The 72,089-nt window shown below is 48.3% G+C and overlaps 1 long non-coding RNA gene across 1 annotated transcript; it reads right to left on the bottom strand.

The window, feature by feature from the left end:
- Positions 1-46,515: 46,515 nt before the first annotated feature.
- Positions 46,516-54,335, bottom strand: LOC307097395. The gene is made up of 3 exons (XR_013813348.1): positions 54,232-54,335; positions 47,161-50,186; positions 46,516-46,960 (listed from the first exon to the last, which is right to left on the bottom strand). It is a non-coding gene; the product is annotated as an uncharacterized lncRNA (long non-coding RNA).
- Between the last annotated feature and the right edge of the window lie 17,754 nt (positions 54,336-72,089).

Below are 72,089 nucleotides of genomic sequence, written 5' to 3'. Positions count from 1 at the left end.
TCTGACCCCCGATGGAGGCGCCTCTTTGCTCTGCCCGCCCCGCTCACCCAGCCTCTTCACTCTCCCGTCCCAGGCCGCTCCAGCCCGAGTCCCACCTTTGGATTTTCCCAGGTAAGTTTCCGTGTTCTGAACCATCCTAGCCCACTTCTGCCATTGGATGGTTAGTGGGAGGCAGCTGCCTCTGGAGCACGGGGAAGGGTAGAGCTGAACAGACATCATGGCATCACCCTGGCTATGCTGGAGCCTTTCAGATCATGTTGCAGACCTCATTACAGTGGGGCCCCGGCCTCTGTTCCCCTCAGTTCCCGGGGACACAGGTCAAGCCCTCCTAAGTAGCCTCTCTCCACATTCTGTCTCAGTCCTGTGATGGCGTGGGACCAGTTGCCACAGCTTTGACCAGCTGGGAGGTGAGATGTTCCTCTCCTCCTGGGAGATAGCCCACCTGGTCCTAGTGGTTCGCTGGAAGCTCCCCCCACTTGGCCTGAGGTGAAGATTCACATTCTCAGCATATTGACAACTCTCCTCAAAGAAGTCCCGGCTCTCCGCTCTCCTCCTCTTCCTCCACCTCCTCCCCTCCTCTCCACGCCCCGTGGCAGGTGATGGGCACACGGTCGCTGGGATGGGTTTTATTTATTTATTTATAATTTCTTTATTGATTGAGTTATTGCATGTGTGTCCTTATTTCTTACCATTTGCAACAGCATGGATGGGACTGGAGAGCATTGTGCTAAGTGAAATAAGCCAGTCAGAGAAAGATAAATATCACATGATCTCACTCATTTATGGAGTATAATGAACAACATAAACTGATGAACAAAAACAGATCCAGAGACAGAGAAACATCGATCAGACCGTGGGCTGGGTTTTATTGATCACTGCTTAGCAAGCTCTGTGTGGGTGGTCTGGCTCCCTCCTTAGAATGTGCAGGGGCCACATAATACCCCTAGTCCTCAGCTGACATTCTGTCGCAGCAGGAATGGCCCCCTTATCACCCTGCTGCAGAGCAATGGAATGTGTCAGGTTTCCCTTTTTGCCTTCATTGCCAAGGCCAAGTTTAATACCTGTCTGAGAGGCTTCTCCTCAGCCCAGACTTCTGAATCGTTGGCTCTGTCTACCCTTCTGCTCCCTCCTCGCTCCCTCCCTCCCTGTAGCTCACTCTCTCCTTCTTGCTTCTGCTTTCTTCCCTGTGCGTTTGCCGCTGCCCCGTTGTTCTTTTCTCTTGCTTTGGTGATTCCGTCCACTTGCTTAAAGCTGAGGCAGAGTCCTCTAGAAGTAAATGAGCTGTTTTTGTTTTTTTGTTTCACTGTACGTCTCCCAGGGGATGGTCACATGGGGCATGAGGAGACCATGGGTGTTTTTCCTGTGCAAAGTCACAACACCCCAAAACACACAGCTGGCTTTGGTTTCACTAGAAGTTACAGTGGCATTTCTTTTGAATCAGGTGACAGAAGATACATTACATGACATTGCAGAAACAACTGGCCACAAGTGCCACAGAAGTTGGAGAAACATTGAAAGGCAAATGTCTAAAGCAAGTATGTCTCTTTTTTAAAATTTCTTTATTGATTAAAGTGTCACATATTTGTCCTCATCCCCCCATTCCCATCCCACACCCCTCCCCACGCATGTCCCCACCCCCCTGTTGTCCTTAACCACTGGTTAGGCTCATATGCATGCACACAAGTCCTTTGGTTGATCTCTCCCCTTTACCCCCACCTTTCCCTACCCTCCCTCTGAGGTCCAACAGTCTGATCCATGCCTCCTTGTTTCTGGGTCTGTTCTTGTTCATCAGTCTATGTTGTTCATTATTTCCCCTAGATGAGTGAGATCATGGGCTATTAGAAATACACTTATAAGAACCTAAAATGAGAAAAGCAATAATGGTTATGCTGACAGGCAAATGAATCAGTCTGTAGTGAGTTTCTTTCTGGGCCAACAGTTCTTTTGAGACCCAATTTCAATGTCAAACAGTTCCTTATGTGTACATGTCAGCAATGACATTTCAGTTCTGGATGGTGGACAAATGGTGGTAATGCAGGTCCGACTCTCTCTGGTTTGGTCCTGGGCAACCTTCAGTGACGCACAGCTAAAGCAAGTATGTCTTATTTCCAAAGGAGACTAATGATGGCTAAGGGAGCAGGCACGAGACACGAGTGCTGAGGAATTGCAGCGCTTAGGAGAGTTGCTCTATCAGAAAAAGAGGGAACTAGATACCCACGTGTGAGAGTGTCAGAGTGCCACATCAGGGCTCAGCACAGTCAGGCAGTCACTAGAAGGGACGGAGTGGCTCTGTGGCCTGGAAGACCCAACTAAGACTTCCTGAAGCTTATCAGTACAAGAGAAAGGCTGATGATTATGGGAGAGGGAGCCAAATGGTGGGAGCAGAGAAAAAGGAGAGGCATGAAGGCCAGGGAGAGCTGTGCCCACCCCGCGGTGCCCAGCAGAGAGAGGAGAGGCGGTCTCAGTGTCTGCCGGTCTGCGTGGGGCTGCTCTGAGTGAAGAGATGCAGGTGGGGCGAGTAGCCAAGGGAGTCTGGACAACATGGGCTCGAGGGATTTAATATTTTGGTTGATGGTTTTCTGATCCTCGTCGTGAAATATACAGCTCGGGCTACCTAAGCTTGATGTGCTTCACCATCTGATGTAGAGACTTCTGATGAGGACCTGCCTCTGCTGGGGCTGGAGAGGATGGGCTGATGGAGACACAGCTCACTGTGGCTATGGGGAGACGAGCACGCTTGCGGTTCACTGTTCAGTGTAAGCCAATAGATGAGCGCTCCAGGTCCGCCTCAGTCCTTAGGCCTTGTTTTTAGGATCAAGAGAGCTCTCAGGGCATCGCCTTTCCTCAGAGCAATGACTCTTACTAGACTGTCATGGACATCAGGTCACTCAGAGGACGTCCATTGCTGAGCTGTGCTCCCCGAGTATCTGATTCAGTAGGCCTGGGTGGGGCAAGCCCTGTGGCTATACTGAGCTGTGGTCCAGGGACCACACTTTGAGAACCACTAAGAGCCTCTTCCCCCCATGCCTAGACTACTTCCCAAACCATGGCATTACAATCTCTAGAGGGGGACACAGCATCATTATTTTTTAACCGCCCTGGGAGGTTCCAAAGATGAGCCCAGCATCAGGTCTACTATTCTATGTGAATGATTTCTAAGTGAAAGACATTAAAAAACCATCATTTGGGCAAGAAAGCAGCATTTCCTGTCTTGTAATAACACAACACTGGGGTATAACTGGAGAATGAGAGTTCCCACTTGTTGAATACTGATGCTGTTCCAGGATTAACTAATTTGTTCCTTACACCTTTCCCCACTTTATGGAGGTACGAAACAGGCGCCCAGTGAAGTTAAGTAACTTGCCCAAGGTCATGTCCCGAGTGACAGGGCTGGGATTTGAACCCAGGCACCCTGGTTTCAGAGTCCCTGAATGAGGCCTACCCTATAGGGCCCTGTGTGCTCAGTTCCTGGGAGTCTATTAACAGCTTTGCTCTCTGTGAGCAGTACTTCGGGTGAGCATGGAATGAGTCCCACCATCTATCAAACTGGGTTGGAATCCAGGATCCACCATTTCATAGTGATGTAACGTGAGCAAGTCCTTTAGGGCTTCGGAGTCTGTCTTCTCATCTGGAAGATGGGTGTAACTGTGTCTCCCTCAGCTGCCTGCTGGGAAGGGTTACAATAAATGAGGCAAGTCCTTGGCCCAGTGCCTGACACAAGGCTGAGGTTCAAGAAATGCTCACTGTCTTCCTCTTCTCCCTCAGCCTTTCCCCTCACGGTCCTCAGAGCCCCAAAGAGTTTTTCCCAGTTGCTTCTTGAGTGACTGCAAACACTAGTTTCCTCACCATCGGCAGACACGTTTGACTGAACAAATACATTCTGGGGAAATGAGAAAGTCTCCCTGCTGTATGGAAGGAAGCGCAGATGTTAGGCTTTGTTGAACAATGAGTGGGACACTCCGGACACTTGAAATGAAGGAAATGTGCGCTGCTCCTGGAGGGAACAGACGGCCTGATTCACCGGCTGTGGTGTCCCAGCACATCCCCGAGCAGCTGCCCTGCACCAAGGGTCCGGGTGCCGGGTGGGGCACCCACAGCCGCAGGGCGTGCTGCGAGTCAGTTGTTACTAATGAAAAAGTCCTGCAGCTCCTGAGTGACTCACTCACCACAGTCAGACATTAGACTAGGTGCGCTTTCTTGAGGGGAGAGAGACAGGCAGAGCCTAGCTCGCCGTGCTTGTGCACAGTTCTGGGGTAGGCTTTTCGGGGCTTACCAGTAAAAGTCACCCAAAGCTAAAAATGATTGCACATGCTGTTTAAGACACTTTTAGAGAATCTAGAATAACTCATTTTTATATGCACTCACTTCGGGGAAGTTTTGAGGGGGGTCATGAAAGGAGATAGAGGTACTTTAAGCGAAGATGGGGTAAGTAAATCAGAGAAAGAAAACTCTGCTGGTGGTTGGGGGAAACAAGAGAGAGAGAATGCGAACTCATCTAAACCTAGGCGAGGAGGGATCCTAGACACTGAGCAGAAACTAGAGCTCAGAGGCTCCTGGCAGGGGAGGCAAAAAGAACCGCACACTGCAGTCTGTGGCTTTCATGCTTTCATTGATTGAAAAGAAGAAGAAAGAAAAAGAAAAAAAAGCACAGCCAGACTTTATCCTAGCACTGAAGTCCAAGTGGAAATTGTCTGCAAGGTTTTTTTTGGTAGTTGTTTTTTTTTGTTTGTTTGTTTTTAATATTAATCAATGAAATGAATGTCTATGGCAGTTTTACAAAGAATGTTAAGTTGTTCTTCGCTGCCCTAGCCGGTTTGGCTCAGTGTATAGAGCCTCAGCCTGCAGACTCAAGGGTCCCAGGTTCGATTCCTGTCAAGGGCACATGCCCAGGTTGCAGGCTCGGTCCCCAGTAGGGGGCGTGCAGGAGGCAGCAAGTCAATGATTCCCTTTCATCATTGATGTTTCTATCTCTCTCTTCCTCTCCCTTCCTCTCTGAAATCAATAATAATAATTAAAAAAAAGTTGTTCTTCGCCTGACCGTTTCTTCAAATGACATGGGATACATGTTCTGAGAAAACAGCTCTACTGAGCACCAGAGTAACCCAGTCCAGAAGAGAACGTTACATCCTGAGAAGGAAAACTTCAGTTCCTTGCATATTACCATTGCTGATTGTTTGGGCAACATCTAACGGCCCTTCCCCTTAAATGCAAAGAGAAACATTACTGGAGAGCGCCATTTACTAGCTCTTTAATAGGAGTGTGTTTAACGGTGAACAATTTGCTGTGTAGGCCGGACATCTGAAGTGCAGCCTATGGAAGGCAAGGGAATTGCAGTTTTGTGCTTCTATTTGAACAATAAAGGTGTTGAGGTGAAAGGCATTTGTGCAAATTCCAAGGAGATTTTCAAATCTAGAAAAACAAAACCTCAACATTTGATTAACTTATATTTCAAACAAAAGCTGGAATAGCTTGCTTGGGTTTCTGAAAGTTAACAATTTGAATTTCAAAGAAGCAAGGTGAGACAGGAGTTAACAGGAGAATCACCATAGTCTTCCTAAAGGCATTCTCATCACGAAATGTATTAGCTTCTTAAGGGTAAGACAGCTTTCAGATGGTCAAAATTCAGATAGTCACTGAACTGTGGCCCAGCACACCCTTCATTATTAAGCTTGGCCTAAAGAAGCTTCAGGAACCTTCAGAGTCAAGGGCAGAACCCGGGGTTCAGCCCAAGTCACCAGAGCGACTCTAGAACCTCCTGTCTTCCTGAACGCGTGGCCTCTTATCCATCCCACAGCCTGGAGCCCACCTGCAATCTTCCCGATGCTGCTCAGATCACTGAGCAAACTGTTGCTTGCAAAAGAACAGGTTCAATTTGTAAGAAAGACAGGGAACACCAAACACCCAAGCACAAGGGCACAGGCATGAGGCAAGGCCGAGCTGCGTGGGATCCGAGGCGCTTAAGCTCTCCCTTCCTCTCCAATGCCCAAGGCTGCATCAGGGTGAGGAGGCCCTCTGGGACCCGGGGTGCAGGGAGGGCCCTGGCCGCAGGCACAGAGCCCTGACCAGCATCCAGTGGACCCTGGACAAGGGCATGTGTCCCTGAGACAACCTGCCATAGGTGCTGTGGCTTCAGGCTGCTAAACACATACATGAGCTGCTTCCCGGGTTGTGCGTTCCTTGGATGTGTGGTCTGTCCCTTGCATGGACAGACTGTAACCCTGAACACACCCGGCCAGCAGAGGTACCACCTCATCCAAAGCTGCCACCCACAGTCTTGGCGGGGCAGTGGCAGGAGAGAAGGGGGCTTGGGCCTTGGCCACACTTGTCACATCAAGTCAGACACTCGGCCTTCCAGGCTCATTCCTGTCCTGTGAAATGGGACCAATACCGACACTCAGCTTCCTACCCACCTCCCAGGGTAGGACCCTATGAGGCAACAAGTATGAAAACACGTTGAAAATGGCAACCTTGCTTGTCATAAATTAACTCACTGTCAATCCCATTTCCTTCTTGATGCCTTCCTAGAGTTGATTTTGGCCTTTGGGTTTTCTTAGTTTGTCTTTCCGTACAGTGACTCTAATTTTAAATTTATCTTTGCTTCCCACACCTAAAAGAACCACTTGACCTGCGGTTTCATGTTTCTACTCTGCTGTTTATAACTCCTTGTCTATGCAGGTTTGGAGGCCCAGGCCAGATATAAGATTTCTCTGGATGGGGCCTGTTTCACAACCACTTTTATATTCTGTTCTTCAAACATTTAGAATTGGGTTGATGGCAAAAATAATTTTAGATATTTTAACTTTTGCATAATAGTATTTTTTCTATGTATTAAAATAAGTACATAGTTAAAATTATTCAACTCTATGTAATTTAAGTCATAGACTAACTCTATATTTTTTTCCATCATTATAACACATGTTACTATTTTCCCACAGCATTTAAAAGTGCATGTAAATATAATTCGTAATAGCCATTTCTCCATTTAGTAGGCTGTAACCTATTTTACTAAATCATTCCCCTACTGTTGGACATATGAGTGGTTTCCAATTTTCCACTGTAATAAATAATACTGCAATGAACTTCTCTTTTCATAACGCTTTTTCTGCTTTCTCTTTGCTTCCTTGGAATAAATTTCTGTGGGGGGAATTCTGGGTCAAAGGTTATAAACATTTTCTAAAGACTTTTTGATGTGATGATGTAGAGCAGCGGTTGCCCACCGGTGGTCCACGGACCACTGTTGGTCCGTGAGGTCCGAAAGGTTGGCGGCCGCTGATGTAGAGGGTAGCACTAAAATAGTTTGGAGCGATAGGATTTCACCAAATAACTATGACTGACCTGAAAAGATGACAGAAAGAGAGAAGGATGGCATGGGGAATCTTCTAGAGCCTTAAGGCCTTGTTCTGAATATAAATATAAATTTTCATAAATAAATGAAATAATTGTATGCTTTAGACTGAGCCTTACCCCTAAACATTTCACCAGCGTCACTGATAGCCTACACTTACGTAGAAAGTTGGGAGAGCATCAAAGTGGGGGTGACAACCGCTTACTCCAGATGAAAGTAGCAATTGGCCCTATACTACTGTCATCATGGCTCTGGTGACTATAGAAGTAGAAAGGATCTTAGAGATGTCCATCCATTCCTCACCTTGCAGTTGAAGAAACTGAAGCTTAGCTCTCCTAGGACAGTGGCTCTTAACCCTGGTGTGTATGATAATAACATTGGGAGATTTTTAAAAATCCAGGTTCTACTCACAGATATTTTAAATTCCTTGGTCTGAGGGGGGCCCAGGTATCAGTGTTACACAAAAGCGCCATAGGTGGTACTAACATGATCTAGGTTCAAGAAGTACTGGTAAAGTATGGGCTTTAGAATGACTAATACTATATCTGGGTCAAATCCCAGCTTTGCCATTTACTGGCTCTGTGATTTTGAGCAAATTAATGACTTCCTCTCAGAGCCCTCATTTGTACAGCCTAAGATTGTCATGAGGATGAAATGAAATTACCTATGCAAAGTGTACTTTGAGGTTCCTGGCACAAGGTTGGCATTCAAAAGAGTGGGGCCATAGCTAGTTAATAGCAGAATTAGAGGGCCAGTCAGAACCATGCTATGCACCCAATGAATGCTTGTTGGAGTTCTTTTTATAGGTTGATCTTTGAACATGAATATGCATGTAACTGAGCAGTTCAAACTCCACTCTGAGTTGATGTTAGTCAGAACAATAAGAGAGAGATTTATCTCATTTGCTAGGTATTAATTTGCATCTTATTTTTAATTCTTCAGCTACAAAGGCACCCATTTTTACTCTGATAAAACAATTAATTACGACTAAACTCTTGCTAGAAAAAAGTTATACTTTTATAATTACATAAATGTATGAAAATGTTTATGTAACTCGTGTGATAAGCTAAGGTTATACCAGTTAAAATGTCCTTTAAAAAAATTGCCATGAAAATTGTAAGTAAGACCCCTCCAGCAACAGGCTAATACTACTTCACATTTCACTAACTTCAGCCTATAGGTTGTTAGCATAATATTTTCTGTCTCCATTCTGGATGGCTGGATGGACAGATAGATAGACAGGTCGACAGAGGACAGATAGATAGGTGGGATTTTGTTTTAAAAGATTGAGGCCTGGCTCTGTCATTCATGGTGTATAAACCCTGGGAGTCATTTTTTCTTTGCTTTTTTGCCTTCTCAGGAGTAAAATGAGGGCTTTCATGCCCTGATGAGGCTTTAGCACAAAGTGAGTCTAGAATTGTGATGCTGATCAGTAGGAGACAGTTGTTAAATATTTATTAAGCGCCTGCCGCGTGCCCATCACTATGGCAGGAAGTCCTGTGGGAATTGCAAAGCCCTAGGCCTTGATGGGGAGTAGCTTGGAGTCTAGCTAGGAGACAAAAATCCCACATATGAGGAACAACGAGGGACCAATTTCCACCTGAGCACTGTGATAAGTCCAGCCCAAGTGACTCATGCAAGAAATAAATGGGAACATTTAACAGATGACAATCACCGAGAAATGGAAAAGCGGTTGAAATTCAATTTCCTGCCTCTTAGCGCTTTATTTTTCTTCAGTCTCTGACACAAAGTCCTGCAGAGTAATAACCTGAAACAAAGCTGTTTTAAGCTCGTTGGAGCCAGGCATTTCCTAACAGCACATTCTAACCCTTTGTCCACATTCTACGTCCCTATTACTTTGCCCAGTTTCCAGCAGCCTTCGCCAGCCCCAGGCCTACCCCCGCCCCTTTGCAGACCTTGTGTGCCTCAGGCAGCTCTGGACAGAGCCCATACTGTGCAGAGGACACACAAAGGGAGCACAGTATGCAGATGGCCGTGTAGGAAGTGTGGCAACAGGAATGTTTGAGCGGTGCCATCTCTCAGATGGCCACTGGGAGGGCAAGTCCCGAGCTGTGAGTCACCCACTGCCCTTGGCAGGGCAGAGCAGCTGATGGGACTGGTGGGCATTTTTGTCTGACCCCATTCTGAGCAACTCCCCAAGTGCTTCAATTACCCATTTGTAACAGTCTCTCCCAGCAGCCAGGAAAGCAACAACAGTGGTAGCCTATACACTGAGTGGCCAGATTATTATGATCTCTGAACGCATAATCTGGCCACGTGTGTGCGTGTGTGTGTGTGTGTGTGTGTGTGTGTGTGTGTATATATATATATATATATATATATATATATATATGTATATATATATATATATATATATATATATATATATATATATATATATTAGAGGCCTGGTGCATGAATTCGTGCATGGGTGGGGTCCTGTCAGCCTGACCAGGGGGAGGGGACATGGGCGGTTGGCCTGCCTGCCTGCTGGTTGAACTCCTGGTCGAGGGGACAATTTACATATTAGCCTTTTATTATGTAGGATATACACTGAGTGGCCAGACTATTATGCGTTCAGAGATCATAATAATCTGGCCACTCAGTGTATATCAAACCTCAAAAGTAAAGCTGTCTGGATTATGAAGATAGGAGAGGAAGTTTGAGAGACTCGAAGTGGACGGGTTTAACAAGAGCTGGCTGTGAAAGTGTGGATTCGGGAACTCTCGGAGCCTTGGAAACGATTTCCTTAACAACGGAAGGAGAACTGACCAGGGGCATGAGTGTTTCATTTTTCACATGAGGGCGGCAGCCTTGCCAGGGGACCGAGAATGCTTGCTGTAGCTCAGGGCTTTGGTCTCAGCGCAGCCACGGACTCCCTGCGTGTTCCTGTGCAAACCACGTCATCTCCTGGGTCTCAGTTTATCCATCTGTAAAATGACGGGTTGATCCAGGTTAAATCGGAAGGCCCTTCCTGACAAGAACATCCTGATTCTATGCAAACCCCTTGGGGGTTGCGAAATGATTCATTGCTTCGCCCAGAGAGATCTAACTTTGTGCAAGACATGAACAGAGCATATTCCCTGACGCTCTGACTAAGTGGGCTGGGGCACCTCTGTGCTGCCTTGCTGTGCACGCTGCCACCCGCCCCTGGGAAGAGAGAGCTATTTTGAGGCAGGGCTGATTAGAGATAAGGTGTCTCCTTTCTTCACAGGGCTCTGGCCCTGACTCACCCTGAGTTCTTGGGTTTAAAGCTTAACCCTTGATGGATGGATGTAAGCTCACCCCTCTGCTTGCCTATGTAAACGGCTCCCAGAACACCGCTGCAGAGCCCCGGCTTTATCAGTGTCCCTAAAGAACATTCTTTGACCTCAACTTGCTTAGAGAGCTTTTCTGAAGTGCAGCCCTTGCTTGTAACCTCTCCCCTTGACATCTCTTGTTTGCTCTTTCCTGTTATTCCCAGAGTCTTCTGGGTTATATAAAGGGAATGCTTCAGTAATCCTCTTAACAGCACAGAAATCCGGCCACCCCCGGTTGGGCTGGGGGATGGGAGCGTCACAAGGTTCTTGAAAGAGGCACTAGACCAGAGTTGCAAAAGTCTTTTGCATGGAAAAGCCGGGCACACAAAAGACCACTAGAGTGCTGCTGCTCTGAGTGCCAACAGCACACTTATCCTAACATTTTAACTTAAAAAAAGTTGTTTTTTTAAAAAAATCAACATATGTATTTGATGTTACAAATGCTTGAGATATTTTCTCCCCATTTATTCCCACTCCTGGTGTGTTATCTTTAATCGATTTGTTTATTTTCTGGCTGGGGAATGTTGAAAGCACTCTTGTGACACGTGACAGGACAGGACTGTGGGGCCGTGGCTCGGGCCGTGCCTGACTCTATTCAGTCGCTCAGTCCCTAACAAGCTGGACGCAGATGGAATTGCTAAAAACTGACTCATATTTCAAAGACACTTGAGAGAGTTCACCTCTTCTAAAAAATGTGCACCAAAGCCCTTTCTAATGAGAATAATCACTTTTCTGTTTGTTTTTAAAATTGAGCTTTTTGAATTTTATGTTTTCTTGGCATAAGGGAGATAACCCAATGTGGAAAACGCTGTCTGGAGAGAGCGATGGAGTCACCATGACCCAAGGTCATGGGAAAGTTACAGTCACCTCTTTGAAGTTCTTTCTTTACCCGTGAAAACAGGATTGTGGGTGCGTGCTGAATTCACAGATATGGAGTGGACGGTGGAATAAAAAGAGGCCAGTCTGGGCTCCAGAGCCCGAGTTCCCTCTTAGGTTCTGTCCTTAACAACGGACAGAAAGGACAAAGGGACAAGCACCTTGGAAAGGTGGCTTTCTGTTCCGTACCTTGGTTTCCTCATCTATAACAGGAGAAGTTTGTACAAAACCGAGCAGCTGTAGGGAGCTCTCAGTTGCACAGAGGAAGTAGGCACATGAAAACTCATTTTAAGAAGCACAAACTATTGCCCTGGCCAGTTTGGCTCAGTGATTAGAGCATTGGCCTGTGGACTAATGGGTCTCAGGTTTGATTCCTGTCAAGGGCACATACCTTGGTTAGCGGCTCAATCCCTGGGCCATGTGGGAGGCAACCAATCGATGTGTCTCTCACATCGGTGTTCCTCTCTCTCTGCTTTTTCTCCTCCCTTCCTCAAAAAAAAAAAAAAAAAAAAAAAAAAAATCCATAGAGAAAGTATCCTTGGGTGAAGTTTAACAATGACAAAAACACATAAATTATTTATATATTTAATCTATTAACTTCTCAGATTCTTTATTTTTTAAAATATTTTTATTGGATTTATTGGGGTGGCATTGGTTAGTAAAATGAGATAAGTTTTAGGTGTACAATTCTATAATATATCATCTGTATAGAGAGACCACGTCAAGTCTCTTTCCACCACCATTTATCCCCCCTTTACCCTCTTCTACTTCCCTCCACCCCCTCTCCTTCAGGCAATCACCATACTCTTCTCTGTGTCAATGAGTTTTTTCTTTTTTGTTTCTTTTTGTTCAATTCCTCTAACCCCCTTACCTAGCCCCTTCCTTAGACAGTTGTCAGCCTGCTCTCTATGTACGAGTCTGTCTCTATTTTGTTTGTTAGTTCATTTTGTTCATTAGATTCCACATATGAATGAAATCATGTGGTACTTGTCTTTCTCTGACTGTCCTACTTCACTTAGCATAACGCTCTCCAGGTCCATCCATGCTGTCACAAAGAGTAAAATTTTCTTTCTTTTTACAGCCAAGTAGTATTCCATTGAGTAAATGTACCACAGCTTTTTATCCGTTCATCAGCTGATGGACACTTGGGCTGCTTCCAATCTTGGCTATCCTACCTAATAAAAGAGTAATATGCAAATTGACCGTACCTTCGCTACACCCACCAGCCACACCCACCAGCCAATCAGAGCGAGTATGCAAATAAACCCAACCAAGATGGCTACAGCCACAGAGAGCAGGAGGGAGGCTTGGGTTTCCCAGGCAATGTAGGAAGCCAAGCTTTCCGCCTGCCCTGGCCAGCCCAGGCCTCCACTTAAGGCTACAAAGTTTCAATTGTAGAAGGTAAATAAATTCCAGATACCAGGGCCTCCGCGTGGGTCGCCAGGGGGCGTGGCTGGCCTGCAAACCACCACAGGCCCCTCACTCAGGCCGCCCCACGCCCCAAGGGAACCCCCACCCTGATCCGGGACACCCTTCAGGGCAAACCAGCTGGCCCCCACCCGTGCACCAGGCCTCTAAATAAAAGAGTAATATGCAGATTGACCATCACTCCAACACACAATATGGCTGCCCCCATATGGTCAAAGATCCTGCCACCATGTGGACACAAGATAGCCACCACAAGATGGCCAGCAGGGGAGGGCAGTTGGGAGGAACCAGGCCTGCAAGGGAGGGCAGTTGGAGGCAATCAACCCTGCAGGAGAGGGCAGTTAGGGGTGTCCAGGCCGGCAGAGGAGGGAAGTTGGGGGCAAACAGGCTGGCAGGGTAGCAGTTAGGCATCAATCAGGCTGGCAGCAGAGTGGTTAGGGGGTGATCAGGCTGGCAGGCAGAAGCAGTTAGGGGCAATCAGGAAGGCAGGCAGGCGAGCAGTTGGGAGCCAGCAGTCCTGGATTGTGAGAGGGCAGTCGGACATCCCTTGAGGGGTCCCAGATTGGAGAGGGTGCAGGCTGGGCTGAGGGACACCCCCCCTCCATGCACAAATTTCGTGCACCGGGCCTCTAGTCCTTTATAATAAAGAGTAATATGCAAATTGACTGTCACTCCAACACACAAGATGGCCGCCCCATGTGGTCAAAGATGGCCGCCCCCATGTGGACACAAGATGGCCACCACAGGATGGCCAGCAGGGGAGGGCAGTTGGGAGTGAGCAAGCCTGCAGGGGAGGGTAGTTGGGGGGAACCAGGCTGGCAAGGGAGGGCAGTTAGGGGTGACCAGGCCAGCAGGGGAGGGCAGTTGGGCCAACCAGGCCTGCAGGGGAGGACAGTTAGGGGTGACCAGGCCACCAGGGGAGGGCAGTTAGGGGTGACCAGGCCAGCAGGGGAGGGCAGTTAGGGGCAATCAGACAGGCAGGTAGGCGGGCAGTTGAGAGCCAGCAGTCTGGCTGGGCTGAGGGACAACCCCCCACCCCCCGCCCCGCACTGTGCACGAATTTCGTGCACCAGGCCTCTAGTTATAAATAACACTGCAATGAACATAGGGGTGCATATATTCTTTTGAATTAGTGTTTTAGGTTTCTTTGGATAAATTCACAAAAGAGGAATCAGTGGGTCATAAGGCAATTCCATTTTTTAATTTTTTGACTCCATACTGCTTCCCACAGTGGCTGCACTGATCTGCATTCACATCAACAATGCACAGGGGTTTCCTTTTCTCCACATCCTCACCAGCACTTGTCGTTTGTTTATTTATTGGTGATAGCCATTCTGACAGGTGTGAGGTGATATCTCATTGTGGTTTGAATTTGCATCTCTCTGATGATTAGTGACGTTGAGCATTTTTTCATATGTCTACTTGCCATCTGTATGTTCTCTTTGGAGAAGTGTCTATTCAGATCTTTTGTCCATTCTCATATTCTCAATTATAAAATTATATACCAAAGAGACAGTTTCACCCCACCCCTCAGCATTCCTAAGCTTTATGGCCAAACTTGTTTAATCTGCACCTTCTCTCAACCCTCATGCACTGTTGGTGGGAATGCATATTGGTGCAGCCACTGTGGAAAGCAGTATTGAAGTTTCTCAAAAAATTAAAATGGAACTGCCTTATGATCCAAGATTCCACTTCTGGGTATATTTCTAAAGAAACTCGAAACACTAATTGGAAAGAATATATGCACCCCTATGTTCATTGCCACGTTATTATTATTTACAATAGCCAAGATATAGAAGCAATCCAAGTGCCCATCAATAGATAAGTGTATAAGAAAGCTGTGGTACATAAATATACAATGGAATATTACTCAGTCATAAAAAAGAATGAAATCTTACCATTTGCAACAGCATGGATGGGCCTAGAGGGAAGTAAGTTAAGTCAGTCAGAAAAAGACAAATACCATATGATTTCACTTATATGTAGAATCTAAAAAACAATATAAACAAACAAAACAGAAACAGACTCATAGAGTGGATGCAGAGACATGGAAGCATGGAACAGAGTGGGGAATCTCAGAGGGAAGGCAGGGAGTGTGGGTGGAACAAAAAAGGAAGGAAGGAAGGAAGGAAGGAAGGAAGGAAGGAAGAAAGAAAGAAAGAAAGAAAGAAAGAAAGAAAGAAAGAAAGAAAGAAAGAAAGACTCATCGATACAGAGAACATACTGATTTGATGGTAGCCAGAGAGGAGGGGGACTGGGTGAAAAAGGTGAAGAGATTAAGAACTACAGCATAGGAAATATAGTCCATAATATTGTAATAATATATATGGTACCAGTTTGGTACTGAAAATATTAGGGGGGACACTTTGTAAAGTATATGATTGTCTAACCACCATAATATTGAATGTAAAGTATAATTGAAAAAAATAAAAAAATCTGCACCTTTCCTCAACTTCAGATTATTTTGAAGTGAACCCAAAGTTATCACTACATCTGTAGATATTTAAGAATGTATTACTAAAAAACAACGGTTCCTTTTATTAGATTAAAAAGAAAATGCCTGCAGTGGTCTGTTCCTTGATCTGCAGGCTGGTGATACAGGTGCTTTCCCTTTTAAGAAATTCATTATCTATCCGCAGGAGGAGCGTCTACAGGTGCACACACACGGAAGGCAGTGAGGGGTGGCCTCAGAGCGTGCAGCCTGTGGTAAAGCTCTTAGACATCGGGAACAGGAGAAGTTCTTAGGGCTAGCTGGGGACCCTACGTGTCTGGGTAAAATTGGTGGAGGATTTCCGTCTGCCACAGAAGGGCTGGCCCGGGTGCTGAGCACTCTCAGAGCTGCTCCAAGGCGGGACCCCTCAGAGCCAGGCCCAGGACGCGTGGATGACTCGAGGCTCCCAGGGCACACAGTCTGTGCATACATGTGGCCATCTGAGTGGTGAGTGAGCAAAAACGGGGATCTTTCTTTCTCACTGAGTTATTTTCCTTTGGATGTGACCACGTGCGCTATATGTTTTTTGGTCTGGAATCCTTGGAAAGGCTCCCTTCTTGTTCCCCACCCTCAGAAGCTCTGTTGTGTTTCTGAAACAGTGAAGTAATTTACATCTCCCCAGCCACCACCACCCAACCCTTGGATTTTTCACTGTGGAGGCAGCTCCCTACATTTCCTTTCTTCTCTGCTCTCAAAGAATTCCTCAGGGCCCAGCATCTCCTCTTGGGGCTGCCCTGGGGCCCCACTCAGCAGCTGACCCTCTGGGAACAGCACCCTCAATCAGGCTGCTGTCAGGGCCAAAACAGTCCCCTCCCCTTCCAGAGTAGTTGGGAAGATCAATGGGGATGATAAAGGCAATACACTTACCATGCAAGGAAGCCTCAATCAGTTTGAATTTTGAATATTTAGTCCTTTTAATTCTTTCTATTTAAAAAAATATATATTTTATTGATTTTTTACAGAGAGGAAGGGAGAGGGACAGAGAATTAAAAACATTGATGAGAGAGAAACATTGATCAGCTGCCTCCTGCACACCCCCCACTGGATATGTGCCCCCAACCAAGGTACATGCCCTTGACCGGAATCGAACCTGGGACCCTTGAGTCCGCAGGCCGACGCTCTATCCACTGAGCCAAACTGGTTAGGGCAGTCCTTTTAATGTTTTACCGTTGCAGGAAATTTTAACATTTATGAAGTAGAAGAGCATTATTGAATTTCATGCATTCATCACTCAGCCCCAGCAGTTATCAACTCACTAATCTCATTTCACCTATATTCCCCTCTTTCTCCTCTCCATCACCCATCTCCTTCAACACTGAATTATTTTGAAGCTAATCTCAGAGCATGTATTTTAATTTTTAAAATTTGAGTTCTTTCTGAATAGGTAATATTGACATGGCTCAAATTTAAAAAGTACAAAGGGCTAAAAAGAGAAAAAGTCTCTCCCTCCCTGCCTCTGCCCTGCCATATGGTAGATTAAAACCAATGACCACTATACTTTGCTGCTCCTCCCAGTAAAAAATGGAGTCCATTTCTCCACCTTGAATTTGGGCTTGGTCGTGTGAATTGCTTTGATCAAAGGCATTACCATTGTAATTAGCTAGTTATTAATAATTGGAAAGGAACAAAGAGATGGCCAGATAGTATAGACAAGTCATTTGGGCAGCTTCACCAGGAAGCTGCAATTTCACATTCTCCAGGAGACACTGACCTATTCCCTGCAAGACGTTGGGGGAAGGGATCCAACAAAGAGAAGATAGACACATGTCCAGTAAAGTCGGGGTGACTGGAGGAGGTGCTTGTCAGTCCAACTCGGGGACAGAGATGGTTGGTCAGAATGGGCGTGGCCACTGCAAGTACCTGAACATTTGGAAATACACAATCCCATAAACAAAGGAATTCTCTCTGTTGTTGCTCTTGGCCTGCTTGGCTCATGATTCTTGTGACTCTTGGCTCACTTGTGACCTTGGCCCCTATGGCCCACGGCCATGCCCACCCCACAGCTATGGACTAATGGACAGCAGTGGGAAGCTAGCCTGGTGCTGGACTGGACCCGGCTCCAATATGGAAAGAAAACTTTGGACACTGGCTCTGATTTTAGCTCTACTGAAGCCCTGTCTACACTTCTTCAATGCCGGGACTAAGAGGGAAATGGGACTTTGGAAACCCAGGGGTGTAATTCCACGGAAATAAAGCTTTCTACCATATCTCACTCTCCCACGGGGGCCTCTGGAAAATCTTATTCTGGCGGTACCCTAAGAACCCCAGCCCCATGAGCAACTGGGGGAGATGAGCCCCTCTCCTATCCTCTAACAAAGGGACTTTAGCAAACACCATGCAAGTAAAGGCTTAAAAGTGTGTGTGTGTGTGCACTGGGCTTGCTTTCTTGCTTCTGGGGACTCTGACATTTCCATGAAAAGAAGCCCCTGCCAACCAGCCAACCCACAGAAATGTGAGCTGGATAAAATGGTGGGTTTTTTCCGGCTCCCCTAAGGTTGGGCTGGGTTGGTATATAGCACAAGTCAACTGATACCCTAGCAGCTCCCACACCCACCAGGTACATTCCCTCCCAGGGGGATACAATATTACCAGTTTGTGAATCCTTCCGAAGACAGTCCTCCCTTCCCCACCCCACCCCCTTTTTTTTAAATCTTTTTTTTTTCAAAGCTTCATCGTCGTCTTTTTTTTTTTTAAATATATTCTATTGATTTTTACAGAGATTTTAAAAAATATATATTTTATTGATTTTTACAGAAGGGAGAGGGATAGAGAGTTAGAAACATCCATCAGCTGCCTCCTGCACACTCCCCACTGGGGATGTGCCCGCAACCAAGGTACATGCCCTTGACCAGAATCGAACCTGGGACCCTTGAGTCCTCAGGCCGATGCTCTATCCACTGAGCCAAACCGGTTGGGGCCCCACCCCCCTTTTTTAAACACACGGTAACACACAGTTCGGAACCGAGTTCTACTTGTTTGATGCAACAAGGTATTTTGGAGGTCACTCCCTACCAGCGCACGGGAACGTCCTTTATAGTGTGCCATGGTATGCACAGACCGTAAATCACTTACCCGGGCCTTTATTGATGGCATTTAGACTGTCGCCAGGCTTCGGTTACTCCCAGCAATGCTTTAGGGAACAGCCTTGCACTTCTTCATCCGCACACACGTGAGGATTTCTGCAGGGTGAGTCCTAGCGGTGGCTCACAGGGTCTGAGTGCAGTGGGCTCACACAAGGACTGTGGCCTGTAGGGAAGGAAATGCTACTGAGGGCTCCCCCTTTTCTCTGGGCCTTGTCCAGCTGCATATTCCCACAGTGGCCCTACGTGTCTCTTGTGCCGACCAGAGTGAAGCAGCCAGTGCTGGCATGAGCCCTCTCAGGTTTGCCCAGCTCGCTGGGCCCTCACCGCCTCAGGATGGGCCCGGAGTTCCAGAGACTCGACGGGGTGGGGTGGTCTGACCCCTGCCTCTCTCCCAAGCCCTGGAGGGTGAAACCACTGATGTGTGAAGCTTCTAGCAACCGCACATCTGTGATTCGGGGTCAGTTCTAGTGCGTCATCATTTCCGGGCAGACACTCACAAGGCCAATGAAGGCAAGAGTCGCTGCCGTGCAACCAAATGCTAGAGCAGCAGAAAGGGGCCTGGGTGGAATAAATTCTAACTGAATGCGTACGTCCACCCCACCCCGAGCCATGCACCCCAAGGCGTCCTCTAGCTGACAAACCTAAACAAGCCAAACAGCAGTTGAAACGCAGCGTCCTTGCCCACTGTGCAGTCAGGGTTGACAGAGCAGCTGGCACAGGTGCCAGGGACCCAGGAGCAAAGGCGCATGCCCACCTCCCTGGTCCCCAGCCAGCTCCCTCACGGCCTGTTTTAGTCACTGCAAGACCCCCTTTTCAGAGACCGTGCGCAGCTAGCTCTCCCGGCTCCGTGGGAGAACCAGGTCCCCGAGGATGGAATTGATATGGTGACCCGCTGTCCTTGGCTGTGCCCCCGGGGGGACCCACGCGGGGGAGCTGCTGTGTTTCTCTGGCCACTGTCCCCCCTCTCTCCCGTCTGGCCCAGCGCAGCCTCTGCTCTGCTCCTGGTTCACACTTACGTAAACCTCTAGCTTCCTCCCCGATTCCGGGCCTCCTGGCTGCGCTCGCAGACCCCTGGGCCTGTGGTCACTCCAGATTTGGCAGGTGACCGCCATGCTCAGTCCCAGAGGTGCCTGGCCCTCCTCCGCCCGCCCGGGAATGGGAAGAATCCTGGGCTTGGAGCTCGCAGGGCAGGGGGATGACGCTGTCCACACCTGATAAGACTGACGCCGAGGTGAGGTCAGAGTCTGGTGAGGAGGCGGCCAGGCCCAGCGACAGATAACCAAGGATGCTCTGGGTGCTCGGTGGCTCTCAGGAGGGCAAATACCTGCAGGAGCCAAAAAGCAAACTCCCGGGAAGGGAGAGATGGGAACGGGGGGGGGGGGGGGCGTGAAAACGAAGCCTGTGAAGGGGACCCGAGATGTGGCCTGGGGGTCTTGGCCAGGGGGTCTCCGCGGGGCCTCCATCTGCCCACACTCATACCCTTTATCTCCCAGGGTGCAGACACCGCGGAGCATGTTATCTCTCACTCCCCGTATCTCGGATGCTGGCGCTGCTGGAGCGTTGCACCGTGCCACAGCCTCGACTCCCTGCTGAAGTCCTCATTCCTGGAAGGGGTGGGGAAGGTTTCTCTCCATCTTCCTGCTTAAAAATAGACCTCTAATAAATACGTGTGCATTCATGGCTTAAAAAGAATCACGGCTCCACTTCTTGGGTTGGAATTTAGTTTGGACAATAATAAATGGCTACTATTGACTGAACATCGTTGCACTTGTTATGCAACCAAACCTTTCTGTGGGGTTGGCATAACCTCCAGTTCGTGGGGGAGAGAACAAAGCCTCAGAGAGGCGTGCCCAAACTCACACAACTGGCAAGGGGTTGGGCAGGAGTCTGAACCTTGTCTGTAGGCCCCTTTTCCTTAGCACCCACATGCTGCTTTGAGGTTGGGGGCGGGGACACAAAGGTCAGAAGCAAAACACTGCCGGGGACCAAAACTTCCTCTCCTCTCTTGGTTGTGGGCCTGTGACGGGCGCCCGCACCAGGGCCATCTCCATGCACTGGGCGGATGGAGGGCAGGCATCGGGAGGCCACTGCCCTTAAGTACAGAGCGGGGCCAGCTGACCGGCGGCTTTGCACATACCAGCTTCCCCCAGAGCTCACTGGTGGGGGAGTAAATGGGTGCAAACCCTTTCCTACTCCCCTGGCTTAAACGGAAGCACCTAGCATGTTCTGTTTTGTTTTTTTTTGTTTTGTTTTGTTTTTTAATATGTATTTTTTATTGATTTCAGAGAGGAAGGGAGAGGGAGAGAGAGATAGAAACATCAATGCTGAGAATCATTGATCGGCTGCCTCCTGCATGCCCCCTACTGGGGATTGAGCCCACCACCCGTGCATGTGCCCTTGACTGGAATCGAACTCGGGACCCTTCAATCCACAGGCCGACGCTCTATCCACTGAGCCAAACCGGCTAGGGCTGTTCTGGATTTTTATGTGATTAGGAATACTTGTGGTTTTTGAGGTAGTCTTTGTAGTTAAGAGTGAGGACATAACCCCGCTCCGCCCCCCACCCTCCTTTTTTTAAAGCATTAGCTTCACTTTAACTCCTGTGAAGAGAGCCCGAGACTTGCTCCCACGGGAAGTTGTGGTGTTGGAATTAATAATAAAGATCTGTTAATTCTCCGCCTTTTCCCAGGCTGCTTTCCAAGATGTGACGTGGTGTCCTGACGTTTCTGCTCCGGATACATCAATGATAATCTGCAGCCCAGTGCGGGGCAAGTCCCGGGGACAGACTTAGGTGCCAATGGGCCGCTGTAGTCTGGGTTCTTGGAGCCCATTTCAAGAGGCTTTGAATTCGCCAGATTGCTTGCTGAGCCTGAAATACTGCACACATGTGGTGACCTTGACGTGGCGGCTTCCATGAATTCCCTTTTCCCTTAAGCCACTGCCGACATTTCCAAGTCACACGGCAGGGATCCGGCTTCAGTCTCTGTCTTTCCACTAACGACCGTTGTCCAGGTCTGGCTCATTCTCTGTGCCCCACTCACTTCCTGGCGTCGATTCTGCTCTGAGGGGAGCCGAGAGGACTGGGCAGGGGAGGAGGAGGGAGGCTGCACGGGCCCGGTGCGGGCTGATGCTTCCGGATCTCTCCTTGGCTCCTCTGGGGTAAGCGTGGGACAGAAGGACTTTTTCTCCACCTCCGTGCACTCACCCATTTGTTTATTCCTTTGTTTGTTCGTCCACTTATTGAACATGCAGGAACTGAGTCCCTGAGAACGGGAAGCATTGTGTGGCTGAGGGGGTACACAGGGAGGAGGTGAGATTTGGACTTGGCTTTTTGTTAAAAAAAAAGGTTTTCATTGATTTTTTTTTTTAGAGAGAGAGGAAGGAAGAGAGATAGAAACATCAATGATGAGAGAAACACAATCGATCAGCTGCCTCCTACACGCCTCCTACAGGGCATTGAGCCCATAACGCAGGCATGTGCCCTGACGAACCGGTGACCTCTTGGTTCATGGGTTTACCCTCAACCACTGAGCCATACTGGCTGGGCTGGACTTGGCTTTTGAAGAGCCGAATGCAGGCAGAGAAAAGGGGCCCCCAAATGCCAACAGTGACTATCTCCAGGTGGCAGAACTGAGTGATTTTTTTTTTCTTCTTTGTGGCTGTTTGTTTAGAATTTTTCCTTCAATGAGCATACATGAGTTTTTGTAAAATGAAAGTTATTCAAAAGTTGAGTACATGGGAAACAGGTGCTCAGTGCACAAGGGAGGTGCCTATGAAAATACTTGAAGAGGCCCTAGCCAGTTTGGCTCAAAGGGTCCTGGGTTCGATTCTGGTCAAGGGCATGTACCTAGGTTACAGGCTCCTCCCCGGGCCGAGCCCTGGTCAGGGCTCATGCAGGAGGCAACCAATCAATGTGTTTCTCTCACACTGGTATTTCTCTCTGTCTTTCCCTCTCTCTCCCTTCCAATCTCTAAAAATCAATGGAAAAATATCCTTGGGTGAGGATTAAAAAAAAAAAAAGAAAGAAAGAAAGAAAGAAAAGAAAATATTTGGAGAGTAGAGAGGAGGGACGTGTTACTTTCTGCCATCACTGGAGAAGGTCATTGTTGAGTTGGACCTTGACACTGAGGAAGACCTTGCAATGGACATTGTGAGATGGTCTGCCCAGCACTCCTCTCCTCTCTTCTGACCATCTCCCCTGTCTTCAGCCCACAAGGAGCTGCCTGGTTATCAGATGACCCTGCCCTCATTCCCATGGTATCACATTGCTCCTTAAGAAAGGTCGTTGTCTGAGAGCTTGGAAGGGCTCATCTTGGAAGGAAGCAGGAAAGCTAGAGGCACAGTTCAGAGGTGAGATGAGAGCCCCCCTTCCCCCCATCCTGCCCTCTCACTCTATAGATGTCCCAAGTAATACAAGGACTGGCAGCTGGAAGTCAGGTCTCCAGCAATTTCAACCTTGTCACCTACTGACAACCTGCACACTCAGGTAATTTCCATCCCTCATCCTCTGCCTCCCATTCCACTCCACCTTCAACATCTTGTCTGCCCAGGGAGGGTGTTTAGAGAATATTGACTGCCACAAGGTTCAGACATTTCTCCTGGGGGTGAGGGTGGGGGTGGGGGGGTAAGGGGGGAACGCCCTACCCCAAACACACGCTCAGCAGGAATCGATCAGCCTGACTATGGCTCTCAGGGTTTTGTCTGGCCACGTGGGTGGAGGCAGATCACATGGGCTGTTTCTGTTTATGCACATCCAGTTACCTTAGCAACCGAAAACAAAAGGAGACAAAGCACCACCTACCACACCTTGATGCATGGGGCATGGAGGAAGCACTGGCCTGGGTGTCAGGAGGCCAGGATCCTGCCTGGGCTCTGCTGGCCACTGGCCAGCTGCCCCCCAACAAGCCACCTCCTCCTTAGGTCTGCTCTAGACAGAATGAGGGCTGGGGCTCTCTGGATGGTTCAAGGATGGAGTAGAAGAGCACAGTCCTCTGGGGAGAAGACCTACTGGTTCTGCTTGCGGTGGCTTCGGGCACAGGAGCTGTATTGGAGCAACTATTGGCCAGCCAGTCTCCTGTGACTTAGCTTGTCATTCACCTCTTGTGATGTAGAAATGTTTGTGGACCAAGCAGATGATGGAGCCCAAGGAGGCTGGCACTTGGCAGGTGTACCCTGATGGATGTTTCTTCAGCTGGAGTAGGAGGTACACCTGGTGCATGAGTGTGCAGAAAAAAAAAAAGAGATTGAGAAAGTCAAATATAATTAGGAGCTGCTCAACCCTACAAATACTTGTAATCCTATCTAATAAAATAGTAATATGCAAATTGACTGGCACTCCAACACACAAGATGGCTGCCCCATGTGGTCAAAGATGGCTGCCCCCATGTGGACACAAGATGGCCACCACAAGATGGCCAGCAGGGGAGGGCAGTTGGGAGGAACCAGGTCTGCAAAGGAGGGCAGTTAGAGGTGAGCAGGCTGGCAGAGGAGGGAAGTCGGGGGTGACCGGGCCTACAGGGAAGGGCAGTTAGGGGTGACCAGGCTCACAGGGGAGGGCAGTTAGGGGCAAACAGGCTGGCAGGGGAGCAGTTAGGCATCAATCAGGCTGGCAGGGGAGTGGTTAGGGGGTGATCAGGCTGGCAGGCAGAAGTGGTTAGGGGCAATTAGGAAGGCAGTCAGGCGAGAGGTTGGGAGCCAGCAGTCCTGGAATGTGAGAGGAATGCCTGACTGCCCATTTAGGCTCTATCCTACTGGGATTGGGCCTAAACGGGCAGTCGGACATCCCTCAAGGGGTCCCAGATTGGAGAGGGTGCAGGCTGGGCTGAGGGACACACACCCCCGTGCATGAATTTTGTGCACCAGGCCTCTAGTAATAAAAATAATACATTCAGCATGGCCTTTAAAAATTTCAGAGACCTTTCCCATCTGTTCTCTTGTGAGGCAGGCAGAGCAGGCATCATGTCCCCTGTGTCGCCATGGAGGACACTGAGGTGCAGAGACCCTGGGGTCTCTTAGACTGTGGCCCAGCTGGACCTGGACTTCTGTCCTCTGCCTCCTGGTCTTGGACTATTTTGTTGGATATGACAGATGAGAGCTTTTTTTTAAAAAAATATATATATATATTTTATTGATTTTTTACAGAGAGGAAGAGAGAGGGATAGAGAGTTAGAAACATCGATGAGAGAGAAACATCGATCAGCTGCCTCCTGCACACCCCCTACTGGGGATGTGCCCGAAACCAAGGTACATGCCCTTGACCGGAATCGAACCTGGATCCCTTGAGTCCGCAGGCCGACGCTCTATCCACTGAGCCAAACCGGTCTCGGCAGATGAGAGCTTTTATGAAGCCGAAAGATTTACCAACCTTGTTTGGGGCCATGATTCTTGGACTTAACACATGTCAGACACTTTTCTGAAGAAGAAAGAAAACCAAGATCCATTCATTCAACAAATAACTTTATTGAGCAGCCTTGACAGCAGCAGCTGCAAATGGGTGAGAGGCAACCTGAATTCAGCCCTTTCTTTGAACACACACACAGCCATTACGTTCCTGTTTCCACAGATGGGGTTCGGGGCCACACCCCATCGACAGCAAACCATTTTCCGAATTGATGTGCAGAATCTGAAAGCCAGGCGCCTAAATGTCCAAACCAGTTCAACAATGGAGAATCCGTGACGACAGCCTGAGGAAAACGGCTTAGCATTTTACCTTTTTCCCTGCACTGGCCCAACCACGCCTTGTTCGAGAAACAGCAGAAGCACTCCGCAGCCTTTTAGACCCTCCTTACAGCAGCTTTCATCTGCTCAGTGAAATGACAGGAAGGGAACACATTTCCACTTGAAGAACCCAAACTTCCCAGGCCTCAATCAGGCGCCAGTAGCACACTCTTACCTCCCAGCAAACTACCTCTACCTTCGCTTTCTGCTTTTCTCTGCAGAATTGGTAGCCCAAACATAAACGGTGGGTTAAACGCAGCAGACCTGAAGACACTTGAGTCTTCAGGTTCAGAAAGACCCACGGCGAGTGAGGTCATGACACAAACAGGAACACCAGAAGGCAAAGTAAGGCCCACGTGGTTTCAGTTTTAGTGCACAGGGGCACAACCCACAACGCAGGAGAGGAAGTTCCTTGCTTTATTTTGTTCAGCGGATGCAGACCACCTGTACATGCGCTCGTCTTTAAAACAGCGGAGAAATGCTTGAAGACTAGACCAGGGGTACACGTGACAGGGGAGTCAAATGATCCTCATGTTCAATGGAATGTTAGACCTGGAGACTGGGAGAGGCCTTAGAAATCATCGAATCCGAGGACATTTTTCCGAGAAGGATCTGAAATCTCCGTTATAAAGATAGTAAGATAACTGTTGTCCCGAGTATCCCACGTGGAATCTAGGGTGGCAGTAACCAAGCACCACACTTGATGGCTTGAACACAGACATCTCTCTCCCAGTTCTGGGGCCAGAAGTTCAAGATCAAGGTGTTGTCAGGGTTAGTTCCTTCTGAGGGATGGGCGAGAGGAACTGGTGCACGCCTCTCTCCTAACATCTGTGCTTTGCTGGCAATCTGGGCGTTCCTCCTTCACCCTGGTCTCTGCCTTCGTCTTCACATGGCCCTCTCCCTGGCTACATGTTCGTCTCTGTGTCCAAACTTCTTTTTAAAATGAAGACAATAGTGATCATTGGATTAGGGCCCATCCTAATGAACGCATCATAATTTAACTAATTGTTATCTGCAATGACCCTATTTCCCTATAAAGTTATATTCTGAAGTTCTGGGTACATCCACATATGAATTTGGGGGAGGGGGGCGGGGAGGGATGGAACACAATTCAGCTCATAACACTACTTCAAGAAAGGAAGTGAATTGCCTCTGATACCAAAGGCATCCCATACATTCGCTGGCTTTTTTCTGCCCCAGTGTTTTTCAAAGTCTGGTCCAGGTGCCCCTGCAATCGATTCTCTTGGGACCTTAATAAAAATAAGCCTGCCCAAGCCCCTGAGTCAGAATCTGGGGGCGGGGGGGGGGGGGGGGGGGAGGGGGGAGGGGGGGGGCGGGGGGAAACCTCAGGGCCCAGGTATGGAGCTTGCTTGCTTTTTACATTTATTTAAAGGTTTAGTTTAATTAAGGGGAATCAGGAAAAGACACATAGCAAGGTGACCCCCTAAACCCTCACCCCCCCACACACCTCCCTGCGAGCCCCAGGTAAGGGCCGGTGGAAGAGGAGCAGGAGAGAGGGAGGGGCCTGTGGGAAGTCTGAGTGGGAAGCAGAGTTCATCCCTTGGCTCCCCGGGGTGGTTCACTCTGGAGGTGACTATAGGAGGTACTTTCTTGCTCAAAGCTAGCATCTTGGTGCTGATGAGCGCCCCCTTCAGCGCAGATCTGCAGGGCTTGCAGTGTCCATGCCCGCAGAGGAGGCCGCCAGCCCTCCCAGGCGATGCCAGGCTGTGGAATGCAGCCCGAACAACGGGCTCCAGTCACTTCCCCTGGGCAGCATACCCACCGCCCTCCCCAGCCCCCAGCAGACCTTGAAGTCCCCCTGCCTCTCAGAATGGCATAAGACCGACGCCTTGAATCATGCTTAAGAGCCTGCTGATGGTGGCATTGTCCAGGGCCAGATGCTGAACTGGGAGCAGAGATTGAGGCGGTTCAGGCCTCACTGACTCTGCTCCCCAACTTCCATGTGATGCCATGGGAGGTGGGGAACTGGCCGGGCCCTGCTGGCTCCCTGCAAGCTGATCTAGAGGGAGCAGATTTGCCATCCAAATGAGTTATGGCCTTTTAACCGCAACCCAAACAGCCAATGGGAGCCTGTGGAGTGGGTGTCTGCATGCACTACGCCTGCATGGGTATGTGTGAGGGGGTGGTCCACCGGCCTCCCAAGTCAAAAACCCCAGCAAAACAGCGGCGAGCGAGACTCTCACTGAAAACGATTCTCCCAGCACCGTGGCAGCAAGGCGTCATCAAAGCGAACGTCGATCATCCATCCTTCACCTTTCTCTGCCTGTTCTGGCTTAGATTTCTCGTGTCTTAAAATACTTGCTTGGCTGCGAGCGCGGTGACTCACCTGGCCTGGCATTGAGCAGAGCAGGCAGGAGGCGCCTTCTTCGGAAGAACTGTCAAGAGCCAGCACAGAACCTGTTCGTGTCACACATTGTTCCTGTCAAGGGGGAGACGCGTTTCTTGCTCTCTTGTCAGAATTGGAGTTGCCAGGGAAAGTAAAGCCGTTAGGATGTGTCAGACTCGGGGCTTGTATTAAACAGCGCGGAGGAAATCAGGCAGATGCGTGAGAATCTCCTCCGCATCCCCTTCCCAGCGAAGATGGGGGCCCCATCTCTGATAGGCCGCTGTCAAAGGTGAAAGTCCATGCCTAGAACCACTCAGCTCTAGCCGGTCCGCTGGCGGCATCCCGGCCGGCGCCCGGTTGCAATGGTTGGGATTCCATGAAACCGAATATAGCAATGATCTCAGAACTCCTCCGATGCGGGTAATTCGGAGACTGCCTGGTTTCTAAACTTGAATTAATAAAAACTAGGGCCAATAATTTTACGGTCAATTAAACTATGTGTATGGGTCCTCTCAGTTTCATCCGAGTTCCACTATGCATTGTAGAATATTGAAAACTCTGAAGTCAGACCTGGATTGCCTCCTATTATGCCGTGTGACTTTGGCCAAGCTACTTGACCTCTCTGACTGTCTCTTTCCTCCACTGCCAACGTGGAAATGATAGCCTCTTCCACATTACACAGCAGTGAGTGTTAAAAGAGGTCACAGATGTGCAAGGTGCCAGTATAGCATCTGGCCCATAAAATCTCATTTCTTTTCCCCCCGTCTCTTTGGTTGTTTTTACCCCCTGCAATTTGAAATGAGCACCATTCCTGGCTAACAAATGTTGGCACATTTCCGCATGTGGCTGTGCCTACGTTTAGGATGTCACAGATAATTCTCCAAGAAGAATCAGAAATGATGGGGTTGCAGACCCCGAGACCGGCAGTCGCCGAAGTCACCAGAGGGGTTTGTCGTGGCCCAGAAAGCCACAGGAGCAAAGTCTCTGTTGACTTTTGGAGATGTGGGGAAGTGGGTTGCATTTTCCTTTCGAAAGGCCCACAAATATTCTCTGAAACGTGACAGCAGGGGCAGCTCCAGGGGCACAGGCGAGAGGCCCTGGGAGCCCACCCCAGGGCTGCCTCTCTCCTGCACTGCCTCCAGCCTTCGCCCTCTGGTTAGGGTCAGTCCGGGGCCCAGCTGGCCGCTTCCGATGGCCGGCCACAAAGACCTGTCTTCTCCTCTGGCTCTTCCCATCAGAACGTCACGCTTTAGCATTTGCTGGGTTCCCCCCTCACCCTGGCATTTGTTTGGTTTCAGCTTCCCATCAAAGAAAGAGAACGGGTTTGAGTCCAGCTTCACCCTCATTGGTTGGGAGATTATGGGTAAATTACTTAACCTCTTGGACACTCAATCTTCCCATCTATGAATGGGGCTCCCACATTGTTAGGTTGTTGTGAAGACTAATGTGAATAAAGTGCATATTAAAGTATTTTGTAAGCTGTAAAATACTGAGAGAAAAATAATTCAAAGCCCTCTTAGCACGTATACCTTACTGACACATAGTAAGTGTGTAAAGATATCTGTCAGGCTATTTTCTGATCTTTGCTGTGACAATGCTGTTCAATCCCCAAACCCGCTAGGGGGTGTCCTGAGCAGTCCTCCAGGGGCACCAGTCGGTCCTCTGTTGGCTTCTGAGGAGAATCTCACATTCACCATGTACTCACTCCGTTGAGGCTCATGCCTGGGACCCTCATTGGATCCCCATTGACCTGGCATTAACCAAAATGCCCTGACTTGTGTGGGGCAAATGAAGCCAGGTCAAAACTATTCATCCAAATGATAGTTTGTAAGCATCATCTCTCAGTAGAACTTCATCCCAACAGAGCACCTTCCCCCTTGCACTTTTGGGGAGCCCTTGGGGTAGGGTGTCTTATGTGTATTTACCCAAACCACTTTCCGGGTGCCAGGCGCTGCCCCTCTCCCTGCTCTGCCCTGTCGCTCTGGCACAGCTGCCCCATGGGGAAGACGCCTTGCTCTCCTCTTAGGCTCGTGTTCGGTGACCCTGTAACAAAGTGTCGAACAGAGCATTTGGCAAGCGATCCCGTTAGCTTTCAGTGACAGCGCTGCCCAGGAGCGGATCCAACATGAGGGAGGGCCAAGGACAGGCTGGCCACAGTGTGCTCCGACGACTCCCTTCTCTGACACGGACACTTTGCCACTTGGTGAGCTCACTGTGCTTGGCTCCTCCGCCTGGGGGGTTCCCCACCAGCTCACCGGACATGACTGCATCCTGGCGCAGACTCCAGTGTGTACCCTCCCACTCCACAGATGAAGACACGAAGGCTTGGAGGGTCAGGTAACTTCCTAGTACTCAAGGTCACACGGCCAACAGGTGGCAGAGACGAGAGCCAAGCCCAGAGCGAAGTCCAAAGCCCAAGTTCTTGCTGATCCAAATCCCATGATCAAAGTGGCAACGTGACATGTTGTTCTGACCCTGGCGTCCATACAGAAGGGCACGCTGTGCCGGTCGCTGTTTACCTTACGTACTTTTCTCCTCCCCAGCAGCTTAAGTTACTTTCTGCCTGGTTTCTATTGGGAATTGCGCTTTAGTCGTAAAAAGTTGGGATCCCTTGCCATTTCACCTTCCTCCCCACCCCTAGCTGCCCTCCCAATAGACCTACAACTTATTTCAGTGTTGTTTGGCTCATGGCTAAAAGCACCCTGGTGCTTACACAGATGATACAACAAGCAAGTCTTGGCTGCAGCAAAAAGCCAGGGGCCACCTTAGCCGGTGTTAGTAGATCTGAGAAAGACACAAATCCCTTGACTTGGTTCCCAAAGACCCTACAACCTGACCACCCTACACCACCCCTCTGCCCCTGCCTAAATGCCCTGACCCCGAGTTCTTTATTCTGCCCCCAGCAGTGGTTTTGGGTCTGTGCCCCCATGTCCAATGACCTGGTGTCTGCCCCCTTCCTGATTGACACTCCAGTTTCCAGGGAGGCCCTGAACCCAGTCCTGGCTCCACCTTCTTGGCCAGGGCCTTGACCTTCTACCATGGCCTTGCCAAAGCTCTCCATGGGGAGCTGAACAGCCTTCTCCCCCAGATGCTGCCAGGAGACCTGACTATACCTAAACAAACCCCTCTCTCCCTCTAGAATAAATGACCCCATTTCCTCTCCAGGCATGAGCTCCAGACTCTGGCTGGACTAGCTCCACTCAGCCGATGAGAAAACCCTCTGGGGAGGGGCAGGCACAGCAGCCTGGCTTGGCCTGAGCTGACCACGTCCCAGGAACTCTGGGGTCAGTGCCTTGCACTTCCTTTGGCAGGCCCCTCAGACACCACCAGCTGAGATTCTCGGGGGCTCAGGGGACTGGGGGACGTGAGTCTCAAGCTGGATTTCTCAAAGACCCTATTTTATACCATATAACCCCACCCCACATTCCCTGTCCTCCCATTTTTGCTTTCTTTTTCCCCATCGCACTTACGGCCACTTTGATATACTGACATACTCCCTGGAGTTTACTCGTCGTCTGCTTTGCTTGTACAGCGCCCGGCCCGTGGCTGGAGCTCAAGAACTATCTGTTCGATGAATGACTGGAAGGCCCAGGGCCTTGGCAGGCGGTGCCAGAGCACACATACCGAGGCGTGGGGAAAACCAGGAGTTCTCATTTCTCAACTGTCACGGAGCCCAGCTGCCTCAGGGCTGCCAAAGAGGATTTCCAAACTTCCTCATCTTAGCAGGGCAATAAAATGTCTACAAGTGCTTCCCCAGCACAGCTCTGGGCACTGCGAGAAATGCCAAGCCTTCGGGCGGCTTATTATCCCGGCCTCCTCTGAGCCATCCACCCCACTGAGCCACCGACGGCTCCCCACGGCAAGCCCTCAGTGTGCCTGCACCCTGTCTCCTTCCTTCCCAGACATGAGTCTGCCTTACTCATCTCCACATCCCTGGTGCCCAGCACAGTGCAGAGAAGCTGTAGTGTGTGATAAATAGATGGTGACTAAATGAATGCCTGGATCCCACAGGCAGACAAAACCAGCCCTTTCTGAATTAACTGTGTGACTCACACACCAGGGCCTGATGAGTTTATGTCTTCTTATTGTGATTAATGACTTCTTTGTTCCAAAGAATCTTCAATTCGGAGAGATACGTTCGACGAATTGTCAATTTTAAGGTATCTCCTATGGAAGAATACTATTGACAAAAAGACACAGCAAAATGCTTAGAGTGAAACAGATTATGTTTCCTTTCCCCAGACCTTAAATATCTGTTTTTACTTAGGGCTGACTTTTTTTTAATTATTATTATGTGGAGTGCTTTATAATATTGAAAATAAAAGTCTGTGGAGAAGAGCTGATGCTGCCTTTATCATCTCTCCTGGAATAAACTTTGTTTATTACAAAAAGCTTTTTTTTTTTTTTTTTAAACAGGCAAAAACTACCTATCTAGTTTCTCTTGGATGTAGGAGAGGGGGCTTTATTTAAAAAGAGGAAATAATACAGAGAAAAAGTAAGACAGTTGTCTTCATATTCGCAAGAGGAGAGACTGAGCATTTTCCAAATAAAACTGCTCATGGATTGCACTAAGCTTTAAACCAGACTGGACATTGAGCTGATTATATTCCTCAAATTAAGTTATTTAAACTAATTGAATCAGTGTGATAAAAAAAATTAAGAGGAGAAAAATTCCGCTTTGATTTATGACTTTAAACATTATATATCTACACTGATCAACTTGTGGGTAAACACCTAGGTGCCAATTCTCTTCAGGCCGATGGACGCCTTGAGTAGACTAACTTCATGTGCTTTGAAAGGCAAAAGAGAAAAACACATTGAAAATTTCAAAACATCATCCTTATTATTCCTGACAGCATCTGTTAAGCATTTGAAACATAACCAAGCCTAAAGCCAGTCTACCCAGTTTAGCAAACCAGTGGATTCCATTTTTGGTTTAGCTGGTTAGAGCTGGGTTTTAGTCACTTGCTACGTGGAGTCCTGACCGACACGGTAATGACAGCATCTATTTTACATAATTTGTGTGGCATTGGGCACAGCCCCACGTGCAGATGGGGCTAATCAAACCCACTGGATGGTCAGATTGCTGCCAGGGCAAGATCCTGACACTGGTTTTGAAGAGCTCCCCGAAGTCCATTCCTAAGCCTGCCAAGTGCATTGCCTCCTCTCACAGGATAGAAGGAAAAGAATAAAGGAAGAAAGATCCCTCCTCCAGGTTATCTGGGGTCAGAATGCCCTCTCTTCCCTTTCACCCCTGTGGAGGCGGTACTGAGACCCCATCTTAATCCCTCCTGCTTCTCTAGAAGCGTGTTTCAGTTTCTCACAATAAAAAGACTGACCAAAAACTCAACCAGCCTCCCAGCTGTAACTTCCCCTTCCCTGCCCAGCCAGCTCTTCTGAAGCCCTGGGCTGTGCCCCCTGCCCCTGCTGCTCATCTGTCCTGACGCTTACCTCTAACCCAGGGTGACTTGGTTTCTGCTCTCATGTCCCCATCGAAACTGGGTCACAGGAGTCATTAGTGGCTTCTTCATTGTCAAAGCCAATGGGCACATTCTAGTGACATTTTTCACTGCCGACCACTTTCTTACCCCGAGAATCTCTTCATTTGGACTGCTTCATGCTGCCTTTTCCCCTGTGTCCTCTCTCCCCCTGCTTCATGCCACCTTTTCCCCTGTGTCCTCTCCCCCTCCATTTCGTTGCCTGCCTCTCAAGATCCCTGTTTTATCCTTAGAAGCTTGTGTCTGTCGGGGTTAAGTTCTCACCCATCCCACAATCTTCTCATCCTGCCCACTCTCTCTGGGCCACCTCAGCCCCACCCCAGCTCCAGTGACCACCTCTAGGTTGACCGTTCCCTAACCCAGGTCTCTCTCTCACCCTTGGCACCCATGTTGCTAACTGCCTCCCGGAGGTCTTCTCTGGAAGTCCCACAGGCACCTCGCGAGTATGTTTAAACACACCGTCTTCCTCTCAGGTCATCTGTCCCTCAACTTGCTCTCACAGTAAATGTTACCATCCTCCGTGAACCTGCCCGGAGAACCTGGCAGTCCTCCGGGATGCCTGCGTCCTTTCCCCGCTCGCTGCTCACAGGCACAGCGCCTTGTACCTGGCAGGACATAATGCATCACTCAAAGCAGTGTGTGCGGACAGATGGACGGACGAACTGTGAGAACACGCAACACCGGGGCTTTTACTTGAGTCTGAAACTGGACGACGTTTTACCTTTCACCGTTTTTCACGTCTTCATTAACATGAGGGACATCATTGTCCCAGGTGACCTTCAACTCTGATGAACTGCCATTCCAGACGACTCCAGCCTGACACCTCAGGCGTTTAACCATTCCTTCTTATCTCCTTAACCCCACTGCTCCCCTTTTTGTGTGTGCCTGTTCTGCCTTGAAGAAAGGAGAGAGGCCCCAGTGATAAAGTAGGACATGAAACATTAATGACACCACCTTGCAGAGCATTTTCACCCTGATAAGAGCTCCCCATGTATCTCTGCAGCCACCATGAGTCACAGTGAGCGTTGGGAGGGGAGGAAGGGGAGAGGGAGGGGACAGGGTGGGAGCAGCTGAAGGAAAGATAAACCGAGGCCATTTCCTCCTTTCCCTGTCTTGCCAGGTCATGCAACCCATGTGAGTCTGCCCAAGGGCTGCGTACGGGAAAGCACCTTCCCCCTCCCGCGTGACTTGTGCCTGGTAATGAGTATACCGTGATTGTCTCATGAACGCCTGTTAGCACTTTCTACTTCTCAGAGCATCGCACAAGTATTTGAATGACTTCCACGCGCAGGCATTGTGCTAAGCAGTGTGCATTTGACCTCATTTAAGCCCAGGGACCCTAGCAGGTAGGTCCTATTTTTATCTCCCATTTACAGACCAGGAAACTAGGGAATAGAGAGGTTAATTGCTTCACTGAGGCCATCCAGCTGGTAGTGTAGTCCTGCCAATCATCAGATCAAGCCCAGGTGCGCTGGGCGGCCACGGTTACACTAGTTCTGATGTACCATGGTTATTTATCTCTTGGGCCATACACACAGTTAGTGCGTGGCACCCAGGGGCCTGATGCATGTGCCGAAACCACGCCAATGGGAGCTGGGTCTGATCCCAGCTGCCAGAATCCAGAAATGCAGCATTGGATCTTCCCTCTTGCTTCTTTGGACCTCAGTTTCTTCATCTGTAAAACGGAGGGATAAAGCAGGTGTCCTCTGAGGAGCCTGTGCCTTTAGCATTCTGTGACTCTCTTCCAGTAGTGCAGTGTCCCCAACGAGCTGCTAGGGAACTGGACAGAGAGCAGAATTAAGATAGCTGGGTTCTCAGCTGGGGGCCCTCTCCTCCAGCGCTGAGACCCAGAGCAGAGGCGGCCCCTCTCCGCGCATGCGCATGCCCCGGCCACCAGGCAGGAGCTGCGTCCCACGCGTCCCCTCCCCCTCCCCGGGGAAACCAGTACCCGGGTAGGGATGGGGTGATCCCGCCAGGAACGAAACGGACCCCGCAAAGGAGGTGCCTGGGCCTCATTAGGAAACGCCAGGGCCTGTCCCAAGGCCCCTGGGAAAGCTGTGGGGTGCCGGAGAGCGGCCGGCGGTCCTTTCCCAGCGCAGGGGGCGCGCTCCTGCGCGGCCTGCGGGGTGCAGGAGGGGAGGCCCCGCAGCCCTGGCTCGGGAAGCCAACCCCGGGAGGATTTTCCTCTCCAAATGACCCTGCTGATCAAAGTGAAAACTTCTGAGGTCACTGAGGACACTCGTCCCACGGGTGGTGGGAAGGCGAGGTCTGAGGCGTCACTTGATGGTGTGAGCAGCTAAAAGGCATGAACACTGCAGGGAGGCCCACCATCTCCGCTGCTCAGGGATACACAAACCTGGGCGGCTGCTTTTACACCGAGGAGCGCGCCGTGTGTGTGTGTGTGTGTGTGTGTGTGTGTGTGTGTGTGTGTGTGCGCGCGCGCGCGCGCGCGCCGCTGGCGGGGGCGGTGGGGGCGGTTGTGCTGTGGGGAGAGAGCACTGCAGCCTTGCCCTGCTCACCCCAGGATCTTATTCATCTTCCTGCTGTGGAGTTCCTCCCCAGAACTTAAGATTGAAAAAAATATATATATATATATATATTTTTAATCAGGGGAGAAAAAGGATGCTAATCAGAAAGTCCCCTGCATGGTGCATAGAAACGAGAGGTCAGCATTCTGAGTTTGGCACCTTTCGAACACCCAGGTCAGAGGTGACTGACCTGAGTTCTGTGTTCCCTGCTCCGGAAGGGAACACAGTCCTCCGGGAAGTCTGGGTCAGTGGGCCGGAGGAGACAGAAGGAAGGAGAGCCCTCCCACCAACATGCCACTCAGTTCCTGCTCTTGGTCATCAGACTTCGTCCTGTTAGGACTTCAAGTTCTGTTCTGCAGACAGAGATATTTTTGGTCCCTGTAAGCGGTGAGAAGGCAGAAAGTTGTCCAGAAAGGGTGGTTGCTTAGAGTTTCAGCTGACCTGGCACAGCCAGGGCCTGGGCCTATGCTTGCCTCTGTCGGAATAAGTGGTGCTGAGCTCACCACTCCAGGAGGTGCGATGGGGAGAGAGCTGCTTGCGGGGGAACCATTGCTGACTGCAACTCGTCTCAGATCACTCAGGTTACTTTGATTTCACTTCCCTGCGTTTCATGTTCTCCCCAAGCCCCCAAACGTCTGAAAATAACGTTAAAAATTAAAGAAGGCATGAAATAACCCTTCGAATTAAAGTGAATTTGTAGAGATTCACCATCTTAAGGGTTTGCTTAGGTGACCATTTAGCAGTCCCCCTTTTGATAATTAGGGAGGCAAAACCCCACGAAAACCAAAGGCAACCTTCACCCAGGAGGAGGGGCCCCCGGTAAAGTCCTTGACGTGTCACCTGTAAGGTTCGCCAGGTCGGAATGAGCACGCAGGGTGGGGATGCGTGGGGTGGGTGGGCGTCCATGTGCTTCCTCTGTGACTAACGTCCCCAACAATGAGAGACAATAACGTGTGCCTCCTGCAAAGGGCAGTTGGAATTCGAAGCTGTGGGGAGGCCTCCTAACCCGGAAGCCAGGACAGCCTCCTACGGTTTCAGCACAGCTGGGCCCTTACACGTCCATCCACTTCTTCCAAAGGCAGGTCAGAAAAGAGGGTGTTTTTTACAGAGAAGAAGGGAGAGGGATAGAGAGTTAGAAACATCGATGAGAGAGAAACATCGGTCAGCTGCCTCCTGCACACCCGCCACCGGGGATGTGCCCGCAACCAAGGTACATGCCCTTGACCGGAATCGAACCCGGGACCCTTCAGTCCGCAGGCCGACGCTCTATCCATTGAGCCAAACCGGTCAGGGCAAGAGGGTGTTTTAGTAGGGAGATAACGCAATCCAGGGGCTCTGTCAGAGCAGAAAACCCCAAACATCCTCATCATCTGTGAGCCAATTCCTTCGTAGCCAAGTTTAAGGGGAGACCCCCAAATGAGCATTATTGGTTTTTTTTTTTTTGGTTTTGTTTTCATGTGTGTTTGTTTTGCTTTTAAAAGTATAGCAGAGCCGACACCTGTTTGGCTCAGTGGATAGAGCGTCGGTCTGCGAACTGAAAGGTCCCAGATTTGATTCCGGTCAGGGGCATGTGCATTGGTTGCGGGCACATCCCCGGTGGGGGGTGTGCAGGAGGCAGCTGGTCGATGTTTCTCTCTCATCGATGTTTCTAGCTCTCTATCCCTCTCCTTTCCTCTCTGTAAAAAAATCAATAAAATATAATTAAAAAAAAAAAGGTATCTCAATTTAAAAAAATAAAAGTATAGCAGAACTTCTATGTCCAAATGGATGCCGACTCCCAGAGCTTTCAGACCACCCCAAAAAAGTGGGAGCAGAGCCGTCCACATACACCCCAGGGGACAGTTCTAAGCCAGCCCCCTCTCCTCCCTGCCCCCGCCCCGACAGGTTACTAGTAGATGATGGTGCCACGTGGTATACTTCAAATGTGGGCAAGTTGCCCTTCCACTCCCACCTCCACCCCCACCCCCAGTCACCTTCGCCAGCCTGTCACTCTATAGCCATAGCAACTAACCCAAGTCTGGACAGCAGAAAGACAGGCTCCTGGAGACATTGGATCCCACAAGATAGTAACAACAGTATCCACAGTCCGCCTGGGTGGATCCATCAGAGAGCATATTTATTGGTACAAAAAGAAATCTAAACGGAAAGAGTTCAAACCCACTTTCTTTTCTGTACTACAGTACCGGAGGAAAATTTCCAGAAGTGGCAACTTCATTTGTATCTAATTTTGGCAAAATAACTGCAGCCTGCTTCCAGCTTGAATGAGCAGCGTGGTGTGGCTCCCGGGAGTTACTTATTTTAGCTGCCTCCCTCGGGACGAATGCCAGCTGCTCTCAGTTGCGTGTGGGAAAGCCAGGGAAGGCACTGCCTCGCTGCGGCAAGTTGGCATCGCGGGCATGAGCTGTCAGCCGTGACACTTAGCTCCGCTCCGACTGCATTTTCAGTTGGCGTGTGACCTTTTTCTTTATTCAATCTGGGGTCCTGATCACTTCCTTCCTCTGCCTCCCTGCCTTCCTACCTGTCTCTACCCACCCAGGCAGCTTTCGGCTGAATCCATCTGATCAAAATAGCACGCGTGCCAAGTGGGTTGTATCAAATCCTTGGGGAGAGATGCGAAATGAAGCACACTGTTCTTTAGGGTTCCTAGGGACCAGCGTGTACCCGTCCACAAAATAACAAACTAAGCTGCGGTGGAATCTCACGTCTCTCTCTACGCTTCATGCAGATGGGGCGATGCCAAGATCGTGACTTCAAGAGCTCTGGTACAGGGGGTAAGTAAGCCACCTTCACAATGACCCCAAGGGTCGCCATCTGCTAATATCACACCCTGGGCAGACCCTCCCTCCCCCTTTGCATGTGGGCTGAACCTAGGGACTCTCTAATGAAATAGAATATAACAAAAGTGATGGGCTGTCACTTCTGATATTGGGTTACAGAAGAATATACCTTTATCCTTCGTATTTCTCTCTCATTCTCTCTCTGTCTCGGTGCCAACTGCCATTTTGTGAGCTGCCCGACAGAGCCCCAAGTGGCAAGGAACCGACGTCCGAGCACTGCCAACCGCCACGTGCGCGAGCCGAGAAGGTGGTCCTCCCTCGGGCAGACCCTGAGATGACCTGGCTGTCCCTGGCCTGCAGCCTGGGAGACCCCGAGCCAGAGGCCCACTACACTGTGTTGGGATTCCCGATCACAGAATCTGTGAGGTAACCCGTCGAGTGTTTTAAGCACCTAAGTCTTAGGATAATGTCTATACTGCAATAGAAATACTAATAAATACGAGTCTCCCCTAAAGCAGGAAGTTAAGAATCTCCAGGGACCCCACCAGAGCTCTGCCTCTAGTCTGACCTCCAGCTACAGCCCCGCCCCATCACCCCGGGGCCACTCTTGGACCACACCTGACTCCTATGCTCCTTGGGGTCTTTGTAAGTGCTGTTCCTTCTGCCTGAGACAACCAGGCTCCTCTTCTCGGATACATTCCTGCTTACTGCTTGACACCTGCCTCAGATGTGGCCTCCGGAAAGCCTTCCTGATCAGCCAGGCCGAGCTCTCCCTGCCCTGGGTCCCCGCAGCACGTTGCCTCTGTGAGTGCTACCACATAGCACATATCACACCGTGCTGTCCTGCTGGTAGACCTGAGGGGTGCAACTCCTGGAGGGCAGGACACTTTTCTCTGTCTTCCAACCCCTGGTGCCTGCCCTGCCCAGCACAGCAGGGAAATACCAGTCCTGGGACGGATCAATGGCTGTTTGCAGAAGTAAGGGCCTCAGGCAGGACACAGCATGTGGCAGCTAGTTTCACTTCCAGCGGATGCGGGAATCCTGCGGCAGCATCCTCTCAGCGTGTGGTAGGAGAGTCCTTGGAGTAACGGGGCCATGCGTGAGTTCTGAGCACTCAATCAGCAGATCGGACACTGCTCTGGCAGCCTTGAGGGTCATAAGGTTCACGCTGGTCCCCACGCCTCAGCCTTTCGGCTAAGGTCACCGGAGCTTGGAAGTTGACAGTCTTGTCATTCGAGTTGTTATCATCATTACAACCCATGACCTTTGAGTGCCAGGCGTCACAGACATCCCTTCCTTTCCATTTTAGAGAAAGCTAGAAAGAAACCATGAAGGCATCCTCAGGGACAACCTGAAAGAGGGGAAAGTCGTATGTGTGTCTCAGCTAGCCCACGAAGGGAGGAGCTCATGGTAGGGGAGGTTGTTGGAAGATGGTACAGGTATGGAATACATTGGAAGCCTATGTACTCATCACCATGTCCTGGTAATTGTACCCCCTTGATAGAACCTTCCCATTTCTCTCCTCTGTTGCTCTTCTCCTAGTCTTTTTATGTGTAAATATTTTTAGAGAGAAAGGAAAGGGGGAGAGGAGAGGAGAGGAGAGAGAGAGAGAGAGAGAGAGAGAGAGAGAGAAACATGAATCAGCTGCCCCTGCACACCCCCTACCAGGGATCGATCCTGCAACTTGGACATGTGCCCTGACCGGAAATTAAACCCTTTGGTACATGGGACAATGCCCAACGAACCCAGCCACACACCGGCCAGGGCACTCTTCTCCTAGTCTTGAACTTGCCTGTAACAGCTTCCTAACTCATCTCATGGCATCCACTATGACCCTTTCCAAGCGTCTGTCCACGGGAGGCTGGAGCAATCTTTCTGAAAGGCACATTGGATCACTTAAACACCCAGGGACTCTGCGCCTGGTCTGTCTGAGGCCAGCCTTGCTGAGCATCCTGCCCCCGCCCCCCTCCTGAGCTTTGGTTACACTTGCGTCTTCCACAGCCTTGAAGACGCAGGTGCTGTCCTACCACGTTGATGCAGTGGCTGGCCTGACCTACTTAATCCTCCTGGTCCTCCAGATTCCATTTCACTCATCATTTCCTCAGAGGTTTCCTTGACGTCCATTATCAAATCAAACCCCTTATTGCGTACTCAGGGCACCACGCACTGCAATGTTATGTTAATACGAGTGGGTATTTTATCCAGCTCATCTCCTTCTCTACTGTGTAAGTTCCGCAAGGTCAGAGACCATGTCTGTTTTTGCTGACATGGTGTTCTTGCTACGATATTTGCAGAGTGAATGAATGAATTACGGGTGCCACTGGGGGTACATGGTAGGAAAACAGAAATGCAGGAAGACTGAGAATTTAATGGGACCCAAAGCTGGGGCACAGGGTGATCATTGGAATGTACACGCTCCTCAAATAGGGTCTTGGAGTTTCCTTAGACTAATTACAGAATTTGCAGAATTTGCACACCATTTATAGAGATATGTAACTCCCCTTCCCCCAGGCCACACAGCCCCAGGGAAAGCCAAGGATTTTGTGTTAACTCCCAGAAGCCTTTGTTTCTGCCTCTCCCACCGCCCCCCAGCCTCCCTGGGGACTCAGGGCAGCTCTCCTTTGCCTAGGGGGAAGGGCCCAATTGGGGCAGAGCCCTCCTGGGTCCTTCTTAGGGGCTCTGTGTGTCTGCATTGCTGCCACCCCCTCAGGGCCCTGTGGCCTTCATCCAGGCACTTTCAGCTACCCACCCACAGCCCCTGTCTTCTCTGCCGGGGGTGTGATGGCCACACTGCTGTGGCTGCCCTTGTGAGTACCTCTGCTCCCCACGGATTTGGAGTGAGGAACCACTCGCCTCTTCTCTCCCTGAGGTGATTCCCTCCCTTCCTTACCCATCATCTTCTCTCGCAGCAGTTTTGTAGCCAGCAAATCATTTCCCCTTATTTGTTCCAGCTTCTGAAGTCCAGGGGTCTAGGGCCTGCGGGTTGGTCTCATTCCCCAATCCCTGTTTCTTCCACAGCAGAGGGGGCCGGACAGGACTGGAGGTGGCGGCCATTCATCCCACAAACGTCAACTGCCTCAGGGGGAGAGATGAGCAGGGTGGGGCCTCACCCCGGGAACACGACGCCTGCTGGGGCTCTTCGCAGGGACTGTCAGCCCGGGTGAGGTGTTGGGCTGTCAGACCAGGACTCAGAATGCGTTTTCCCTGCAGTGATTTTTGCCAAGAGCCAGGGGTTGAGAAGAACATGAACCTGGTTTTCTTCCAGCTTTTGCTACCCAGATGACAACATTATTACCCTCAGCTTTTAATGTGCAAGTCTGTACACAGAGCACAGAGGCCAGGAGGGCTCCTGAGTCATCGGAGATAATTCTCCTCCCCCAGCCCCCACCTTTCTGTCTAAGTCTCCCATCTCCGTGAAGCAGCGATGTGGAAAGTGGGGGGGGTTGGGCTTCAGGAAATTTAAGGGAGGCTTGAAGTGAGCAGACCAGAGCCGAGTGCTGGCAGGCGCTGGGGCTGCCACGGCGGGACATCATGCAGCGACTCATCCAGGGAGCGGAGGGGATGCCTGCTCCTTGGAGCAGCATGCGCACCGGCTGGGGCAGTCAGATCACTGTGCCCTGGGCAGGGATGGGAACACCCGCACAGCCAGGGTGTTCTGGAGGAGAGCACTGTCAGGGCGGTCTGTGCCAGCCTCATTTAGGTTCCTGAGTCACAGTTGCTGGGCTAACCGTGTGGTGTCAAGAACCCATAGCAAATCCAAATACCTCTTCTCCCATGGCCCTCTCTCCCACAACACAGCAATGGCTGATGTCTTGTTAGCACCCTGAACCTCACTCATCACACGGCAACTGATGGAGGATCTGTCCCCGCTGGGCAGTGAGCTCCTCCAGGCAGGAACCTTGGCCCAGTTTCTGCTGCCTCTCCAGGGTGCGGCACCTAGTAGGTTTCTATGAGTAAGTGAATGTATAGGGACATACACTGAGTGGCCAGATTATTATGATCTCTGAACGCATAATAATCTGGCCACTCAATGTGTGTATATATATATATATATATATATATATATATATATATATATATATGTATATTAGAGGCCCGGTGCATGAATTCGTGCATGGGTAGGGTCCGGCCAGCCTGGCCAGGGAGAGGGGACATGGGCGGTTGGCCGGCCTGCCTGCTGGTAGAACTCCCGGTCGAGGGGACAATTTGCATATTAGCCCTTTATTATATAGGATATACACTGAGTGGCCAGATTATTATGCGTTCAGAGATCATAATAATCTGGCCACTCAGTGTGTAGGAGGCCAAAGAGACTCCCGTATGGAAACGTGCTCGATAGCACAGCACGTTGGTTCTCTATAGTTTGCAGGATCCAAAGCAGGAATAATGTGTCCTTTCTAGAGAAGGTATGTCTCCTGCAGGGACTGCACAAGGGCAGGTGCCTGAAAATTGGGGACCAAGGCCGGCAGTGGTAGAGGAAGGCCCCAGAAAAATGACACAGGAAATGGAGGTGTTCATCCTAGATAGACTCCAGCGCATTGCAGGCAAAGCCCCGATTCTCCAGGAACCCCACAGACAGTGCCTGGGAGCAGGGCTGGGGGAGGCGGGCTCAGAGGGACTGGTATTTCAATCCCTTCCAAGACCCGCAGGTGCACGCCCACGCTTTCCCATAGCTGACCACTAGGGGGCAGGCGGAGGCCGGAGAAGAGGTGAGGCAGCGGCCAGTGGGCCCTGGGCTGGTCTCACCAGGCCCAGCAACTCCCAGGCTTGCAGCCAGCACACTGGGCTGTTTGTATGACTCCAACAAGGCCCCACCTCTCTTCCTGCCTGTCTTGGCCCCTGTGATTTTATATGGTGTGGCCTGTGACATCAGATACCACACACCCATGGTAACCGAACTACACAGCTCAGTGTGAATATTAATAAACAGGGGGGGAAAGGATCCTTGTTTTTCTTATTTTACTCACCATTTGTATGTGTGTGTTTTTTTTAATTTAAATTTTTAAATATTGTATTTTTCAACTACAGTTTCCATTCACTATTATTTTGGATTAGTTTCAGGCGTACAGCGTAGTGGTTAGATAATCATACTTTACCAAATGTCTTCTCCCTCCATCCTCACCCCCACCCCCATATTTCCAATACCCACTTGGCACCATACCAGTAATGTGGTTTTTCTACTCATGCCTCACGTACCCTTTATTATCCTGAACACTTGAGGTGTACCTGAGTGCCACCAGGTTTTGTGTGTGTTTTTTTAATGAAAAGATCGATGGGGAACGTGTGCATTGGTCTCCTGTTCATCTAGCCTTGAAAACAGCAATCCATGTCCTCATCTTCGAGTCACCACTTCCTCTTGATATCCTGCTAACACTCCTCGTGTACACTACTAGTACACATCATTTCAAGAGAACATTACTTTCTTGATAATTTCCACACCCCTTGAAAAGTCATTTCCTCCTAAGAAACTCCAGCAGATGGGAACCCTCAATTGGTTTAAGTTTTTCTAATCCTCAAGGATTCACTAAAAATAGCACACTGTCCTCCTATACAAATCACCCCCTTTATACACATCATCAGCACCATAGACTGAGGCCCATAGACCTGGGCCTACAGTAAATTAGACTGAGCATAAGGGAATAAACATGGTACCAGGCCAGACCACAGAAATCAAAGTCTCTGTGTAGAAATAAGAGTTGCTTCACACAGAATCAGAGAGTTTAAAAGTAGAGTCCTCCTGCCTGCTGAGAATGTCCAATTAGAAACCCATCAATGCTTGATAACATTAATAGAAAGCTTTGCCTGAATGAAGTTAAAGACTCTTCAATAAATTGCATCTTTAATTGGAATGAGAACAAACCAACCATATTACGCCAGCCAATGGGGAATGGCAAAACCATCCTAAAAGAAATGGATTTCTAGTGGAATCAGAATACTTAGGCAAACCTTTTCATGCGGCAGACTTTTTTGAATGCCACCCCTGATTTCATTCCAATCGTAATCATGGGCTGAGAAATATCTTTTAAAGCTACAGTATGATGTCAGGTTACTTTAATGGTTTGCAAAATACTCTCAAGAGTTACCTAACTATGCATTTTCAGTGATGCCCTAGATGTGTTCGTCTGAAATGGTTTGATTTTCAATTAAAAACATAAACAGGCTTGGCTATATTTGGACACAGATGTTGCCGGAGTCTCCAGATTCATTGTTTAAAGGTATGCCATAAATACGACACAAAGTGTGGCGAAGGCGTCCATCTGATTGGGTATTCAGGCTTACAAAGAAAGTAATTACAGGGCCGGAGACTGGGAGTCAGCCCTCATTCATCAAAATTCCCTTTCTCGTATCAACATAGCTTGACCTTGATTTTTTTTTTAGATGCAAGTAAATGACATTGATGTAATTTGAATAAAGCTGTCTTTCAAGCACACCAAGGAACCTGAAATCAGAGATGACAGATTGACAGAAGTCTGAAGAAATAACCGACTCTTAGGAGTTACAGTGGTTTTACAAACAGTGTCTTCCCTTCTTATTGAGCCACATTTTTGTCTTCCTTCTAGGGAACGTTTGTTTGCCAGGTCCTTTGGAATATGCCCAGATGCCAGTTTCCCCCTCCCCACTTCTGTTTTTGTCTGTTTTTGTTTTTTCATTTTTAAATATATTTTTGTTGTTGTTGATAGTATTATAGATATCTCTCATTTCCCCCTTTCCCTCTTCCTCCCAGCCCCTACACTGTCCACCCTCCCAACCCCCGCAGGTCTTCACTACCCTATTGCCCGTGTTCATGGGCTATGCATATAAGTTCTTTAGTTTATCTCTTCTTGTCCCCTCAACCCACATCGAGGTATGTCAGTCTGTTCCACGCCTCCCCGCTTCGGCTCTTATTTTGTTGGTCAATTCACTTTGTTCATTAGATTCCACAAATAAGTGAGATCATGTGATATTTGTCTTTCTCAGTTTGGCTTATTTCACTTAGCATAATATTTTCCAGGTCCAATTCTGTTTTTTTGTTTGTTTGTTTGTTTGTTTTGTGTGTGTGTTTAATTTTAATTTAAAAAAATCTTTACTGTTGAAAGTATTATATATATCCCCCTTTTTCTGTTTTGAGTCTCCCCACTGGGCCCCTGTGGTCTGCTAACGTGACCTCCAACCTTCCTCGCCTTTCTGAGGGCAGGGGCCTCACTTCGCCTCCTGACAAAGCACTTTCAGTCAGCTCTTGGGTTTCTTCATGGCTGATTAAACTGTCTGTGTTTATTCAGGACCCTGCTCCGCGTTCTGTGTCCGGCTGCTGACCTCTCCGTGAGTTCATTGCGGAGGAGAAAGCTCACAGGGCCGGCCATCTGACTGCTTGCTGGCGGCTCTGGTGAAGATTGGATGCCGGTAAATGTTTAGGCCGTTGAAATATTGGTACATCTTTAAAGCATGTGACTTTTTGCCCGGTTAGTTTTCTGAGTACGGTGACGGGGCAAGGCAGCAGCACGAAGTGGCCTGTGAGTTATGACCACCAGCATCTCCCTTGAACTCGCCGATGTCGATCATCTCCCCATTAAGCTCCAGGGCTTCAAATGGGCTGTGGTTCCTTTTTTTTCTTTTGCAATTCCAGTTGACATTCAATGTTATCTTACATCAGTTTCAGGTGTACAGCGTAGTGGTTAGACATTTATATGACTTACAAAGTGATCTTCCTCCAGTAAGTCTAGTACCCACCTGGCACCAGGCATATTATTACGATATTATTGGCTATATCCCCTAGGCTGCACTTTACATCCTTGCAACTATTTTGTAACTACCAATTTGTACTTCTTAATCCCTTCACCTTTCACACTCAGCCTTCCAACCCCCCTCCCATCTGGCAACCATCAGTTTGTTCTCTGTATCTATGGGTCTGTTTCTGTGCTGTTTGTTCGTTTATTTTGTTTTTTAGATTCCATACATAAGTGAAATCATGTGGTCCTAGTATTTCTCTGTCTGACTTATTTCACTTAACACGATAACTTCTAAGTCCATCCATGCTGTCGCAAATGGTAAGATTTCATTCTTTTTAAAAAATACATATTTTTATTGATTGCAGAGAGGAAGAGAGGGAGAGAGAGATAGAAACATCAATGATGAGAGAGAATCATTGATTGGCTGCCTCCTGCATACCCCACCCTGGGATTGAGCCCACAACCTGGGTATGTGCCCTGACCAGGAATCGACCCATGACCTCCTGGTTCATAGGTTGACGCTCAACCTCTGAGCCGTACCGGCCGGGCAGATTTCATTCTTTTTTTTATGGCCCAGTAATAGCGCATTGTATATATGTACCACATCTTTATCCACTTGGCTAATGATGGGCACTTGGGTTGTTTCCATATCTTGGCTATTGTAAATAATGCTGTAATGAACATAGGGGTGCACATATCTTTTGGAGTTAGTGTTTTTGGATTTCTTCAAATAAATACCCAGAAGTGGAATTGCTGGGTCATAAGGTAGTTCTATTTTTACATTTTTGAGGAACCGCCAAACTGTTTTCCGTAGAGGCTGTACACGGTCCGTGGTTCTTAACAAGAGCAGGTCTGGTCTTACTGCCTGGAAAGGGGAGAGAGAGAGAACGAAGCACAGAGAGTTTTACTGAGTGACCGAAAGACAAGCCAGAACAAATGCCTTAAGCCAGAACCCCCCTGACAGAGATTCTTGTCTTGTCTGGTCTGGGGCTCTCAGGCGAGCTCAGTGACCACCCCCCCCCCCCAGCACCACACTCCAGGGTCCGGGTCAAATGCAAGTCCTACCATGTGCAGGCGATGGTTCCTTTCACTGTAACATGTACTTGCTGTGCCTCCCAGAATCACATTCTTCTAGTTTGCTTATTTGTGTAGGAATCTTATCCGTCTGACTTGACTGCAAGTGCTTGGATGTGGGGACCGTGCCTCGGATCTGTGCATGCCTGGGAGCACGCGGTGCATATTTCAGTGAAAGTAGGGATGAATGAGGTGCAGATGGACGCTCTCTCCAGCCTTCTCTCACATTCCTTTAATGCCGCCCCACTCACCTGTGATACCTCGATCCTCCCTCACCATTTCTCAGAATCCCTGCTGCTCCCACTGGCACGACTGGAGTGGCCTTCTTTTCCAGTTTTCTCGTTTGCCCCTCTCACCCTTCTATCCCTGCCTCGTCTTTACTAACCATCTCCTACTGTAAACCCTCAAGGGGCTGGGGGCCCGTTGAACTTCCTTTGCTTGTCACTTGACAATAACACAGTCAGTGGCTTGTCGCTCAAGGGACCTCAGAATGCGATGCCATAATCAGACAATCACTGGAGCCCATCCCTGGTCCTCTGGCGATCAACGTTTACTGCTCCGGGACTCGGTGTATGTGCTCCGTCTCTATTGTGATTGTCTCCCCCGATGCGTCCCCCACACACCTGTTGTTTGGCGTAGCTGCAAGTGAGATGGTGAGAGAGGAGGAGAGTCTTGGTCCGAAGGCAGTGCTTTCAGCGGTGGCACTTGGACATCTGGGGCTGGAGAATTCTGTCGTGGGGGCTGTCCTGTGTGTCGTAGGGTGTTCAGCAGCATCCCTCATGTCTACCCCACCAGATGCCAGGAGCAGCCCCCAGTCGCGGCAACTAAACAGGCCTCCAGTGGGAGGGACAAACACGCTGGCTGGGAGGCACTGCCCTGAGGGCTGGAGGCTGGAGGCCCAGCCACAGGGGAAAGGGGTGAGCGTCATGACTAGGTTTCTTCCTCTCTTTGGCAGTTGTGTGCGTGTGTGTGTGTGTGTGTGTGTGTGTGTGTGTGTGTGTGTGTGTAATCTAACCAGCATGGTATTCTGCCCTATTCGGTTTAGGGAAGAGTCTCAAGATGCACTTAAATTACATAGTACTCCACCACTTGGCCCCTTTCCACCTTAGGGACCATTTCTCCCCCCTCCCCCCGCCCCCACCATTGCCAATGGACCGAACTTCGCTTTCTGTGGACTGAGTCCATCTTGTTTGGAGAATCCCACTGGCTTTCAGAGAACTCTGAGCGCCCACGATGAACCGATAGGAGAGGCAGCTGGCTGGAGGGGCCCCGCAGAGCGGCCTGTTGTCCCCAGGCCTGGACACTGCGCTGCGAGGACACTGTGCTGGGGGATTTGCTCCTCCACTTTGCCATCCGGGAACTAGATCTTTCTCTCTCTTCTGGGCATTCACAAGCCACTGTGAGCAATAATTCACACAAACAGAACTCACCAGAAACTAGGCTACAAAGCAGGCTGCGACAGTCTGGCTTTACAATGCACATCTCCCCAGAGCTCTAGCTGGGGTTTGGAAGGTGGGGTGGGCAGCAGGAAATGTGGTCCCGAGGACACGGGGAGGGGGGGGGGGCGCCCAGGCCAGCGGGCTCCAGCCCGGGTGTCTGGCTCCTTCTGTCTGTCCCAGCTGCCAAGGGAGCTGACGGGGGAGAGAGAGCGGAGGCCGGGATCTGAGAGGACAGGGAGAGCTGAGAGATGTGCACCGTCTTCAGAAATCACTTACAGTTTCCGCTTCATTTAAATGTCGGTGTCCTGAGGCCGAGGGGACACCTTTCCAGCGCGGGCTCCTGTCACCAGGGTGCCCGGGAGGCTGCAATGGCCGAGGCAGACGTGGACCCGGGGCACAGGGAGTCGGGGGCCTCACGGGACAGTCTCTCCGGGCTGAGGGAGAGCCTGAGGAAACAGCCCTGCTTCTGAGGGAGGCTCGGCTCCCGGGGGATGGGAGCCACCCCTCTGCCCCAGGGGAGCGGCTCTGGCAGGAGGCCAAGCACCCCTGGCAGCTGCGGGTCCCCATCTCCATTTTATTTTATTTTTTTCGTTAATCCTCACCTGAGGATATTTTTTCCATTGATTTTCTAGAGAGACTGGAGAAGAGGGAGGGAGAGAGAGAAAGAGACATGGATGTGAGAGAGACACATCTAGTGGTTGCCTCCTGCATATGCCCTGGAACCTGCAACCCAGGTACTTGCCCTTGACCGGGAATCGAACCTGCGACCCTCGGGTCGGAGGGCCAACGCTCTACCACTGAGCCACACTGGCCAGGGCGGTTCTCCATCTCTTTGCCCTCCTCCCCTGTGAACCCCCTCTCCCCTGTCACCACACGCTGTACTCAGGGTCTGGTCACCGCGTTGGCCAGCACAGCGTCTCGGCATTCTGTGCACAGCTTCTAGAACCCAGGGGTCGGTAGGGATTTGTCCTGAATGGAGCTGCAGCCCCATGGCTGCCCGAGGCCATAACCCCTGGCCAGAGACGTGTTCTCAGTCTTGTGCCTGACCAGACCCTGTGGGACACCCCTTCTTAGGAGATGTCTTCTTGAGCGTAGTCTAACTTGGATCGACATTTCTGCTGAGTGGACAGTGAATGCCATTGTCAAGTTCATATTTGTCCTAATAGAGGGGCAGGGGAAAGGTAGGGACATTGCGGTCTCCATGCTTTCAGCCAATGGAAGCAGAATGCCATCTCTCCGTCCATGCCCTCCAGTGCCTGGAGCTGTCTTCTGAGCCCCGTTCACCGGAGGCTCTCTGGCTCGGGTCCTGGCCGGGCGTGCAGCTCCACTGGGCTGGCAGCACGTCCCTCTGGGTGAGGAATGCCAGGGCTCCACCTGCTTGCTGGTCACGAATCGTGGGTGCAATCCACTCACCACACTGAGAAGTCCTTTTTGCCACTTGAGTCATTCTCACTCCCATTGCTGGGCCTCTGTCAGAGAGTCCTTTGTCACCTTTGAGAATGTTATTTCTAGGAAATAAAAGCACCGTATGGCCATGGTGAGTGTCGCTGGTGAGTTCTATTTCTTGAGGCACACTCACTGTAATAGAAAAATATGAATCTGATGAGTGAGTTACAAAGCCTATCACTACCACAACCGTCGTCTTTGTCCCCAGACACCACGGTACCTGCACTTCAAAAGCATGTTCTTCAAAAGCCATTGTGTGGGGGAAATGGGATGAACAGTGCCTGTATGATGCTGGTTTCTTTTAAAAAGGAAAGGGAGGAGAATGAAAAAAAAAAAAGCCACGCAGTTCCTACAGGGCTCTCGGCAGGTGTATCCCCACTGGTCTGGCTCGTTGCTGGTTTGGTTAGACGTGGTCTGTGTCTGATCTATTTCATCCGCGTGGCTTCTTGTTCAGCCAGGTCTAAGTCAATGCTCTTCACCCTCGCTGAGGACACACCTGCCTCTTCCTCTGGCAGGCGTCTCATCTCAGGGCTTTCACACTTGGTACGAAGAGCCCGTAAGCACATGAAAAGCACACGGGGTCCTGGACCCTCCGCATCATCAGTATGGAGCTGCTTTGGGGATCTCTCATTTTGTTCACAGACTTTTGGGAAGAGTTTTTATATTACACTAGAGGCCCGGTGCACAAAATTTGTGCAAGGGGGTGGTGGTGTTCCTCAGCCCGGCCTGCACCCTCTCCAATCTGGGACCCCTCAAGGATGTCCTACTGCTGGTTTACAGGGATCGGGCCTAAACCAGCAGTCGGACATCCCTCTCACAATCTGGGACTGCTGGCTCCAGACACTCACCTGCCTGCCTGCCTGCCTGCCTGATTGCCCCTAACCACTCTGCCTGCCAGCCTGCTCGCCCCCAACTGCCCCCCGTCGCTGGCCTGCTCATTCCAAACTGCCCCCCCCCCCGCTGTCCTGATCACCTCCAAATGACCCCCAATGACAGCCTGCTCACCCCCAACTGGCCCTCCTGCTGGTCTGCTTACCCCCAACGGCCCCTGCCATCCCATCCTGGCCTGATCACCCCCCGGTGACCCAAGGTCCCAGCCCCTCCTTTTTTTTTTTTTCAGCGCCTCCTTGAGTGGAGGCCAGGGCCAGCTGGAAGCAAGTATCTAGGATTAATTTATCTTCTATAATTGAAACTTTGTAGTCTTGAGCGGAGGCCAGGGCCAGCCAGGGCGGGAAGCTTGGCTTCCTCCATCACCAGTGGCAACCCAAGCCTCCTGTTCAGCTCCAGCTCCATGGCCACCACCATTTTTGTTGGGATTTATTTATCTTCTATAATTGAAACTTTGTAGCCTTGAGCAGAGGCCAGGGCTGGCCAGGGCAGGAAGCTTGGCTTCCTCCATTGCCAGGGCAACCCAAGCCTCCTGCTTGCTTCAGCTCTGTGGCCGGCCGCCATCTTGGTTAGGTTAATTTGCAGACTCACTCCTGATTGGCTGGTGGGCGTGGCTTGTGGAGTGATGGTTAATTTGCATGTTTCTCTTTTATTAGTGTAGATAGCGACATAACAATGGAGTTGAGTGCTCAATTGGCGTGACTTTGAAAGATAATGCACAAGGCTTCAGAACACACTTTGTGCTTCTAGCAGGTGCCATAGCCACTCCTTCAGACTCCTGAGTGGGTGGCATTATGGGTTAAATTGTGTCCCTGCCAAATAAATGGAAGACCTAGCCCATGAACCTCAGACATGAACTTATTTAGAAACAGGGTCGTTGCAGATGGAATTAGTTGAGATGAGGTTATGCTGGAGTAGAGTGGGACTTGTAAAAAGAGGAAAATTTGGACATAGACATAGGAGGAAGGCCTTGTGAACACGGAGGAAGAGATGGGAGTGATGTGTCTACAAGCCAAGGAATGCTGAAGTTTGCCAGCAAACCACCAGGAGCCAAGGGGAGAGGCCTGGGACAGATCCTTCCTCACAGCCTCCGAAGGAACCAACCCTGCTGATGCCTTGATCTTCTTGACTTCTGGCCTCCAGAACTGATTGGCAAACCGTTTCTGTTGTGTAAGCTACCCAGTGAGTGGACTGTGCTAGGGGAGCTCTGAGCAAACTCATCCAAGGAGCCAGTCTTCTTTTCTTGCTGGGGGTTTTCACTGGCAGAGCTGGAGAACTGTGTGGTGGCAAGAGCTCAGTGTCCGGGTCTGACAGACCCAGCTGTGGACTCTGGCCTTGCCACCTACAAGTTGTGTAGCTTTGGGCGCGGCTCCAAATGCCCCCACGTGAGGATTAAACAGAGGGTGGGACGGGCAGCCCTGTGGGTTCTCAATAATCTGTTGTTCTTGTTTTCCCTATCCCTTCTGACTTCCTGTCCCCAGAGGTCATTTTGTCTGAGAGACGAGGAACTCAGAGCCTGGAGAGGTAGATGACTTGTCCTCAGTTACACCACCAGCTGGTGCAAGGCTGGGTAGCAAGTCCAGGCCTCCGGCTCCACACCTGTACTGTGGTTCCCCATGAGGTTGTCTTTCGGGGATCCCCCCATTATAAAAATCCTCCACACACTGTCTCCCACAAACAGTTGTAAAGGCGACGACATAGCTGAGCCTCTAGGCCCCACCTGGTGAGAAGACCTGCTACGGAAAGGTTCTTGCACTACCCAGAAAGCCTTCTGAACAGAAGAAATGCCTGCTACTTTATTGTGTACTTTATTCTGCTTTTGACATATTCTTAACATGCAATTGTTAGCATGACGTAATTATTGCCTCATTTAAAAGGGAGCATTTTATTCAAAAGTGTTTTGCAATGTTCATTACAGGAAATAAAGGCTTGGGCCCTTTAAGAAGGAACTAGTTAGAGTCTGAGGGCTGATCGAGGCTGTAACCACTGCGGAGGCCTGTCCTGCAGGAACACAGCCTGCTCGGTGATCATAAGGAATTGACAGGCAAGACGATGAGCACATTAGATGGTGATGACTAATTCCCCGCGCAAGATGGCCCAAGTTCTTCCCCACAGAACAAAGGCGTGGGGGAGAAATGGGCTTGCGGATTGAGGAAGGCTGCCTAAGCTTTGACTGAGTGCTAGTGAAGATCACGCGCTGAAGATCACAGACCCCGCCCTCCCGCAGGAACTCAGGCACCCTCCGGAGAAAGCCACAGGCCCCCTCCCCATAACGTGCCCGGTGCACCTCTGCTCACAGCATTGCAAACAAGCACAAGGGTTTCCCTTCTTCCTTTCACTCTGAGGTCCCCAACCCCAGGTTAAGAGCCATTCCCTTCTACCTTAGTGGGTGGGCCCTTGAACAAGCTAAGGGACACTCATAACTTCTTTTTCTATTTAATGACTAGAGGTCACTTGAAAAAAGCTGTCCGGCCTGGAGTCAAGACGAGTTATTGGTGTACTGGTATTGGTGGGAGAGACTAAAAATCAAAGTTTACTGAATGAAAGGAACAGTCCGAGTCAGGAAACCTGGTCGGGTCAATGCACAGTCATGTGGCTCTGAGTCAGTCGCCAAGCCTCGCTCAGGCTCAGTGTCCTTGTGAGCACTCGGGGAGAGCACAGTGCCCCCCTCACAACTCCCATGGGAGCAGCCAACAGGATAATACCCTGGATCGCAAATCCCTATGTAAACTGTCTATGAATAGAAGGTGGTATTAATATAAAAAAATAGACATAGTGACAAGAATACCTAAGCAATAATACTTTTAGAACTTCATTCTGAATTTGGAGAATTTTAACACAGTCTAATAGAAAGTATATTTCACGGGGGTGGGGGAGGGGTTCGGGGGGGGGGTGTCCTATTCTATCCTATGTTTGAATTTTTATATCTAGTGGAAGCCTAACCTAGAAGTTGCCAGCCAGCCCACAAACATGTGTTATTTTGTCTGCAGCGTGTTAAACAAGTTTTGTTTTGTTTCTTTTTAAAAATCAATTACCAACATTTAAAACCAGATTTCCCATAAACAACAAAACCTAGATCTCAGCTTCTCTTGGGAAAGTAGACACAGAGCTGCTTCTGCTGGCAGAGCTGGTTGGGGTTTCCTCACTGCTCCCCACTCCTGGGCAGATTGCTCCCCCACAACAGCCACACCCAAGGCACCCCAAGGTGTCCTTTTCCCACTGGGAGGCCTAGAGTTTCAAATAGCAACTTCCCTGATGGGTGCTCACACCGGGGTGTCTGGTCTCCTACCTGTAGCTGAGTCTTCCTGGCCCAGGGGTGGTGAACTTGCATTGCTTTCTTGTAAAATGAGCACAGGATCCTTGTGTGGATTCAATTAGATGACACAAGTAAACACCTTGCAAGAATCAACCCTTGGTTGTCAGCACATGTTAGCTCTGAGCAGGAGCATTCCAGACCGCTTAGGGCATCACAGAGATTCTGATGAATAATCCACAGCTCAAATTCCGGGAGTGACAGTCACCGTCAGGCATGAGGTCCCTATAGCAGCTGAGCTCCTTAGAGGGTCAGGCTGAGGAAGGAGGCTCTTCCTGATGTTATTGTCATAATTAGATGGTTAATTTTAACAATAAGAAAAGAGCAAAGGGGAGGCCAGACATTATAAGCACGGTCATCTGGGCAGCGTCACCAGGAAGCTATAGCTTCATGCTCCCCGGGAAACCACTGGTCCATTCTCTGCAGATCAGTGGGGAAAGGGAACCAACAAAAGGGGAGATGGGTATATGCGCAGTGAAGTTGGGGTGATGTAGGGAAGATGCTTATCTGATGGTCTAGCCTAGGAAAAAGATCATTGGCAAGGAGGGTGGTATCACGGAAAGAGGGCAAAATCTTGGAAAGTTAAAATCCCCAAGAAGTTCCCTCTCTCTTGCTTGGGCGCTCACTTGCTCTTTCTTGCTCTGTGACCCACATTCGCCCATGCACTTGCCTCCACAGCCATGTGGCCGTCAGCAGCCTCATGGCTCATGGCCATGCAGACTCCACATGCAGGATGCTGGAATGGACTGGCTGGGACTTTCATACGGAGCAGACATTCTGGGCAGTGGTCTTATTCTGGGCCTGCTGAAGATAAGACTGGACTTTTCCCATGGTGGAATGGATGGAGATGGGACCTGGGAGGGGAACCCCCTCAATTTTACATCATCAATAAAGCTTTCCATGAAACTCCACCCTCCCCTGGGGGCCTCAGGAAATTCTTTTCCTCGAGGAACCCCGAGAACTCCACTTCCACTGGTAACACTGAGACCATGGCTTCTGAGAACCTGTTTGTAGCACCCCTCCCCCTCCAGACTCCCACAAGAAGACCTGGGACCCAAGGTGGAACAGACCCTTAGCCGTAACACAGATGCCCTGTGCCTTCACGGAATCACGTCAGTGAATCACTGGGAGTGCTAGAAAAGTTGGCAACATGTCACAGGCCAAGAGATGTCTCTTTGTTTGAACAAGGTCACATGGAGCAGATTTGATAAGTCCCTGCATCTGCTCCCATGAAACATTAACCAGCGGCAGCTTGGTGCATTTGTTCTGAGCACTCACTTCCTGTGCAAATACACAACTGACTTCCTGCAGAGAGCCAGTGGCCAGGAGCCTGCAGACTTGGAGGGTGGCCTTGGCTTCTGGAGGGTCAGAGGGAGGCAGCTGCCGGGCATTGCTCTCACCCTGATTGGCGTTATCTCTAAGGATATCACCAATACCTAGAAGCCAAGCCCAGGAAGGAGCTCGCCACTTTCTTCTCCCTGCCAAGGTTTGTACCCTGGCCTGTTTTGTAGGAAATTGCCTTCTTTCTTCTGAGCAGAAGGGGACCCATCCCTGGGTCCAGCAAAAGATAAGTAAATGATTACTGGCTGCCATAAAAGGGTCTCATAAAACATTGATGTGGTACCACAAAAAGCATCTGTCTTTTACGCATCTGTCTTTAGTTCATTGGGTGCATGTAGAAGGTTGACTTTGGGGTAAGGCTTGCTGTAGGAACTGGGCTAGCTAAGGATTTGGGATTTCCCCATAGTTTCCGCCTTCATCTCCTGACCCGACGAAAGGAACTCTCCGAGTCACACGTCAAGTGGACTTGTATTGGGGAAATAATCCAGTTGCTATGATAACCTAGGAAGGTCCTTTAGAAAGAAAACCAGGGCTCTCTCTGGGGGCAAATGATGGAGTGCCGACCCCACATCGGAGATGTTGAAATGAAAAGAGGTGCATTTTTGCCAAGGAAACTCAAGGTCCTCTCCATTCAAACTGTAGCCAAAGGCAGAGATTCTGAATCGGGTGGGAGGGCCCCCAGGGAGCCTGGATTTAGAGAAGTCTGGGCTGGAGCACTTGGAAGACTTGGTGGCCACAAGCAGTTTGGGTCCCTGGGGGAGATCCCCACCACTCCCACCAAAGGGAAGCTCTCTGCTCTGCCAAAAGGCCCAAATTTCCTAAAAGGGCTCCAGTCTCTAAAGAGTCCCTGGGAAGACACTCTCTCCAGATGGACTTTGACTTCTGTCTATTAGCCATCTTGACTCTTGTCCACATCTGCTTCTAGGAAACCTCACTGGCTTGGATCCCTCAATTGGTACATAAATGAGGACACCTCGCCCCCATAAATCCTAAGCTTGAATGGCTTCCTATTGCCTTTTAGGCTTGCTTACACACACACACACACACACACACACACACAGACACACACACACACACTGCTAAGATTACCCCCTTGTTCTCTGGATAGTCATCTCTGGGAAGAACCATTTGGACAATGGTTACTGGCCCACCCCAAAATCTGGAGAACTGTACCCCTTAACCAATGCACTGGTAAAAAACATCCTGCCATTTAATATAGGCTTCTTCTCTGTCTGAAATGTGCAGACATGTGATTGTCTCATGTGCAACATGGTGGTAACCAGAGCTTATCTGGCCAGACTGGACAAAACCAAACCTTAGCATTTCTTGAGGTCTCTCCCATCCCTAGAATCTCAGATTTTGAGATCCTTCCAAATATGTGAAGTGTGGCTCCCATGAAATTACTAGTGACTGAACCAAGTGCAGGATCTTATTTAGTTCTGGCCCGAGGGGGAACTTTATAATTTACTTTTTGAGTGAAAACTCTTTTCCCCTTTAAACACTGCATCAAAATGGCAAGATTCTCTACTGAATGTTAATGTTACCACCGCAAAGGAAGGGGAAGGCTATGAAAATCAGAAATAGAAATATGTGGTGTGTTATTTAAAGAAAGTCAGTGCAACAAAAAGAAGAAGTCGGCCTCATCCTCCATCCTGATGCACCATGCAGCCCAGGGCTGGCCACCAGCACAGCCCCTTCAGTCCTCTCACACCCTGCAGCCTCTGTGTGTCTTTGCTCAGTCTTCCCCAAGCCTTCAGTACCCCCCCACACACACACCCCGCCTTTGTCAGCTGAGGTTTCTTTGTCCATAAAGTCCCTACAGTGCAAATCCTCCTTTGGAAAAACTCTTTGCAGCTGGGAAACTCATTCATCTCTTCCTCCCAGGTCCTCAGCCCTTCTTAGCTGAGACAGCTCTCTGGCTTATGTTCATTACATTGTGTAGTTTGTACATGCGTCTGTCTCCACTGCTGGACTTAAGCTTCTGGAAGGCAGAGATGCTATCCTCGCTGCCATTGTTCTCCCATGGGCACTTGCATGGGTTAGACACATTCCATACATTTTTGCAGAGTTTAAGTGAAGAAGGGTGACAATTCCCCCAGTCCAGATGTGTTTGTGTGTATACCACAGATCACTTGGAATGTCGTGGGGTGGTGGGAGCGCCTTATTTGATGTCATCGGGGTTTCTCAACCTTGGCACTGCTGACATGCGGGCTGGACCAGTATGGGTCTGTCCTGCGTATTGGAGAACGTTTAATAGCATCCTACAACAGATGCCGGGAGCACTCCCCCACCTCCCTAGTGGTGATGACCCAAAAGGTCACTTGGCATTGTCCGTGTCCCCCTAGCGCAGAACTGGCCCCAGCGGAGAACCTGATGAAGGTGACCCCCGAAGGAGGCTGAGAGGAAGTATCAGACACCTTGCCCAATGAGGATCCTACACACACGTGCTCCTTACTCCAGTAATCATCATGTGAATGCATCAGCATAAAGCAGCTCCTTACACCATCTGGCCAGATATTTTACCCCGACAGCTTGTTACAGTGCTCGTCAAACACTGGAATTTCCTTAAATGGGGTGGGGAAAGAGAACTGGGTAAGGCTCGTCCCCTGGGAAACACAAATATCTTTTTTGGGGAGGTCGTCGTCTTGGAGACAGCACAATGTCTACTAGGAGGTGCCTGAGGTCAAAGCAGGAAGACCACAAAGGCAGAAAATAACAACAAAAGCTAAAATTATAAAACGTATTTTTTCTTAGCAGGTCCTGGGGGATCATCACTGCTTAATAAATGAACACATACAAACCCGAGGAAGGTGCACACTGATTTTGGCACAAGCCCTGGAGCTGTGGGAGTAGATGGTTAGAATATTTTGGTGTGCACGGAGGTAACCCCCACTTATCGTCACCAGCCTCCTGGGGTTGGGGCCATCCATCAGCTACAGAGCATCCCACAGGCAGGCGGAGCTGTGAAGAAGGTCATTTGCTTAAATATGGCAACTGGTGTTTGAGCAAAGCCCCCTCCCTCTCCCCCGCCGGCTTTTCTGTGAAGCTATTACACTCTGTCATGTCTCTGAGCTGAGTCGGAGTGATGCCCAAGTGGCCAAAATAGACTCCTGGTCCAGGGCCTGGGGGAGCGGTGGGATTGCTTTTTCCCTCATCGAGGCAGTAAAGATTGATTTTTCAGGCAGTGACTGAGGCATTACGCATTAATGACTACACAGGGACTTTCGTTTCACATATTGCACTCTGACAGTGGAAACTGGGTCTGTTATGTAAGGCGTTGGCTCGATGCCCTTCCACGCATGACTCCTTCCTCATCTCATCATTTACCTGCCCGAGGCGCGGCCCGCAGAGTCCTGGGAATGGTTGAGTAAGGGCCCGTGGTTTGGTGCAGAGCATCTCAGGCCGAGATACGAAAAGGACTGAGGCGGCTGCCGTGGTGAGGAGGTCTGCCTGCCATGGTAATAGCCATCTGACTGCTCTCACCTTTAACTTTGTGTTGGCTGCGTTGGAGAACCAAATGGGGACCTCTGATGAGAAAAAACCAAAGATGCGAGGCAATAAGCAGGTGGTGGATACCCCCTGCTCCTCTCTGACACCAGGAGAGGAGCTCTCAGTTGAGCTTTGCAAAGTACTGTTCCATCAGAAGCCAAAGGTTGAAGCAAGGGCAAGAATGACAAGAATGGCAGAGTCTGCTCTGACACCCGGGTGTTGACAGAGGAGGCATTTCCCACATGGAGTTTGTACTTCTAAGGACAAATGTGCAACATGCGTATCAAAGGAGACGTGCAACCTGCGCAAGACGCCGCAGCAATTTGCCGCTCAGAGCAGCCTGGAGGAGTCTCTCCCAGCCAAGGTCACGTCCCCACAGCTTCGGCAGCTGCCTGGCCACATGGTTGAAGAACCAGTTTTAACAGGGGCTCTTCGCCTGGAGTCCATGTCTGGACAGCTTACCCAGGCGCGGCGAGGCCCTGACATGAGCGTGAGCTAGTCTGTGAGCTTTTATGGGCATCTTTCCGGGGAGAGGGTCAGCACTCTCACTCTGTTCGCCAAGCTTACAGTCACTCTTAACAGACTGAGAACCTTTGCTTTAGAGCAGGGATGGGGAACCTTTTCTCTGCCAAGGGCCACTTGGATATTTATAACATCATTCTCGGGCCACACAAAATTATCAACTTAAAAATTAGCCTGCTCTATTTGGTCAAACATTTAATGAACTCACCCTTAATGCCTTGGCAGGGCCAGACCAAATGATTTCGAGGGCCTTCTATGGCCCGCGGGCCGGACGTTCCCCACCCCTGCTTTACCTCTGAGGATTACTTCTCCCACATATGAGAAGCGGTTACAGTGCCTGCCTGTCCCTGGCCCAAGGGGAGGCATGAGAAACTTTTGAGGTCCATCAGACCCACCTTCCTTGTCATCTGAAATTTGAGCAAAGTCATCACAAGAAACGTATTGCGCTCATTCGTTATTCACAGCGCTGTCTCCAGGTGACCCCGGGGAGGAGTTCTGTGTCTCAGACCCTTCACTCGGTGCTGCTTCCTGCCCATGGAGCTCCCAGTTCCTGCCCGTTCTGTCCTGGTTGCTGAGCCTTGTTCCCAAGCCACTGAGAAATCAGTCCATTTCTTTTTGGTCTACATTAGCCAGGGTTGGCTCCTCTTGCTTATCACCCAAAGAGCCCTAACTCACACCACACTGCACCCGTGTGTCTGAGTGTCCCTGAAGTCACACTTGGTTTCAGGATGTTGCCCCAAAGCTGTGCTAGAAGCCACCGAAGTCTTCCATTTACCCTGATTCTGCAGTAATTATTTCCTAGAATCCGCCTTTTTGGTTGCCAAGCCTATGTGGTCATTAGTTGATTGTGGTTTATATACATGCTTTTTGGCTTTTTCCCCCCAGGATTTTTTAGTTCAATTCAGACTGGGCCAATTCTCTCCGCCCTGGACCGGGGAACAGCCTGGCTTCCCATGGGCTCCGCTGCCTGATGCTCCTCTCACACACGCTGTGGAACTGCAAACGGGGCCAGCAGTTTTGCAAACCAAATTGAAAAACTATAATCAAGAGCTTTTAACATTTTTTTCCCCCTGAATTGGTAATTCAACCACTTCAGGAATTTATCCTAAAGAATTAGACAAGTTTAAAAATGTGTAAGCATGTTTATTACAGTATTATTTTTGTAGTAGCAAAAAATGACTAGCAACAGGGAAACAGTTAAATAAACAATGGTCCATTCATATGATCCATTACAAAACCCCAGTCTTGTAGAATATTTAATACTGTGAAGAAAATTCTCACACTCTCTTGTGTACGTGGGGGAAACAAACAGCACACTATGTACAGGCTAATCTCCATTTGTTTTAGTCAAACTGGACAGGACTGCACCAAAATGACAGTGATACCTCTTGACGGGGTGTTATGGGTAGTTTAGTAGTTTGTAAACAACCTGAGGGTAGGAACTGCGTCTTAAGATTATAGCTTTAATTCCTAGCTCAGGTCCAGGCACATAGCGTTCCCCTAAAATAACGAATGAGTTTATGTTTTCCCATAGAATTGTTTTAAATAATGTACATTCCATGTAAAATCAGAAAAAACAACAACACTTTAGGTAATAAAGCTTTAGTGCATGAGGCTAATTGAAATCCTATTCATGCTTCAAGGTCCTGTGACAATTTTTGTTGTTGTTGTTGTGTGAATCCTCACCTGAGGATATTTTCCCCTTAGTTTTAGGGAGATTAGAAGAGAGAGGGAAAGACAGAGAAATATGGATGTGAGAGAAACACTTTGATTGGTTGCCCACTGCACGAGCCCTGACTAGGGCCCAGCTGGGAGGAACCTGCAACAGAGGTACATGCCCTTGACCGGAATCGAACCCAGGACCCTTTTCCACAGGCCGACACTCTATCCACTGAGCCAAACCGGCTAGGATGTTTGGTAGTTTTAAAAGGTGGCAACAAATATTTGATTACTCCTTTCAAAGAGAGGTGAGGTCTGTGTCCCTTCCCTTTATATGGAACTGCTTCCAGCAATGAGCATGGTGGAAATGATGCTCTATGACTTCTGAGGCTAGGTCAAATAAGTCTATGCAGTTTTCACCGCTTTTGCTAAGAGCCTGGGTGTGAAAGCCCTGACCTCCCGGTAAAAGGTCCACCACCTGAGGCTGCTGTGCTGCAAAGGCCATCTGGGGGCGCTCTGGTCAACATTCCAGTGGAGTATGTCCTTCATCCCTGGCACATGAATGAAGAAGCCATCTGGGCCCAGCCACGGTGGCTCAGTGGTTGAGCATCGACTTATGAACCAGGAGATCACGGTTTGATTCCTGGTCAGGGCACATGCCCGGGTTGCAGGCTCCATCCCCAGTAGGGGGCGTGCAGGAGACAGCTGTTCAATGATTCTTTCTCATCATTGATGTTTCTATCTCTTTCTCCCTCTCCCTTCCTCTCTGAAAGCAATAAAAATGTATGTTAAAATTTTTTTTTTTTAAAAAAGGAAGCCATCCGGGAAGTGGATGCCTTTAGCCCCCTGTCCTTTGTGTCATTCCCAGGCAACTGGGGTTCAGACAGCATGGAGCGGAGGCAAGCTGTTCACATTGTGTCCACCCAAATTCCTGACGCACCGACAACCTGAGCATTATAATACGGGGTGGTTTTACACCACTAAGATGGGAGTGGTTTGTTGGACAGCGGTAGATACCAAAACAATCTTACTCAAATTTCTCCCTCTCTGAAACCGGCCCTGATCCTTCTTGTCTTCCCACAATCCTAAGCCCAGAATTAAAATTAGTCATTCTTGTCTGCAAAAGCCATTTTTTTTTACACCGATGTCAGTGTCCTGACTCATCTTGTCTTTCTCTAGACGATGCGTTCCTTAAAGAAAGCAACTCCTTGAGTCATTTTTGTGTCCCTGGAGCACCCAGCAAAGTACCCAGCACGGTGAATCTGATTGAGGGCCCTTCTATTCTTTGTATGCTGCTAGCATAATGCACAAGAGAGATGGACATTGAGAGAGAAGCCGAATTGGTGTGTACATCAGGCGTTCACGGAATTCTGGCTGTCTCCATGTTTCTGGGCTGCAACTGGATACCACAGGGGGATGGCATTATGCCTGCAAACCATCCCAATGTCTTAGTCCATTTGGGCTGCCAGAACAAAATACCACAGACTGAGCGGCTTAAACATCACAAGTTTGTTTTCTCACCGTCTGGAGGCTTGAAGCCCAAGATCAAGGTGTTGGCAGGGTCGATTTCTTCTGAGGCCTCTTTCCTTGGCTTGTAGTTGGCAAGTCTCCTCACTGTGTCCTCACAGGGTCTTTCCCCTGCACATGCACATCCTTGTGTCTCTGCCTCTTCTTTGGAGGACAGTAATCTTATTGCATTAGGTCTTACCCGGATGACCTTATTGAAACGTACCCCTTTAAAGGCCAGATCACCAAATGCCGTCACCTTAGGGATTAGGGCTTCAACATCTGAATTTGGGGTAGTGGCAGGGCACCGTCAATCCATAACACCAAGGGACACAGTGAATTCTTGGTGATGTTTACTGTCCCTGTCGTTGTAGATGTCAGTGAAAGAAATTAATGAACTCAGTGATCCAAATTCTATCCACAGACACGTTCCTGGTTGCAAATTCCGGGCTTATGCCATGCTTGCTCCCATGCCCCTTTAAATAACGGCCAGCTTAGGTAATAGAAGTCTGGGACAACTCGCCCTTCTCGACAGTCAATGACAAGATCTAATTTCAGGTGGGTTTTGTTTGTTTGCTTGCTTTTTGTTTGGTGTTCAAGGAAACCTCAAACAAATCTTCTTCAGTGTCATTGTCGGCCACAACACAGCAATGATGGCCAAGTGACGCAGGACATGTCTCTGTGTGCAGGAGGCATTCATCCATCACAGCTCCGCCAGTTTACTGGAGCTGAATAAAGTGCCTCGGGAAAGGAGCTTGGGAGAGAAATTGCCGTAAGCAGTGGGAGGATGATTTAAGGACACGCAGGAGTGCCAGGAGCTAGGGTGACTAGTAGCTGCTCTTTATAATTTTCTTATCAAATTAATTCCTAGCAACTTCCTTTTTCGTCAATGTCTATTTTTACCATTTTATATCATATTCTGAAAACGAGAGAGAGAGAGAGAGAGAGAGAGAGAGAGAGAGAGAGAGAGAATGAGAAACACAATCTCCTACTGAGTCTAATTGGATTGGGGACTATTTTATGCCCATATCTGTGAGCTACACGTGCTGAATAAAGCATGGAGCAAATATTCAAGGTCACACATTTACCCTTTGGAATTCAAATTCAAGTGCACCTATCTTGCATTTTTTGCCCCTTGTTTTCCGCTGGTCTTTGTCACACTACCTTATTGTCAAACCAGCCCTCCCCCACCCCTCTCCCCACCTTATTTGACTACTTAAGGAATGAGAAAACATTCCTGGTTCAGATTCATGAGATCACTAATGCGCATGCTCCACACGGATCCATCAGCTCTCATTTTCACATAATGTAGCACATTGACACAATTACCACTGGCCGGTGTGGAGGGTTCGAACATTAGAAAGTTCTTTAGGTGAAAATCAGTTCTGAAATACATTTTATCTGCCAGTTGAAACTGGAAAGACTTCTGTTCCAATCTGTGAGAAGTCTCTATCCCTGCTCAACACTCTAAAGCCCTTAAGATTTTATCTTTCTTGAGTCGTCTAAAGGTAGGAAGAGATCCAATTTGCTAAAAGTCCTTGTCTTTGACACAAAGACAAATACCCACTCCTGCGCTGTACTTCACCAAGCAATGATTCATGTTAAAAAACCTGTCAGGATCATGAATTCTCCAGATAAAGTGAACTTTCTTCATTCATTTCAGTGTGTTCTCTCTCTGCTGCTGCTTCACTTCAGAAAAGAGGTATAATTACTATCGTTATGAGTCAGACTCACAGCCCTGCACCTGTTAGGAAATTAAGAAATACTTCCCCCACATCACATTACAAAGGGAGGCCCATTGTTTTCAGCAGTTGCGGGTGTTCACTCCTTTGACAAAACGACTATAGTGGAGGCTTTAAAAGCCAGAGTGATAATGAAATACAGTGATAGAGACATTTCCAAATGCCAATACATAAAGATAGTAACTTGAACTTGGTAAACTCTGATTTTTATTTTTTTTAATTGTTCATAGGTTAATAAAAGAGGGTCTGTTTCTCCCAAGCATGACAAAGCAGAAGATGTAGGTAGCTCAGAATTGTTCTCTTGGAACAGACCCCAGGTAGTTCCTTAGGTGTTAGATATGGAATTCAGTCCATGCTAACTAAGGAAGGAGGTTCAATACGTTTGAATCTGTTATTGACATAAAGATTAAAGAATAACTGTAAGTAAAACTGACATCATGACTTAAAAAACTATCCGGCTCAGGAAGGGGCAGGGTGTGATAAAAAAAAAATTACCCAGTAATTTCTTGTCTAAATGCTGGATAAAGAGATAAAGGTCAAAATACTATTGTTCTGCCGATGACAGATGTAGTGTTTGATCCTGATTCCAAACAAAAGACAGCTTTACAGTGTCAACGCTCTCAACCCAGCCACACTTTCCCCATGACTTCAAAGGGTGTTCTGTATGAGACGAACTTGAAACGCAATTTGAGTTAGAAATACATGTTGCACAGGCACAGGTTGCTGGGGTGCTGCAGGGAGAGCTCAGATAACACTCACCCCCAGCCCAGCTTTCAGGTAACATTGCCAGGCCTCCCATGCACACCAACAGGGAAAAGCAAACAGTAGAGAGGTGGTACTTGCCCTGGGCCAATGGTGGTAGTATAAGCGAAACAGTTGGAAATGCCTAGGAAATTAAGGATAGTGATACAAGTTTTGTCCTTTTAATTTAGGCTTTGTTGCGTGACGTTTTTTTTCCTAATTTTTTTCAATCTTTTTAAAGAAAATTAATTTTACAGAGAGAGAGAGAGAGAGAGAGAGAGAGAGATTGAACCTGCAACTTGGGTACGTGCATGATCTCACTCATTTGTGGATTATAATGATCAACAAAACCGATGAACAAAAACTGATTTAGAGACAGAGAAGCATCGATCAGATGTTCAGACCTCAGATGCTCAAACCTCAGAGGGAAGGTGTGTGTGTGTGTGGGGGGGGGGGGCGGGGGGGTAAAGGGGAGAGATCAACCAAAGGACTTGTATGCATGCATATAAGCCTAACCAATGGACATAGACACCAGGGGGGTGAGGGTATGAGTGGGGAGAGAGGGGGAACAATGTGGGGGGATAAGGACACATTAGTAATACCTTAATCAATAAAGAAAAAAATGGGGAAAATTGATTTTACAAAGAGGGAGAGAATGAGGGAGGGAGAGAGAGGGAGAGAGAGAGAGAGAGAGAGAGAGAGAGAAACATTTATTGAACCTGTAACTTGGGTACGTGCCCTGATCAGGAATTGAACCCCACCTTTCAGCGCATGGAATTTTATACTCACATCTTTATAGGAACTCTTTGAGACCTGGGCTGAGATTGCATTCTTCCAGAAACAAATGGCATTTGCTCCTCCCAGTTGATCATACAAACATTCTGGGAGCATAAAAACACACATAGGCTCACACTGCTTCCCCCTCACCCCCAACACACACACACACACACACACACACACACACACACACACACACACACACACGAAAATAAAGCACCATGAGTGCTGGCAGAAACAGTAGGCAGCAAAATCAGATCTGTAAAGATGATCAGACACAGAATACAAAATAAGCATGTTTGATATGGTAAAGAAATAAAAGTTTGGGAAAAAAGAATAAGAGAGAAATTAAAAAAAAATCAAGCAGATTGAACACAAGTTGAATAAAATTTTCGGAAATGAAAAATGCAGAAAGATTATGAGGCCAAGTGGAGGAAGATCTGAGATGCAAGAAGAAATGGTGAGCAAAGAAATTGATAAATATGTTGGGTAAATCTAAAGAAGTGTTTACTACATATAACAATAATAATAACAATGTCTAATTTGTGAGGTTACACAAGCAAGATGCAATTCAAATACTGGTCAAGATACAATAAATTGGAACGGGGTGAAAACTGTCGTTGAAATGTTCTAAGCTTCTTGCATTGTTTGGATGGAGCATTGGAAGTGAAGTCAGCACATGAAAATGTCTAGGGTAACTCCTAAAAATAGACATAGAGATCATTGTTTCCAAAGGAGCAGAAATAGGGGAGAGAGAAGGAATAATAAGCAAAAGAAGAAAAGAAAAAATAACATCCAATCACAAGTGTGGGGGGAGGGTAGAGAAATGGAGAGCACATAATATGATGGAAGAGCAAAGATGGTATTAAGATCCTCTTCTCTCAAACAAAACCATGGGAGTTTGTACTCTCCAAAATGATGGGTGTTCATTTCATCCTGATATTAACAATGAAAAATGACCTTTGAGAATAAAAGGCTTTATTCCACAAAGCAACTGTAGGTTTTGAAGACCCATGTCTCAAAAATGGACTTTTGTAAGGCCATTTCTAGGAGCACTCTTATGATTACTAAATTTAGAACTTGTTTTTATTCTTGCAGATTTTGGCCTTTGGCTTTATCTGGAGAGTGTTTTCCTTGTGAACTGCTGCATCATTTGTTCTTTCTCTTTCCTTTTGTACCAGTCTTAATGCTTTTCCTCCTTTGTATTTAGAAGGACCTGCTTTTTAAAGGCTACAGCGAGGACACCATCTTCTAGAAATAAATCAGAAAGCACAGGACCTAAAGACCTAATACAGGAAATGACACATTTTAGAAAAGGGTTATAATATTCTGCTTCTGCAGGATGCTACATAGCTTCCCAAAGCATCCTTCTCAGATGCTGCATCCATCCTTCACGCAGGTCTGTTTTGTTTTCCTACATGCTACTTTCCTTCCTTCGTTTTACAGTGTAATAATGCTTTATCCATAGGGTCCAAGCTGGGGTTTCCCCTCTTTATTTTCCCTTGGTTGCTCATCTTTAAATGAGGCCAGATCTTAAGGTCAACAGGGTGCAGGGACATCTCTCAAGTTTGCTGTGGGTTGAGGGTCACATCCCTTCTCAGAGAGGCAACTGGAGGGCAAGGTCATGGGCCTGGTCCGGTGAGTGGGTGGGAACAGCTGACCTCTCGGTCCCTTCCCCCAATCACCTGAAGGCGAATGGGGAAAGGGGGTGGGGTGGCAGTGGGGAGCAGGGCCAGCTGTGGGCAGCTGGGAAAGATGGCTCTGATCGCAGGCCAGGCCTAGGGACCATACCCACGCATGAATTTTGTGCACCGGGCCTCTAGTACATAATAAAAGTAAATAAATGAATAGTTCATAAAGATTTTGTGGGTGAGATATAGTTAGGATCATACAATCAGGCCACGTGCCTTCAGACCCATTTGGATACACACCCTTCCCTGCACCCCTCCAACAGCTGTTCTGCGTTCCTCTAGGCATTGGGGATGGTTGCAGGAGCTATGGGTACTCCTGGGCCATTCATAATTAAGAGTGTACCTATGAAGTTAGCATCAGGAACATTAGGACTTCAGTAACTAAGAATGATATATATATACACACACACTGAAATGCATCATGACCAATTTAAAGTATCAAATTAAAAAATGGTTTGACAAACATTTTCAAGAGCCTTTAATCCATAAGTGAAACAAACTCTAATACTGGTTAAATGACCAGTACACTGGGGTGGAGAGATGGCCTTACATATTGGAAGGTTATATTTTTCCATGTTTTACTGTTATTATTCATGACTCAGATATAGTCAGTAAAAATTATCATTTTGCTTCATTTAAAAATGTTTAATGTTTTCTATCTCCTATTAATAAAAAGTAAATAAGACCAATTATTTTTTACTGCATCTACTTTTTTTGTTAACTGTAAAAGGAAACATTAAAGATTCATTCATCTCATCAAGAAATGCAGTGTCAATACAATTTAACTTTTATGCTTAATAATGGTCAAATTTTGTAATATATTTATGTTTTAAATAGTCGTATATTAATAATAACTAATAGTAACTCAATCCAGAAGAACTTCATAAAGTTATTCATGTGTTTTTATAGTAATTTAAAACAAGAGATCAATAAAAGGTTTACAATCATAAAAATATCTTAAAGTAACAGTTTTATTTTCAAATATCCATATTCATAATATACTGGTTATCTTTACAACATCCTTTGCAGCCATTTAAATTTACAGTGAAATGTTTTAGATGTCAACCGAAAAATGTGGAAGAAGTACGTGATTAAAAAATGTGTTTTCAGGGCACATTAGCAAAAATACTGACAATTCTGGAGGGAACATGTGGATGAAGCCCTAACCTAACAGCTTATTAAATGAGGTAGTGGGTCCTTTTCCCCTGACCCACAGCTCTCACTAACCTCACTTCTATACTGAGTACTGTGCCTCCCCAGGGAGAAGAAAAACGATTCTAGTTTTGAGATCCTATGAGAGCCCAGCTTCAGCCTCAAACATTTTTTTTTTACAGAATTCTTTTTAAAAAAATATATCTTTATAGATGTCAGAGAGGAAGGGAGAGGGAGAGAGAGATAGAAACATCAATGATAGGAGAGGATCATTGATTGGCTGCCTCCTGCACACCCCCTACTGGGGATCGAGCCCACAACCCTGATATGTGTCCTTGACCTGAATCGAACCCACAACCCGTCAGTCCACAGGCCAAGGCTCTATTCACTGAGCCAAACCCGCTAGGGCCAACCTCAAACATTTTAAAAGTCTAGTAACAGAGAATGGAAACTTGGCTGCCCTTGTTATTAAGAAATTCTGCTTTAAATCCATGAAAAGAAGTCACTTGAATCTTGGCAGTAACCTTAATTCCTTAGAAGTTTTAGGTTACAGATAAAACTTTACAACTTTAGAATGTATTCACTTAAAGAAGACAGAGGGCAGAAGGTATCTCTTTAGATTGATGTGTTAGACCATATCAAACTCATTGAGAGAAAGGTGGGTGTATTTGACAACGTATACAAAGCCAGATGTTCGTATTTTTCAGAAAACATATATGCCCAGTGTTAAATCTTATGAAAGCCTCTATTTAAGAATATTTCAATATTCTAGATTATATGTCTCTTTAATTCTTGGGTTTGGATTATTATTTATGAGAATAATTAATAGGGGTAACAAACAACCATACAAGCTAAATATCAGCAGTAAGTATGGTAATAAAAGGTATTAAAAAACTTTTTAGCCCAGTCAGCAGGACTCAGTAGTTGAGTGTCACCCTATAAACCTGGAGGTCATGTATGGTTCAATTCCCAGTCAGGACACATGCCTGGGTTCCGAGTTCGATCCCCAGTGTGGAAGTGTGCAGGAGGTAGCCTATCAATGTTTCTCTCACATTGATGTTTCTATCTCTCTCTTCCTCTCTGAAATCAATAAAAATATATTTAAGTATATATTTTAGAAAACTTTCAATGAATCAATCCCTTTTATAATTTTCTGAATTCAAAAATTTTAAAGAATGTGGCTGCCCTGTGGTATGAGATGAACTGACTTAATGCTCATAGACGAGTGAGCATAATGTCTTGTGTTAAATACAGACTTTGAAATATCTGAAACAAATTCTCATTCAATTGCTCTTAGTTCTACCTTTAAAAAAATAAATTGCTCTAGGTATAATACTGTAAGCTACAGTTTTCTATTTAAGTAAGTAAGAACTATGTTTAGGGGGAATAATGGTACTCTAAATATTTACTTCATATTTCTAACAAGTTATCTAATGTTCTAAGTTTCACAGGCCTCAAAAGACAATCAGTATTATCCAAACTTCTTTTGGGAATTGGCTATCCAAATATGTACCTTTATGAGATTAAAAATTGCAATTATTCAATGAGTTGCCAATGAGCAAAATGAATTTTTAAAAAAATCCTCACCTGAGGTTATTTTTCCATTGATTTTTAGAGGGCATAGAAGGAAGGGAGGAGGCGGGAGAGAGAGTGAATGAGAGAGAAACATCAATGTGAGAGAGACACATCGACCACATGCACCCTGACCTGGGCTGGGGACTGAGCCTGCAACCAAGGTATGCTCCCTTGACCCGGGAATTGAACCCGCAACCCTTTTGGTCTGTGGGCTGACACTCTAACCACTGAGAAAAACCAGCTAGGGCACAAAATGCATTAAAAATAAATAAATCTCCAATTCTTTGCAGGCTCAGAACCTTGAGTGATGATATAAGATATCATGAATATTAATGGAATGTAGATTTCCTTGAATTCACTAGTTTCCTGGAGAGCTGCAGATTCACCGTCAATAGGTGAAGAGATAGAATTTGAGTGCTTGGGGAGCTGAGGCGTTGAATGCGCCTACATGTGGGGGTGGGATAGGGTCTCAGAGCAGCACTTGTTTCAGTTAGGCATCAAGCAAGGCTACTTCTGTTCAACACTAATGCATAGCTCTTATCGGGCCAATGGCACCACTGTGAGCAGTGATTCTCATACTTTAACGCATACACAAATCCCCTGAGGATCTCATTAAAATCAGATTTCATCCAGTGGGTTTGGGCATGAGGCCTGATGTTCTGCATTTCTAACAAGCTCCCAGGAGACGCTGGTCCTGCTGGACCCCCAGGAGTAGCAGAAACTTAGAGCACTGATACTGTTCTTCCAGTCTAGCAACGCGATGTGTGACCAAGAGTTGGGGGCCCAGGCTCTCTCATCTAGTCTGCTATTAAGCAGCTATCAGAATGGGAAATTATTTAACCTCTAAGAGACCTATTACCTCCTGTAAAATTACAGGTCTGCACCAGGTGGTGTGTCCCTTCAGAACTATACAGGAATTCCTTATTTTTGTCTTAGCTGTTATCTTCTACATGGCCCCTCATAAGTGGTTAACAAACACCAGAACATTTTATTGCATTGTATTATTCCCCAAAGTCACATATGTGCTTTGTGTTTTTTGACACAAGATGATAGCTGTTTTTTATGTCACTTTCCACATTCTTTCCCCATAATTTTTAGAACACTATTCAGATTTGCATTTTCATTTAACTTTAAGGAGGTTTTTAATGAATACTGAGTCTGTGAGGTTAGTTCTCTGTTGCCCAAATGAGAATGTAGTTCTTGTCATTTCACATTTTTCCGAGAAGCTGTAATATTCTTAAGTAGAGGGTGATCCTTAATTCGAGCCAATCTCCTACATTGCACCCCTGCTAAGGGCAACGGCTGGTAATGGTTTCAAAGCATTTAGCAGAGAACAAATTCTTCCCTTTCTCTGAATAGAATTTGAGGCAGCTGCTTCCTGTGTATTCCCATTACCAACACTTTATTCAGAACTTGATTAATTCTTGTCTGGACTACTGTACTAATCTACCAACGGGTGTTCCACTTCCAGCCTTTCAACTCTATAATTATTTCAATACATTCCTGCCAGACTGATGTTTCCAAATGTCCACAAAGTGCATGCCACTTCTGGTCAAAATCCTCTACGGGGCCCTTATTCAACACCTTTATGCTATTGGGCCAACCTACCATTTCAGGTTCCCACTACTTCCCATAGCCA

Source organism: Cnephaeus nilssonii (assembly GCF_951640355.1).
Source record: "Cnephaeus nilssonii genome assembly, chromosome: 3".
Taxonomy (NCBI): Eukaryota; Metazoa; Chordata; class Mammalia; order Chiroptera; family Vespertilionidae; genus Cnephaeus; species Cnephaeus nilssonii.
This window is presented reverse-complemented; position numbering and strand designations above follow the sequence as displayed.